At 39.5% G+C, this 72,089-nt stretch overlaps 2 long non-coding RNA genes across 2 annotated transcripts; one reads left to right on the top strand and one right to left on the bottom strand.

Moving 5' to 3' along the window:
- Positions 1–19,497: 19,497 nt before the first annotated feature.
- Positions 19,498–34,520, bottom strand: LOC119262477. The gene is made up of 3 exons (XR_005129680.1): positions 34,289–34,520; positions 20,927–21,048; positions 19,498–20,679 (listed from the first exon to the last, which is right to left on the bottom strand). It is a non-coding gene; the product is annotated as an uncharacterized LOC119262477 (long non-coding RNA).
- Positions 34,521–37,764: 3,244 nt separating this feature from the next.
- On the top strand, positions 37,765–56,641 carry LOC108424852. Its single transcript, XR_001857654.2, has 3 exons — positions 37,765–37,848; positions 39,044–39,116; positions 56,347–56,641. It is a non-coding gene; the product is annotated as an uncharacterized LOC108424852 (long non-coding RNA).
- Positions 56,642–72,089: the final 15,448 nt, after the last annotated feature.

Genomic DNA, 72,089 nt, shown 5'->3' with positions numbered 1-72,089 from the left:
GAAGTTGATGAAGTTGTTAACAAGGTCAACAAGAGAGATGACCAAGAGAGACGTGTTACAGTGTCAAAGTGAAACTCTTTGAGAAATTATAGATTACAGTTTTTTGTCAAAATCTAAATTTAGAGTGTTATGTTTATTAGACAGTTTTCTTTGTATGGTTTTTATTTAATTGAAGTTCACTTGAGAGTTTTTTGTCATGTATGTCATTGCTTTAACTTCTTAAAACATTGTCTGGATTCACAAAAGCATCAAGAAGAAACCAGAGATGCTTTAAAGAACCTCTTTTAAATGTGCCTTTATATTTGCTTAAGAAAAAGGTTGAGAAACAATATTATTCTTTTTAAAAAATCTTAAGAATTTACTTTATTTCTCTCAACTTTCTCTCAACAGTAAGAACAAGTGGTATTCTTTAAGAACGAATGTTTTCATAACCGTAAGACCTCTGTCACTTCTAGGTCTGGTTTCTATTTTTTTAAATTTCACTGTATTCAAGCACTGATGTGAATAGACTGAAAAATTGATTAACATAAATATGGTGTTATTTCTTGTCAAATCTGTAAAATGTAACATGATAATGATAGTCTAAACAATAGCATATATCTGGACAACAATTAAGATTTTCTCAAGGAAATAAACAAGACTTTTTGGGAGTATATGACAGTTCTTAGATTTTATGAGAATTGCATTTAAGAAAATGCATATAAACGTCTTGGTGTTTGTCTTTTATGAATCTAGACCCAGTTCAGTACAGTAACATTCAAAATGGAGACTCTAAATAAATGATTTGTCTGAACAGAATGTGCAATCAAATGTATTTCCAATATCTAGATCCATTTTTTAAAAATCAATTTTCTTTCCAATTTAGCTGTCCCCAATTCCACTTGATCAGCTTTACAACCTGTTCTTAGCTTTCATCACATTTAAATGTGTATCTCATATAGAAAGTCAGTATTTTTAGTATTTAAAAAAAACTAAATCTCTATTTTATATCACTCCACTGGCACCTTTTGTTTATTTCACGTGAGCTGCGATAAACAGTACATTCTGCATGGCTGTGTTTGTGGAAGCCAGTGGAAGTTCATAGCATTGAAAGTCAGACTTCAGTGCAAGTTGATAGAAGATGTGCAGGACTTCAGTGGAGCAAAGATCAAAGTTTATTGGACAACCAACTTTTACAATGTCATTTTGGGTCCCAGCCAGATACTGTGCTTTTTAAAGCAACAATTCAAACACTGCAAATGTTTTTAGAGAATGAGCTAGAAAATAGATATACTTTCATCCCATGATCTAAATATTTCTAGTCAATGTTTTTTTTATGAATTAGGTGGCAGATAAACATATAAAGAGATATATGTCAAGAATTAATATAATGTATTTCAGTAAATTAATATCCAGAATGACCCTCATGTATCAGAGGAATGATCAAATCTGAAGGCAGGCAACTTGACAGAAAATAATTCTAAATAGACAATTACATTTAATTGAGAATGAGATCATAGCATTTAAATCTACATAAGTTATTATTTCCTGAGTTATTACTGAATATAAAATAACAAACTTATTATGACAAATGATTCCAAGTATTCAGTTTTTTTGATTATTGCCACCTGTGCTTCCCCTGAGTCAGAAAGCAGCAGCCACCACAGGTCTGGATGCAATCAAGCTTTATACTGGAAAACGAAAGTCTTACATTTGCAATAAAACTTCAGAAATGATTGAAAGTATGGTGTTTGTGCTTGTTTCAGATCTTGGTTTGTGTGGGGGTGTTTATTTTGTTTATTATTACATGGCATGCTTGCCTTCCAAAACTGTTCTACTCTCTCTGACTTTCATATATACACTTGCTGATCCCTGTGATTGTTTATGGCAGTTTTATTAAACAATAATAGACTATTAATACATTTTAATGAGGGTCTCTGTGATGTGTATACAAAATGTATTACCCAAGATTTAAACAAACACATCTATGAAGTAAACGAATCTCCATGGCTTTCATTGTGTTGTTGAAGCATGGCAGGAAAAGTACCCTGTGTCCATCAGCACCATCCAGTCATTGGCCAATAAATGGACAAACGCCATGAAAACAGCAAGGAGGATAGACAGATATTCAGACTGACGTGCACAGATAAACAGGTAGACAGACAGTCAGGCAAGGAGGCAGGCAAATGGGCAAATACAGGTGGTGTACAGGTAGCTGATTTACCCACACATTAGATTAGATTAGATTAGATTAGATTAGAAAATTCTTGATTCAAAACCAAATATTGACAAGAAATAAAAACAGTTTACATGAAACAATGATTACAGTTTCTAGGCTACAGTATGTGCCATGACCAACATCCTTCAGATGAACACAGAATGTTAGGTCACTCAAAGCAAAGAAAAATATGCAGGGAGGAGGAACTCAGGGACCAGGATCAGGACTTCATTAATAGTGCCTTCCAAAGCACTAAACACTCACACACACAAAGTGCTTTGCCTGTTTGCGCTGTTGCAGAACTATTTTCACCACAAGCTTATAAATAGTTGATTTCACTCTTTTTTTCACTATTCCTTTTTTGTTCTTACACCAAACATTGGCAGTTATTAATTTCTGGCATTAATTTGCAAGGCCATCCCAAACCTCTGAAGAAATTTCAAAACCGAAGATGCTGGGCTCCACTAGGACGTTAGTATAAACAGAGACCTGACAGATGGCCTGTCAGAGAGAGTGGTGGGCGTTTGGGGTTAGACCCTGATGGATGGGTCAGTTTGGGGGGCCGCAGCGTGAGCCACGTGGGGTTGACAAAGCCACAATGATAGAGAGAGATGGAGTAATATCTTCAGGCTTTAAGTCAGCATTCTCTTCTTGTCTTTATTATTATTAATTAAGTGACCCTTATTAGTCCCACAACGGGGAAATTTCACCTCTGCATTTAACCCATCCGTGAAGTGAACCACCACATACACACTAGTGAGCACACACACACTAGGGGGCAGTGAGCACACTTGCCCGGAGCGGTGGGCAGCCCAATCCGCAGCGCCCAGGGAGCAGTTGGGGGTTAGGTGTCTTGCTCAAGGACACCTCAGTCATGTGCTGTCGGCCCTGGGGATCGAACCGGCAACCTTCCGGTCACGAGGCTGGATCCCTAACCTCCAGCCCATGACTGCCTACCTGAGCTAGTTTTGCCTGGAGAAGCACTGCAACTTAATCTTTTGAAATCCTGTGATTATTTAGTTATGAACTTCTCCAAAGGATGAAATAATATCTACAAACCTAATTCCAATAAAACGTGAAATACAAATACAAATAGAAAGTAGTGATTTGTAAACTCTCTTTTACAGGAATTTAATTGAAAACAGTACAAAACAGAGATAATTCATATTTTGTTTTGAAACTTTCAACAGGTAAACAAGAGAATAGGTTAAATGTGATGCCATCATGATTGTGTAAAATATGAGCATTCACAAAAAAAGGCTCAGCTAGTCAGAATCCAAAGAAATGTGTAGTAAGGCCGAAAAATAACATAGAATGCCGGACCTTCGAACACTCAGACAGTACTACATTAAAAACCATGTTTCTGCAATGAATATAATCACATGGACATGTGTCTACTTCAGAAATCCCTTGTGAATAAACAGTTTGGCACTGAAATCTACTATGCCAAGCTGGAGCCATATATCAACAACACCCACAAATGCTGCCAACCTCTCTGGGGTAGAGCAACATGCTGCCATCTAGACATCATCTTTTTCAGTGACCTCCCTGCTTGTTTCAGCAAGGCAATGCCAAGCCACATTCTGTACATATTACAACAACTTGGCTTCTTGGCTTCTACACTCAAAAAATGGTTTATGGCCATCATAAACATTAAGCAAATATTTCACATAAAACGCATTTTTAAAATGTACTTTACTTAATTATATTATATTTTTATACTATACTTATTATTTATATTCTTTAAAAGCAAACCAATTTGGATAAATCCAAATTGAATTGAATTGTATAAGACCTATTAAATTAGATTAGACTGCACCTCAGTAGGAATGTTGTGCGTAATAACATTTGCTTTAATTATTTGTTCAGTTGCGAGTGAATAGAAATTCTAAAGCAGGGAATTTGATAACAGCTGAAATATATAAAGTTTATTTCTTTCACATTAGACTTTAAAGTGTACATGTGTCTTGTAATGAGCCTCAGCAAATTGTTGAATACAGTTTGGACTACAATAAATGTTTGTGAATTTAACATGTCATTTAATACATTTACCCAGCCTAAGTAATTGTGCTGTGATACAGAAGGTACTATTAACTCTTTAGAAATACATAAATGTTATGTTCACAAATTGCATAAATCCTACAAGCACTTCTAATTTAAACATTATTTAATTCATCCAGGTTTATTGAACATGGAGAAATATAAATTACACGGTGGTGTGAATTTGCTCAGAGCACAGAGTGGCTTTTGCCAAACTCTAAGCATAGGTGTTTTCTCTTGCTCTGAAGTTGCTCCAGTATCCCTCTGTCCCATGAGCTGTGGCAATGACGGCTGCAGCTCACACAATGGCTGTTCATACACAGCATCTGCAATGCGTAGCAGCCCTACATCGGAAATTCTCATCAATCACAACAAAGTTTCACAGATAACACAGTGTCAGTCTAATGTCGGAAAACCCAGAGTGAAGTTGGATCAGAGTGATTACAGAAATGCTTTGAGCAAGGAGCGGAAATGTTTGCTGCTCCATTCCTCTCACATGGTCAGATCCAGATCTTTCCTCATTGAAAACATACAACAATGGATATTTTGGGCAGTTGAGCAACAAAAATGTTATATCAAGGAAGAATGGGACAAAAATCCAGTTCCTAAACAGTTATTGTTTAGTTATTGTTAACCTAAAGACATATCATTCTGAAATGTAGGATTTTTTCATTCTGAAAAAAATTTACATTATTTTTTTCACAAACATATTTATCTTGTTAACCAAATTATATTATGGCACCAATTCAAAAAATTTCATTCATTTTTTTTTTTTAACCAAGGATAAAAGCAGCTTTTTATTTATGCCCATTGCTGATTACAAAATGGTGCACAACCTCAGAGGTATATTCATGTTTAACAGAATGGGAGGAGTTTCAGCACTTTTTAAGAAGTTTTGGGGTGGAGTTTCTGAGACATTTTTTCAGCTCACAGTAGAAGCAGCTCGCTCCAAGAGTCTTTGGAGAATTGCGTGACTAATGACAGCAAAACTTAAGTGTGGAAGCCAGCTCTGTGTGATATGATACAGACTGGGAGCTGACCTCCTACTGAGCATGTGGCCAGTGTAGAGCCATGAAGAGGGGAACAGTTGACAGGACATAAAAAGGAGATATGATAGTGGAGATGTGTGTGAGTGTGTGTGAGTAAGAAAGCGATAGAGGGAAAGAGCAAGATAACTGATGCCATATCTATGTAACCAGTCATGACCACTGCACAGGGAAAAAATGATGGACAGATAACTGCTTGGTATCACTGTGTGATACACACACACACACATGCTTAGATACACATTCTCACATATGTACTGTACATTAACGTACATGTAGATAATTTGGTAACAACGACTGATTTTCACAGATGTAATTTTCATTATTACTTTGACAGGCCTCTGAGAGTAGCCATCAATTATCATTGGTTAATCCTAAATATCTCTTTTTTCTTTCTCTCTATATTCTACATTTTCTATTAATTGTAAAATCTTATTCTCTATTTATATTGCTCATGTTGTGGTTTTTGTTTTGCTATCTGGTAGCTTTTCAGTCTTGTTTCCTCTCAGACTTTCATCCTTATGATCTTAGGGAGTTTTTCTTTGCCACTGTCTTGGCTTACCCATTGGGACCTGCACCTAAATTTTCCGTAAAGCTGCTTGTGACAACACCTGTTGTGAAAATTGTTATATAAATGAAATTCAACTTGACTTGACAAAATTGTGAACTGGTCCAAAAATCACCATTGATACTACAACCCCAATTAATAAAAAATAAAACCAGAATACGATAATTTGCAAATCCTTTTCAACCTATATTCAATTGAATACACTACAAAGACAAGATATTTAATGTTCAAATGGATCAACTTTATTGTTTTTTGCAAATATTCACTCATTTTGAATTTGATGCCTGCAACACGTTCCAAAGAAGTTGGGACAGGGGCAACAAAAGATGTGGAAAGTAGAGGAATGCTCAAAAACACCTGTTTGGAACATTCCACAGGTGAACAGGTTAATTAGAAACAGGTGAGTGTCATGACTGGGTATAACGGGAGCATCCCTGAAAGACTCAGTGATCCAATCTGGAGAAATCTCTGCAAGTAATCGGCAAGGCAGAAAACCAACATCGAATGCCCGTGACCTCCGGTCCCTCATTAAAAAACACATCATTCTGTAACAGATATTACCACATGGGCTCAGGAACACTTCAGAAAACCACTGTCAGTGAACACAGTTCGCCGCTCCAACTACAAGTTAAAACTCTGCCATGCAAAGTGAAAGCCATATCAACAACACCCAGAAACACCGCCGGCTTCTCTGGGCCCGAGCTCATCTGAGATGGACTGACGCAAAGTGGAAAAGTGTCCTGTGGTCTGACGAGCCCACATTTCAAATAGTTTTTGGAAATCATGGACGTTGTGTCCTCTGGACCAAACAGGAAAGGAAAGTCTGAATTGTTATCAGTGCAAAGTTCAAAAGCCAGCATCTCTGATGGTATGGGGGTGTGTTAGTGCCCATGGCCCATGGCACAACAGTGTGGCTTTGTAGTAAAAGAGTGCGGGTACAAGACTGGCCTGCCTGCAGTCCAGACCTGTCTCCCATTGAAAATGTGTGGCGCATTATGAAGCACAAAATATGACAACGGAGACCCCGGACTGTTGAGCAACTGAAGTTGTACATCAAGCAAGAATGGGAAAGAATTCCACCTACAAACCCAAACGCTTATTGAGTGTTGTTAAAAGGAAAGGTGATGTAACACAGTGGTAAACATGCCCCTGTTCCAACTTCTTTGAAACATGTTGCAGACATCAAATTCAAACTGAGTGAAAATTTGCAAAAAACAATAAAGTTTAGCTATTTGAACATTAAATATCTTGTCTTTGTAGTGTATTCAATTGAATATAGATTGAAAAGGATTGCAAATCATTGTATTCTATTTTTATTTATGTTTTACACAACGTCCCGACTTCATTGGAACTACAGTAGTGTAAAAATTATATTTTCAGGTTGTTAAGAAAGCTTGACAAAATGTCAGTAGATTTCAGCCAAATCGCTGACTGAACTGACTTGTAACATAACAATTGAAACTAAAATGTATAATACATAGTGTGTATTATATATTATATAACATAAATATATAAGTAAAATTGACATTATACATTAATTGGTGCCTTCAGGGGATGGTGGTAGTATGAGGGGACACTGTGATTGAGGGAGGTGAGAGAAGTCTAAGAAGTTGAGCTGGAGTTCTAGAAGGCTGGACCCCCTGCCAAAAAAAAAAAAAAAAAAAGCACAAAAATAGGACTGAGATACGGACAGAAGATGGTTTGGTGGTGGTAATTGGAAAAACTGCATCATGGGAAATGAAAGATAGAGGTGGAAATTTATATGACATGAGATTGGAAGTAGTAAGGGTTTTCAAGCATGGTCATCAGCCCCAGATTTTATATCTATAATGTTAGGGAAATGGAAAGCAATATAGAAATAAAACTGCATTCAAAACAAAAAAAATATTTCCTTACAGTATAACTACAGTATCAAACAGCAAAAATATTCAATTATAGGAAATTCCCTAACTTCATAGAATCATCTCAGGTATATTCCTCCAGTCAAAAAAAGGTTTAGATTGTAAAAATGCATGCCATGTTCTCTGCTCTGATGTCTCAGTGCTGATCTGAGTTGAAATGTGACAGCATGATTATAGTAGAAAACAGAGAACACATATGGATGGTGCTGGAAAACAATGCAGGAACAACTCCTGAATATGGAATCATACAAATGCATAATAGATTATTGTGTAGTTATTTATGATCTATTGTCATGTACTGATCTACTGTTAGGTACTGTTGTATTGTTTCATTGCATACCCTTCATATTGAACTTATTGTACTTTTGAAATGGAAAAAATATTGTAATATAGTTTCAGTATTGATCCTTAGTAATTGAAATTTTGTTATCGTATTTTTTTTCTTTTGAAGCCAGCCTTTCCATTCCCAGCTGCCTGAACTTAACACATATAATACAGCACATATTGTACAAATAAAAACAAAAGCGAGTTACTGTTTGTCTTTTTCTAGGGAGAGATGTTTCCAGCCACTGATTTAGATTTGTGGAATTTAACACATTTCAAAAGAAAACATTTGTTCTGGATTGTGGTTTGCAAAGACTGCAGAGATCAAGAGCAGGCCTGTAACTTGAGGTTCCTTGTTGCATGAAATCACGTTAACTAAGACAGACGAAGGTATAATCAAATGCATACATCTGGTTGATTTTTGCTGATTGTAAAATTATGTACACACCCTGTTCAGAGAACACACTTCTGTACATTTTAATGCACAATTACAGTTAATTTGCAGAATTTTTATATTTGAGGAAAAATAAACAAAATATGTGGACTTTATACATATATTTATATTTTGTGTTTTATTTTTCCCCCAGTGTTAAATATATCAAATTAATACAATTTTTGAACTAATATTTGCAAAGCAATTGCATACTTAAGTTTATTCATGAGGATTTATGTTCAAACAGTAAAAAACATGGAAACAAAACACGTCATTTGGAATTACTATGGAATGTCAAGATTTTGCATACAACTTTTTTTTTATTTGGTTAACTTGTGCATCTGAAATCTGTGCATCTGACCCCTCCTCCTAGGCTGAAATGGAAGCATTTTTGGAGTATATCTGGCAATATTGTACCATACAATATATGTGAAGACATGGTTATTTATTTTTATGCATGCGTATGTATGGTGCACAGTCTGGAATTATTTGGCAACCTGGTAAATTTAAGGAAAAAAGGCCCTGAAAATGATTTTTTTTATCATACAGCATCTTTCAGTATTGTTAAATCATTAAAAAAATACAAAACAGAAAACTGAAATTGAATAAAACAATAAACCTTCCTTTCCTCCTTTCCTGAAAAACACTATATCACTATTATTGGCACAGCTGCAACTTAACAAGTCTTGACAAGGTAATAAAAGTCTTGACAAGTTAATGTAAGTTTTGACAAGGTAAATAAAAGCGCAGTTTTTTTATCTTGACAAATTTTTTCTTAGCTTGTTTTTCTCATCTTTGCAAAGGGTGCCAATTCCAGAGGGCACTGTATGCACACGTACTTGTGCATTTCTGTGGATGTGCATGTCCTGAACTCACCCTGAGCTCCAGTGGCTCTGGCAGTAGATAAGGCAGCTGTAGAGGCAGTGTGGTGTATGCCAAACTCTGTAAATCCAGAGTCCAAATCGCTATCCCTTGCTCCACTGCATCATCCCCATCAGCTCTACATACCCCTCCATTGCCTTATATATCCACTCCCTGACTGCTGTGCTCCTGAGCAACAGTAAAAAAGCCTCAGAGCAGAGGTGGGTGGTGAAATGTTATTGAGAATAACAATAAAACAAAAATAAAAGAAGTAGTAAATCTAGTCTATTAAAATGCTGAATTTTCCCTTTACCTCAATAGTTATCATCTTGGACAGATTTGGTGCCTGAAGTTTTCTTCTTTAATTTTGCACTGGAGCAACTAGGCTAAAGTAGCTAACAAGTGATGGAAGATTCATGCCTAGCTGATAAATAACATACCTCAAATTGTGCTGAGCTGATAAATAATTTCCCATGGACTTGTGTGGTTTCTGAGATTATTCTTAGATTATCTAAAGAAACTGACGCATAGCTATAAAGAAATGAATGCATAGCTATACAACTAAAAACAACTGTAGCTTATAGAGTGATATAGCTTTTATAGAGCTACAAAGAGTGAAACTTGAATTGTGCCGAATTATTTCATTTTCAAAGATAGTCACATGTCATACATTGCTAAAAGCACATGAGTAGGCCTAGTTGAGATTTTTCCCATCTCAACACATTTTGATGAAGTTTGTACAGTGCTGACCTGGTAGCTACAGGCCAGTATTACATGTTAGCTACATTAGCCTCTACAAAATTAAAGAAGCAAACTTCAAACCTAAAGAAATATCTTTGAAAAATGAAATCACATTCGCTATTGACCTAAATATAAAATAAATTTTAGTTTGTGATGAGAAAGGAGTTATCAGGCTGATAAAAATGGCCCATATTGACTACAAAAAGTGTAAGGAAAAAAGAGTAATAAAAAGGCTTATATCAATGTTTAATGAAAATGAATTAAAAATAAAACAATTGTGTTGAAAACAAACCTCATAATTTGTTAAGTACTTGTTATGAAATATTGAAGTTGTGGGCAATTAAAATGCATCAAAAACAGAAGTATTAAAAAATTACTGCAGTGAATTATTATTATTATATATTATATTAAATATATATTATATATTTATTATTATAAATATAATAAATGCATAATATGAAATGATATTCATGCAACCCTCCCAAAGTCTGACAGCACAGATATCACAGCCCCCTGTACCCCCTCTTCACACATCAAATCATCAGATCTAATCTGTAGCACCGCTACAACCCCCCCACCACCCCTCACTGCACATCTTCACTGCACATCAAGTTAGAGGTGAGCTGAGAAAACTCCACACAAGGAATGCAGCTGGTCTGGACAGAGTATGTCCTAGACTATAATCTCAATTCCAATGAAGTTGGGACGTTGTGTAAAACACGTTCCAAAGAAGTTGGGACAGGGGCATCTTTACCACTGTGTTACGTCACCTGTCCTTTTAACAACACTCAATAAGCGTTTGAGAACTGAGGACACTAATTGTTGAAGCTTTGTAGGTGGAATTCTTTCCCATTTTTGCTTGATGTACAACTTCAGTTGCTCAACAGTCCGGGGTCTCCGTTGTCGTATTTTGCGCATCATAATGTGCCACACACTTTCAATGGGAGACAGGTCTGGACTGCAGGCAGGCCAGTCTAGTACCTGCACTCTTTTACTATGAAGCCATGCTGTCATAACACGTGCAGAATGTAGCTTGGCATTGTCTTGCTGAAATAAGCAGAGATGTCCCTGAAAAAGACGTTGCTTGGATGGCAGCATATGTTGCTCCAAAACGTGTATGTACATTTCAGCATTAATGGTGCCTTCACAGATGTGCAAGTTACCCATGCCATGGGCACTAACACACCCCCACACCATCAGAGATGCTGGCTTTTGAAGTTTGCGCTGATAACAGTCCGGACAGTCCTTTTCCATATTGGCCTGGAGGACACAACGTCCATGATTTCTAAAAACAATTTGAAATGTGGACTCGACAGACCACAGGACACTTTTCTACTTTGCGTCAGTCCATCTCAGATGATGGACTAGGGCCCAAAGAAGCCGGAGGCGATTCTGGGTGTTGTTGATATATGGCTTTCGCTTTGCATGGCAGAGTTTTAACTTGCACTTGTAGATGGAGCGATGAACTGTGTTCACTGACAATGGTTTTCTGAAGTGTTCCTGAGCCCATGAGGTAATATCCGTTACAGAATGATGTCGGTTTTTAATGCAGTGCTGCCTGAGGGATCGAAGATTCTCTGAATCTTTTGATGATATTATGGACTGTAGATGATGAAATCCATAAATTCCTTGCAATTGCACGTTGAGAAACATTCTTAAACTGTTGGACTATTTACTCACACAGTTGTTCACATCCTTGCTTGTGAACGACTGAGCCTATCAGGGATGCTCCCTTTATACCCAATCATGACACTCACCTGTTGCCAATTAACCTGTTCACCTGTGAAATGTTCCAAACAAGTGTTTTTTGAGCATTCCTCAAATTTCCCAGTCTTTTGTTGCCCCTGTCCCAACTTCTTTGGAGCATGTTGCAGGCATCAAATTCAAAATGAGTGAATATTTGCAAAAAACAATACATTTATCCATTTGAACATTAAATATCTTGTCTTTGTAATGTATTTAATTGAATATAGGTTGAAAAGGATTTGCAAATCATCATATTCTGCTTAGTTGCATATTCAACTTAGGTCCTGTGCTGCTGAGCTGGGGGCACCCCTACAGCACATCTTCAATCTGTGTCTGCGCTTGGGGAGGGTTCCACTCTTTGAAAGACATCATGCCTCATTCCAGTACCTAAGAGGGGGTGATCCAGTGAACTCAATGACTCAATGACTCCTGTTGTTCTAACATCCCATGTCATGAAGACACTGGAGCGCCTTCTTCTACATCTTCTCAGACATGCAACAGACCCCCTGGAGTTCGCCTACAGGGAGAAAGTAGGAGTGGAGGATGCCATGCTATACCTCCTCCATTGAGCCCACTCTTATCTGGACAATGGTGGTTGTGCTGTAAGTCATGAGTCATGTTCTTTGATTTTTCCAGTGCCTTTAATACCATTCAGCCCCTCCGACTGAGAGACAAGCTAGTTAACATGCAAATGGATCCACACCTGGTCTCCTGGATTACTGACTACCTCACTGGCAGACCTCAGTATGTCAGGCTGAAGGACTGTACATCAGAGACTGTGGTCAGCGGCACAGGAGTACCACAAGGGATTGTACTTTCCCCCTTTCTCTCCATGCTGTACACCTCAGACTTTCAGTACAACTCTGAGATGTGCCACATGCAGATGTTTTCTGATGACACTGCCATCGTGGCTTGTGTAAGGGGAGGGCAGGAAGAGGAGTACAAAACCCTGGTGAAGGACTTTGTGGAATGGTGCCATGGGAACAACCTGCTTCTGAACACTACCAAGACCAAGGAGATGGTAGTGGACTTTCACAGGGTTAGGCCACCCACACAGCCAATATCTATTGAGGGGGTTGAAGTGGAGCTACAGGTGTGACCTACAGTATCTCGGTCTACAACTGGATGATAGCCAACACAGACATCCTGTACAGGAAGGGTCAAAGCAGGCTCTACTTCCTGAGGAGGCTGAGGTCCTTTAACATCTGTAGATACTCCTGCAGATGTTCTATCAGGCCATGGTTGCCAGCTGTCTGTTTAATGCTGTGGTGTGCCGGGGAGGAAGCAAAAAAAGGAACTGGACAAGCTGGTCAGACAGGTGGGGTCAGTGGTTGGTGCGGAATTGGACTCTGCGGTCAAGGTGGCTGAGAGAAGGACATTACACAAACTACTCTCCATTATGGAGGATGATGGCCACCCACTGCAGACCATCATCATGGACAGGAGGAGCATGTTTAGTGGCAGGTTGCTGTCACAGAGCTGCTTAACCGACAGATTTAGGAGATCCTTTGTCCTCAGAGCCATTAGGCTCTTCAACTCTTCCCAAGGGGGCCAGATGGATAGAGAGGAGGACTGAATCTGAATTTCATGCTTATCTTGTGTTACTCTATTCGTCTGCACATATAGACAGTATGCTGTACATATTGCAGAAATTGCGCATCTTGCATATCTGGACACTAGACACTTTATTTGGTTCAAAATATGCACATATTTATTTATTCATTCATTCAGTGTGGTCAGTATATGCCATTACCTGTAATTTCTTGCACAGTCATTATTGCACTGCATCTCTCATCTCAGGTTATAAATATTATCACATATTTATTATCATAATATAGATTGTTGTATTTTTTTGTATATATGCCTGTAGATAGGATCTGGTATCTTCATTCTTGTTATTTGTCTACACCCTTTTTACTATTGCTGTACTGTGTTGTGTGTCTGCTACAGGCCGCTAAATTTCCTTTGGGATGAATAAAGAATCTATCTATCTATCTATGATCTATCAAAGGTACAGTGCTGTTTGAAAGTTTGTGAACCACCCAAAAATGGTCATTGTTTTCTAAAAAAAATTTAAATAATCTTGAAATCCAAATCCAAATCTCAATTTGTAAAGCAGACCTTCCAAATAAGGGACACATAGAAAAAAGATATATATTTTTATTATTTATTCAACACAAGTAATGTATCTCTCAAAAAAAACTGAAAATCTGCCAAGTTCAAAAGTATGTGAACTCTTTTAATAGCTTGTGGCTTTTGCAGCCATTAGTTCAACCAAACATCTTCTGTACCCACACACGAGTGTCTTACATCTGCTTTTTGTGATTTTTGCCCATTCTTCCTTGCAGAACTTTGCCAGTTGAAAGAGGTTGGAGAGACATCTGGCATGTACTGCCTGCTTCAGATCTTGCCACAGCATTTCTATGGGATTGAGGTCCGGACTTTGACTGGGCCAATCCAGTGTGTGAATCTTCTTTCTCTTAAGCCATTCCTTGGTAGTTTTGCTGCGATGCTTTGTTGCATAATCCATTTCTTTCCCAGCTTCAACTCCCTGACTTATGGCAGGAGATTCTGGTCAAGAATTTGTTGATAGGCCTGGGAATTGATGATTCCCTGGATAATATGGAGTTGTCCAGGTCCGGAGGCAGAAAAGCAGGCCCAGACCTTCACATTTCCACCACCATGCTTCACTGATGGGAGGAGTTTCTTCTCTTTATATGCAGTGTTCACTTTTCTCCAAACATGGCACCTGTGATTGTGGCCAAACAATTAAATTTTGGACTCATCTATCCAGAGAAACTCTGGTTTGTCCACGTGCTCTCTGGCAAAGTTTAAATGGGCAACTTTGTTCTTTCTTGAGAGCAGAGGCTTCCTTCTTGCAATTCTCCCATGAATGCCATGTCTATTGATTTTTCGCCTGATTGTAGACGCATGTACATTTATTTCAGATGCTGCCAGAGAGGTCTGCAAGTCTCTGCAGGTGATGTGTTGGTTGGCATTTACCTGAAGTATTATTTTTCTGGTGCTTCATGGTGTAAGTTTTGATGGCTGTCCACTTCTGGGCAGAGTTGTGGTGATGCTGAGTGCCCTCCATTTGTAAATTATTTGTCTTACAGTGGATGGATGGAGATGGAATCTTTTGGAGATCTTGTAGCTTTCCCTGACTGATGGGCTGTCACCACATTCTTACTGAGGTCCTCAGATGTCCCCTTTCCTCTCAGCATTGTTGATCTGTGTGCTTTATGCCTTGGCACGACAGTGGTTTGGTTGGTTTCCACTCCCTTTTAATCAGTGCGGCTCAAGATTTTCCCAAGGATGATTGGTCTGCTTAATCGATTACTTGAGCACCCACATGTGTTTTTTACCTAATTGACTTTACCAACCAGCTGTGGTTCATTTCCATGTTTCATGTAGTCTGCTGGCAACTCACACATTTCTCTCAAAACAAGTTCATGGAATTGATGAACATAAACCTGACATTTCATATACAAAAACTTTCACAAACCTTCAAGCAGCACTGTAGGTAGCGGAGCTAAAAAACAGTGCGAAGGCAGGATTACATCACTGAAATAGTGACTCAAATAGATGTACCAAATAACTAAATAAATAACTAAAAATTTATGAAAGCAATTGGGCCAGTGGTCCTAGCTGTATGGAATTTCAAAGGTAGTCTAGTTATAATGTAAGTGTTCAAAACATGTTGCACCACACTAGTTTCTGTGCTGAGATTAGTATCTTCTAAATATTTGTGTCCTTTTTTTGGGTAAGATAGCTAAGCTTAAAACATTAAATACTGTGTGCTAAGATTTTACTAATTTTGTAGTTTTAACTTTCATCTTCAAACATGACGCTCCAGTTCAGTGAAACTTAGCTGTTAACTGTTCTTTTCAAAAATGTATTTAATAAAACAGACTTCAATACATATAAATGTATTTTTCTAGAGCAACTTACAATAAGTGTATTTTTTTTGTAACTAAGCAATGACTAAATACACATTAAATGCCTGTAGTTTTGAGTGGGGTTTTTTCAATTTAGGCTGCACTGAAGTAGATTTAAGCATGTAATTTGTAGATGTAACTGTTATTACTCTTGAAATATAAATACTGAGTTATACTGCATCTAAAATGCACTTGTATGTATATATTTTAAATTATATTATAATATAACTAAAATACATTCAAAATATAGCATGTACTTTGATTACCAAGCTAACAGTAGCAATAAAGAAAGCACATTCAAAGACAAATGCAGTTATGAGATATTAAAGAATCATTTAATTTAATTTACTTTTACATGTGTGGAGACTAAGACCCAATCTGATTGCTTGAAGCACATTCTACCCAGGCTTTTATATTTGATAACAAGGTATTTTTTCACCATACTTATATCATTTTGTGGAACACTGGTTGCTCAACAGTGGTTGCTTCACTCTAAGCTGGTGGAGCTAGTATTTTGGTGAAAGAACTTTTTGTTTTCTATGCTTTTCAAAACAAAGATGATGTTTATCATAAAAATACACAAAGGGCAGTGATGAAGGAAAGGGCTCTCAAATGTATCGCCCTTTGACACTGGCTCCTTGTGTCCATCCAGGGATTGAAACCACATGCTTTCTTTCTGCACCTGGTTCTAATGCCTACTTTGGAAGCCCAAATCTCAGTTGGAACCACGGTTCAGGCTAGATTCAGGATGCGTTCAGAGACAACTCATATGCATAAATACATCACATTACGGAACCATCCTGAAGCAGTTAGCTGTCCTAAATCACAGTGCGACTGGCGTCCTTGGAACAGACTGTGCTCCTCTCATTATTTCTCAATATTTCACCTTAAACTAATTTAGCTCCTTTTAGCCTCTAAATCTCGCTCTAAATCATCTGTTAAACCTGGAAGAGGCTTATTTTCATGCAACTGTATGTGTAATTTACTGTGCAAGTGGAAAATGGCAGTCTAATTCTGATCACAGTGGTGAAGAGGAATTCTCTAAATGGCGTGAGTTCTGCATTGGATTAGTGAGAATGAGGCTCTGGTGTAATATAACTCAGAGATGGTTTAAGCGCTCTCCTGGAAATGCTGGCCTACTGACAGCCACAGCTAGTGAAAATGATTCTATAGACTGTCGTTATTTCTCTCCTCCACTTTCTTGCTCTCTTTCTTTCATAATACTTATGAAACTGCCTTGGCTTCATTGTGGAACTTGTGAAAATAACTTATGAAGCAGTTTGAATTTAGGCAGCATTACTGCTACATTTGCGTTCAACAGTAAAATACTAAGCTAACCAAAAAAAAAAAAAAAAACTACACAGAAGCTTGATACTAAGAAGATTTTTAATGATTTAATGATTTAGCATATTTCTGCCAGCTGTAGTTCAAGTACAGTGCAAAAGTCAGAGACCACCCTTTAAATTGTAGCATAGGGGTGCACAGAAGAAGCTTAGACAATTGGAAGCTCATGGCCATAATGCAGTTTTATTTTGAGTTGACACAGCAGCAAGAGAACAAGAGAAAAAATTGCTCTTACTTCCAGAAAAGAAAAATATGTTCTTTAAACCCATAGCACAGCCGTGGCCTTTGCACAATCCCACCAGGTGTTATGAATCCGAAGCCAAACCTGGATGACAGTAGCTCATGCTCACAAACACTGTACCAGGCGTCTACATATTAATGCCTCCATGTGCTGGAGCCTATCCCAGTGGTCACTGAGTAGAAAGCAGAACGAACCCTGGACATGTTGCCTGTCCATCACAGGGTAACATTAAGAACAAGTTTTTGATTTTTCAGATTTCTAATGAGATTATATATGACATAATCCATTTGCATAAGGGAAGCGAAAACTAAAAGAAAATAAGTGAAAAAGGGGAGTTCAAAAAACTGGAATTCAAAAGAGTATTAAAACATATGAATCGTGTCAGACCTGGTAGACCCCCAAAACTGTTACTTAAGCTTTCATTATTAAGAGATTTGAGAAAATCTACACTCTTGAAAATCTAGTTATAATCCACAGGTATTTCTGTCCATTCTTCCACTGTGAGAAAACAACTCAATGGTTCTCAGTGGTTGTTGTTCATTCTCAATGGTTCTCGGGTTGTTCCACCCAAGAGTCCAGGCCTCAACATCACTGAATGTGTTTGTGAATACTCATTCCATGTGAAGAAGAAAATGTGAACAACTTCTACGACTGAACTTTGAGGTGTCGGAAAAATATCCCTTCAGATGTCTGAAAAACTGAAAGCAAGTCTCTCAAAAAGAATGGAAGCTGTAATAGACACACTAATTATTGTAGAACCTTGTATTTAGCTGTTGAAGCTTAAATGTATCTGTTCTACTTTTTCTGATACTGAAAAATAATTATTTTCTACCTCAATGGTGATTTTAAATGGGTATTAAATAAATGAAGGGTGGATTCTGACTTTTGTACTGCACTGTTGGTGCCTTTGTAAAATGAATTGTACTTTTGTTTTCGTGCAAAGTCCAAAATGATCAATGATCAATGATCTGTGTGTCACAGGGACAGTTCATTTTTCCAATATATTTCAAAATGCATTTCATATTTCATTATTTCTCAAGCTGCTGCTAAAACATTACCCTATATAAACGCTGAATTTCCTCACACAGTATACAGTTCAAGAGAGCTGTATAACACTGAGTTAGTATTGTTTTAAAGGACTATTGGCTTGCTTTTGCCAGTATTTTAAATGATCTTCCCTATGGGTGTTTGTACAGTGCTAATGTTTATATTTGATTTTGCTGTTTCAGTACTGCTTAAGACTCAAGTCAGTTTTTTTATGACACTTTACAATATATCACAGTGAATTCTATAATGCAATAATTGAATCAGTTAATCAATGGCAAAAATTGTTCATTATTATTTGTTGATTATATGTAATATGTAATTATTACTTATAAACATTATTCAGTAAAATTGTGTTTGAACAATTTAGAACTTTTTTTGGTCAAAATGATTAGCAAAATGACATTTATTCATTCATAATAGGGTGTTAATGTGTATTACCTTTCACTCTGACAGCCAAAGCACTGCTCTGTAATGTGGAACTGTAGTCCTGGACAAGGTCTCAAAAACTGACCATTAAAAAGTGTGAGGAAGGTCACCTCTCTGTCTCACTTCCCTGCACAGCCTTTGTAATCATAAGACATTGACTATACTTACCATGTCTCCGGAGCACATTGATAAACCACATGCTTTGCAGGTTCTGCTCCAGGAGATACCAGCAGGGAAGTAGTCAGGAGTTCGTTAGAGGTAGAGGTGTGTGTGTGTGTGAATTTTGCTCCAGAGGAAACTGTGTGTGCTATCCATGTTGCAAGGAGGTGTAGATTGAGATAACGACCTAATCCTACATGCGGAACCATCTGTCTGAGCCAAAGAAGTGTTGTCATCTTTTTCAAACTCCCCAGACCTCCCGCTGTGGCTCTGTTCACAGTTTCAGTTTCACTCACTCACACACACACACACACACACACACACACACACACACACACACACCCACACACACACCCACACACACACACACACACACGTTCATGCCCACCCCATACACATGAAATTTCAGCTTGAGAAAAAACATGAACAAAACTGTTTAATTTGGAGTCCCAACCTAAACAGTAAAGGAAGAACACCTTTCGTTTCCAATCTTGCTTGTGCACCTTTGCCTGTATGTATTGCTATGATCATGCAGTCCTGATTGCAGTGCTGTTCTCCTGCAGCTCGCAGCGGCATCAGGTTTGATACAGTTTCATATAACAAGTAAGTCTTTCATTATTAAAAACCTTCATTGTGATGGAAGTTTATGCAAAAAAAATGTTTAAAACAAGGCAAAACAACTTGAAACTTTTGGCCTGTGTGTAATTTGAATAGCAAGAATAAAACAACAGCAAATATACCAGAAATTGGCAACTAATCTGGCTGAAACTTTAGCAAGATATAGACCACTTCATAAGCTTAAAACTTAATGAAACTTCTCACCCTAGATTCGCATGAATTGATCTTTGAACATCTCTGACATATACATACCTATACATCCCATATACACAACTTATGCTTCTTCACATACACTAGGAATATGCATTCTGACTAAATGTTATATTCAAGCATATATATGTATGTATGTATATATATTTCATGAGCTAAAATGAGCTATTTGATATCATGCTTGAAGCTGATTAGGACTCTTTGCCCTCAGAATGAATCCATAGCAAAAAGCATTTTTTTTACAAATCGAATGTTTCACAGCAGCAAAGTGTAATATGATGTACATATTTGCTCACAAATACAAGTGAAACATAAAATTAAAGTTCACTGAATTGTTCACCTGTACATTTTTCTGACATCCCGTGATTAAACGTAACAATTACGCAAACAGTGATTTCAGCATTAGACCACTGGAACCCCTGAGAACTTGAGTACACAGGCACATCCCTAGTACACACATACACCCCCACATACACTCTCATACAAACAACGTCCGTGTAAAGCTCTGTACTTCATATCACAGGCTGAACAAATCCAGACTGCATCTGGAGCTTCAGTGCATTTTCATCTAGCAAAAGCCTAAAAGCCTTCCCTGATGCACGCCTCAGGCCACAAAAGTGAAATCAGTGGCTATAAGAGCAACATTTGCTCCGTAATGACTCCCTGGCTGGACTTGGAATGGAGCAGAAAGAGTAAAAGGGTGTGTTTGTGCTTTTTGTGATGTTCTGTGCCACATTGCGGAGCTCTCTGGCTTTCACCGCTAGCGCTGAGATGGAGCTGGAAAGCAGCAGAAGAGCAGGGTTTTGGGTCACATCCCGGACACTGTGTTCAATTAAGGCCTGGAAACACAAAGCCAAAAACATTTGTCCTGTCATTCTGCTCGAAATGAACTCGGACTCTGCATGTAATGTTTTCATCTCTTACTTTCTTTCTCTCACTCCCTGGCTCTCTCGCTCTGGCATGTGAAAGGATTTTCTGGAAGTGCTTAATTAATTCTGTTTCGAACAGACACACACACACACACACACACACACACACACACACACACACACACACACACACAAACACACAAATATAATTTTGTACCTCTGGGGTGAAGTAGTCAGTGTGTAATAGTCCCCATGGTTATCCGCCAGCAGTGAAATCCTCTTTCTCGTCCTCCCTGTTGGCTCCTCCATCACTCTCTCCATACCCTTATTGCTTGGTCACTGCACACAGGATGCTGTTGGCTCAATATTTTTGTTGGTGGACTTAGAAAGCTCCAAACGTCCTTTAAAAACTCCAGAAACAAGGCTGAGTCTGTTCCACTCATACCAATGCAATACACATTAACACATCACCACTTCATTTATTGGTCTCCTATGTTGAAAGTCAATCTAATATTAAGGCCTTTTGTCCAGCTTTTGAAGGCCTCACCAATGTGAGAGCATGCTTGGGCTATATCTACCTATACCATGATGAACTGAAATAAAAAAGAACCAAAATTTAAATGTATTTTTCAGTTTCCAGAAATCTTTAAGCCTACTCAGAAGCTATGGAAGAGCCTGAGGGGGAATTATAAAATACATGTTATACTATCACAGGAGTTGAATAATTGAACCAATTGAACAGTGCCACAAAAAAATTAGATGTCCACTTCATTATTAATGTATCTTACATGTTCCTCATCTAAGGGTGGCTATTTGTTGTATTAGTTTGCATAATGCATTTATTGCAGTTCATTGTTTGCTTAGTTATTTAACTCTTTATTCTACAGCACTGATGTGTGCGATTTTGTCACTCCATCTTAAACAAACACTAATTTCTTTCTCAATCTATTTGCATTTATATGTCATTATATGCTTTGATTAAGTTTTCTGTTTATTCCTATGCACCTAAACAAAGAAAATCTTTTCTTATGGCTTATGATCACTTAATTCTGATCTTATAAAAGCTGTTAATGTTCTTTAATTCTGCACAGCGTTGCCCAGCGCTGTGTCCTTGTGTGAGTGTTGAACTGGTGATTAGTTTGTGACAGTGTGTCTATGTATTCAGTATTATTCAGTGTATTCAGTGTGTATGTGTAACAGTAGTGCCACAAAATGGAATATATGCGCCCTCAGTGGGCGGCAGAGCACTGTGGGAAATTAAAACTTGCCACGTCATCTCTGCTGTGGGCCTGTTAGCTCTAATACATATTACAGCTAGAAGTTGCTAACACACTTTGTTTACTAGCAGTGGAAAGTGAATGCAATATTTGCAGCAGCGACTGTAACTCAAAGTTGCGCTGTAGTTTATTTTTGTCATCAGCTTCTGCACCTGTGTGTCTGTGTTAGCTCTATGTGTGTTGCTGTGTGTGCTTATTCTGTTATATTAGGACTGAATGTCCTCAGAAATACTAGTGAGGTGGCAAAGTTCCTTTTGGGGTCGTTTTTTATTTGTATCCTCACAAATGTACATTAATTTATTTTATAGGAAAAGTACATTTCCCAAAGACATTTACATCATCATTATGTGACAAGAAGCGTACTTCTAAACAATAAGAACATGTTTCGTGGCTCAGGGGCATATATATTAGCATTAGGCTAGTAAAGCAGGTTTGTTTAACTATCCAAATGTCACTCAACAAGACAGAAATACATTACTTTGCAAAAGGTACTTTGAGATTTCATTTTCCTTCTTTTTGTTGTGGATTTCAGTATTCTGATTATGAAGGAATGGGCTCAAAACAAGCTCCATTTAAGATTTTAGCCTGATCTTTGGGTTGGAAAAATGCAGACTGTTAGCCAGTTTTGTTATCACATCACTGTGATGTTGAACAGTACTATTATTACTAGGGGAGCCCTAGTTATAGAAGGTAATTCACTCTGGATTTATTACTTGGCAAACTTGTAAAAATTACAGACATTGCACATTACAACTAATAAAGCTTGATTAGGGCTACAGACAGAAAATATGACATTGTGGGGACTTTTGGTTGGTCCCCATGAGAAAATAAATACTTTTAGTCACACTGAAGCAAATACAGGAACCTAAAACTCAAACCCAATCTGAACATTATCACACTTACTATCAAGTGGAGTATCACACTGCTTTGAGTTGTTACTAAGCTAAGCTGAATGACAACTCTAAATTCAACTCTAAAATCAAAATTATCCTAAATCCGAGCCTTTGGTGCAGCTGACATTTGTTTCTGACTAGAATCTGCTGCGGAATGATTGCATCCACAGTCAATGTGTCACTGAAGAGACAATGTGCCAGTTCTCTTGCTATCATAAATCAAAATACAATTGCAAGGTCTACAATTTACTTATAGCAAAAAAAAACAACCCTTGTGTCTCCATTTTTTACGTTTTTCAGTTTTTTAACACAATTTGAAAATACCTGTTGTCCTTTATGTTGTTTGTAAATTTCATGAATGGACAAAAAGAAACAGTTCAAAATGACTTGGGCAAAACTCCATTGACTTACATTAAAAGTAAAGTTTGTTTTTTCCTTCTCCTGTAAAGTTACCATTTTGGAGACACAAGGTTTTGTTCCAACACCAGCAATATGCTTTTTATCTGATTTAAGAACTGTAATGTTTCCACAAGATGTCACTGACCCATTTAGAATAAAAGTAGTTATCCCTACTTTTAGTTATGTCCATGATGAACAGTTAGTAAGACCAGCTTTTATACTCTGGGGACTACGCTAGGCTACATTCACATTAGAAGCCTCATTGCTCAAATTAGATTTTTAGAGATCAGATCTCTATAACATGGTTCACATTTGTGTAGGTAAGTGACTCAAATGTCTTATTAGTGTGAACGAACCTGCATCCTGAAACGACTTGTACAAGCACTTCATAATCAGTAATGTCATGCTAATGAATAACATGCGTTATTAACAGCAAACAAACTAAATAACAGAGCAAGCCTTCATTGTGAAGATAATTAGCTCTGAACAGCTCTCAGTTGTTCAATATTACAGCAAGACTAAGGGGCCAGGTGCTTTCTGGCCCTAACTTCAGGTCTAGCGCTGTTGCCATGTGTAATGCACAGTGGAAAAAAAAAACATTCTTATTAAGGTCACATGGCCATGCATTGGATATACATTGGGTGCATTGGCTTTAAACGGAAATGAGAGGTGCTGGAAGTTGATATATTTACTGAACGTAGTGGGTTGCAGAGTAATCATGAAGCAACAATGATAATAACATGCACGCAGTGTAATTTAAAGGTAGTAAAAGTAGATTTCTTCAGATGCTATGACATTTCAGTAAACTGCAGTAAGTTGGGGCCAGTGTAGGATAGTTAGTTCCCTGGTGGCCTTTCCGCTGCCAGTGTGTGATAACTGTGAGTTCGGCCTGCTGCTGTGCTTGTGTTTGTTAGAATCCCTCTGGAGTAAATATTCCCTTCTCTCTGAATAGGGCAGTTGCAAAAGAACTAAGCATCTGTGGCTCTCTGTCTCTCTCTTTTTCGCTTATGTCTTGGACTTCTGCCCTCCCGCATATCTGTCCATCAATCCCTCTCTCTCTGTCTGTCTCTCTCTCACTTTCTCTCTCTTCTTCCTTTCTCTTTTCCCTTCTTCCCTCTATCTCTCATTCTCTGCCCTCTCTTTCACTTTCTTCCCTTCTGTCATATTCTCACTCCTCACCATTGCTCTCTATTTCTTTCTTTCTTTCTTTCTTTCTTTCTTTCTTTCTTTCTTTCTTTCTTTCTTTCTTTCTTTCACCCTCAGTCCCCAACTTCTTTCTACCTCTCTCTCACTTTTCACTCTTCCTCTTCACTACTTCCTCTCTCTCTCTGTCTGTCTCTATTTCTTTGCTGTTCTTTCTTTCTCTCACTTGCAAACCTCTCTCTCTACATGTCTGTCTACATCTTGTTTCTCTATCTCAATCTGCATCTTTCCTTCTCTTTCTCTCTGTCACTCCCCAAGCTCTCTCTGTCTCTGTCTCTCTGTCTCTCTCTCTCTCTGTCTATCTCTCACTTGTTCTGTTTCTCTCAACTTGAAGGGTCAGTGTTGAACTCTTCCCCATTTGAGTCGTGTGGCAGCGGCGTGGTCATAATTTTCCCTGGTGGGTCATCTGGCTGCCAGACCCTCCCTTGTTGCCAGCACACATTTATGTCCATGTCCTAATGTGCATGTGTGTGTGTGTGTGTATTGCCCGATGAGTGACCGTAGCTTTGGCTCGGTAGTCAGACATACCACAGCAAGGCCCAACATCTACTCATCTCATCTCTCTCATGAATCTCTCTCTCTCTTTCTCTCTCTCTCTTTCTCTCTCTCTCTCTCGTGCTTTCTGGGCGTCATCTTATCAGTTCTGCTTTTGACTCCCTCTCAACAGTGAAGCTGCACGGATAACATTTTTGAAAAAAGAGGGTGAAGGTTGTGCCGTCTCCATTAAGAGAGTGGGGAATTCTTGACCCATAGAGTGTCTGGGATGCACTATATATGTGTGTGTGCGTGCGTCATCACAACCCAACCAGGCTAGTCTGATGAACTTAGGCCTGTTCTCTCACCCTGTGTTGCTGTAAAACACTTTACCAGTCACCACAACAACCGCCAGCACACAACACCAGAACACTTCACTGAACTAAATACTTTTGATTCCATTCTAGATCTTGAAGGTTGTAATTCACTTAGTCTCCAGCATGTCTATGTAAAGGCTGATTTATACTTCCGCAAAGATGCATGTAAAGGTATTTCTGTAGAGACACAGAAGGAGTTGTGTAAGTGTGGTATGCAGAGGATCACAGAGGAGCCAACATGCGCACCTCCGTGGGATGGACCTTATACTTTTAATTGTGCGTCCTCACATCTTTTACCTACATCTCAGCTCCTTCCTCTGAGGATGTGAGGAAGAGATGTACGGGTAAGACATATGGATGAAGTAATTGATAGCAATTGTCACTTTCATCACTGGATCTTAGATCCTGTTACCAACTGACTTTTCATGTGTCCATCTTTTACAGTACCCTCCCATTAACTGTAATCATCTAATAAAACAGAATGTACCACAACTGTATCACTAGACTTCAACGTAGGATGCACATGTGTTTCCTTGCTCTGAGGAATCGATGAGACAGAAATTGATGAGACATTAGAAATCTGAGCTGCAGTCATAACCTACATGTTATACGAAACTGTGGTGTTATGCGTCTGACAACTGCTTATTGTTTGAGTGGGGAAGCATTGAGGTTGGAGTCCCAACAAGAAAATGAAGTACTTTGAGGATCCCTTTTATTTTAAACTTTCTGTCCCAGCTCCAACCCTGTCAAGTCATTTTTCTACACCTCCTTCCTAACCCAGCCTTAATTCTGGAACTATGTTGTGAGCCTTGCTATGTTATGTGCAGCAAAATCAGTAAAGTGCATGCACTGCATCCTACCCACCTGTAAATTCCTGATGCCCCACTCATGATTTAGTTCTGGCATTGGGCCTGAAATATGGTATTAGGGAGGGTTTCTAAACAAATACCAGGGGTTGGTGGGAGCAGAAGGTGCTCATCCTGGTTATTATTATTATTATTATTATTTTTCCCTGTCCACTGGTGCATGGTGACTTAAAACTCAGATGATGTCTTTAAATTATAGGACATGATGAATCATTCTTGATATGATCAGGAACACAAACTAACATGGTAAAAAGGTCTGTTTTGATTAATTATTTTTGTGCACATAGAAAAACTGCCATGTGGGCCCACCACCCGCAAGGTCCAGCATGGGGGAGCGGTGCAGTGCCATATTGGCAGTGGGAGATTGCGGGGAGGCCCTAGGTGGCCTAGGCTCCTGCAGCAGAAACTAACTCTTGGTACATGTAATGCAACCTCACTGGGGGGGAAGGAGCCAGAACTTGTGCAGGAGGTTGATGGGTACCAATTAGATATAGTTGGGCTCACCTCCACCCACAGTGTTGGTTCTGGAACCAAACTCCTTGATAGGGGTTGGTCTCTCTCCTACTCAGGGGTTGCACAGGGTGAGAGGTGCCGGGCGGGTGTGGGGATACTCACAAGTCCCCGGCTGGTGACCATGCAGTTGGAGTTTGTCCTGGTGGACGAGAGGGTCGCCTCAATGCGAATTAAAATCGCAGAGAGGAAAACTTTGACTCTTGTCTGTGCTTATACACCAAACAACAGGTCAGAGTATTTGGCCTTCTTCAATGCTCATGTTGGCAATGACTGGGAAACCTGGAAAGGCGTGATTGGGAAGAACGGCCTGCCCGATCTAAACCTGAATGGTGAATTGTTATTGGACTTCTGTGCCAGGCATGGATTGTCCATAACGAACACCAAGTTCGAACACAAGGATGTTCATAAGTGTACATGGTACCAGAGCTCCTTGGGTCAAAGATCAATGATCGACTTTGTTGTCGTTTCATCTGAATTGGGACCATATGTTCTGGACACTAGGGCGAAGAGAGGTACTGAGCTGTCAACTGATCACCATCTGGTGGTGAGTTGGATCAGATGGCAGGGAAGACTGATGGTCAGATCCGGTAGGCCCAAGCGAATAGTGGGAACGACTGTCAGAGGCCCCTATTCAGAATTATTTCAACTCCCACCTCTGGGAGAGCTTTTCTCATGTCCCGGAGGAGGTAGGGGACATGGAGTCTGAATGGACCCTGTTCAAAACCTCCATTGTGGAAGCTGCCAGGCGTAGCTGTGGCCAAAAGCTTGTGGGTGCCTGTCGGGGCGGTAACCCAAGAACCCCCTGGTGGACACTGGTGGTGAGGGAGGCCATCAAGCTGAACAAAGAGGCCTTTAGGGACTGGTTGGCCCGAAGGACTCCCAATTCAGCAGATAGGTACCGACTGGCTAAAAAGGTGGCAGCTGCAACTGTGGCAGAAGCAAAATCCAGGGCATGGGAGGAGTTTGGTGAGGCCTTGGAAAAAGACTTTCGTTCGGCCACAAAGAGGTTCTGGACAACTGTCCGGCGACTCAGGAGGGGTCGGGGTGGCTGCGCCCAAGCTGTATTCAGCAAGGGTGGAGAAACTCTGACTTCAAATAAGGATATTGTTGGTCGGAAGGAGCACTTTGAGGAACTTCTTAATCTGGGAGACGTGCCTCCCTCACAGGAGTCAGGGCCAGAGGCTTCTGGGGTGTCAAGTTCCATTTCCCTGGTGGAGGTCACTGAGGTAGTTGGTAAGCTCCTCACTGGCAAGGCACCGGGGGTGGATGAGATTCGTCCAGAAATGCTTAAGGCTCTGGATATTGTGGGGCTGTCATGGCTAACACGCCTCTGCAATATTGCATGGACCTTGGGAACAGTACCCTTGGACTGGTAGACTGGGGTGGTGGTCCCTATTTTTAAAAAGGGGGACCGGAGGGTGTGTGCCAATTATCGGGGTATCACACTGCTCAGCCTCCCTGGGAAAGTCTATGCAAAGGTGCTGGAAAGGAGACTCTGACCGATAGTTGAACCTTAGATTGAGGAGGAACAATGCAGATTCTGTCCTGGCCGTGGAACAGTGGATCAGCTTTTCACCCTCTCACAGATTGTTGAGGGGGCATGGGAGTTTGCCAACCCAATCTACATGTGTTTCTGGAGAAGGCTTATGACCGTGTTCCTCGAGATACCTTGTGGGAGGTCCTCTGGAGTATGGGGTGCCGGGGCTATCCAATCTCTGTACTCCCGGAGTGAGAGCTGTGTCCGTATACTCGGCATTAAGTCAGACTCTTTCAGTGTTAGTGTTGGACTTCGCCAGGGTTGTGCTCTGTCTCCACTCTTGTTCATGATATTCATGGACAGAGTGTCAGGGCGTAGCCGGGGTCAGGAGGGCATTATGTGTGGAGGCCGGAGAGTGGCGTTTCTGCTATTTGCAGATGATGTTGTTCTTTTGGCGGAATCACATGGATGTCTCCAGCACACGCTGGAGCGGTTTGCAGCTGAGTGTGAAGTGGTTGGTATGCGGATCAGCACCTCCAAGTTTGAGTCCATGGTCTTGGCCCGGAAAAGGATGGCATGCCCACTCCAGGTAAGAGGAAAGGACCTGCCCAAGGTGGAGGATTTTAAGTATCTTGGGGTCAAGTATCTTGTTCACGAGTGATGGGAAGAGGGATTGTGAGACCGGCCGTAGGCTGGGACAGGCGGCAGCAGTAATGTGGTCACTGTACCGGACTGTAGTGGTGAAGAGGGAATTGAGCCAAAAGGTGAAGCTCAGGCACGGCCTACCAGGTCAAGATCCCAGGGTCGTCCTAGGACCCACTGGAGGGATTATGTCTCCAAGTTGGCCTGGGAGCGGCTTGGGGTCCGCGGGAATGAGCTGGAGGAAGTTGCGGGGGACAGGGTCATCTGGTATTCTCTGCTCTCCCAACTGCTATCGCAACCCTGTTTGGATTAGCGGTCAATGATGATGGATGGATGGATGGATGGATAGAAAAAATTCTGAAACTAGTTGCACTTTGGAATAAAAAACAGTCACCTTGCCAGGGGCATCAATTAAGGTTTATGGATAGAGTGGGCAAAGCCTGTACAGGGGGTTCTGCTAGCGGTTTGGGGGCATGGTCCCCCAGGAGAATATTTTTGTTCATTTCTTCATCAAATTTTAGAGGAGTAACAACCAGAAAATGTATTTATAAATGGCTATTTGGTCAAATTGGCACAGAGGAGATTTGTTTCTTGGTAGTGCGTATGAAGCACACAGCTAATATGACATAAATACTGTATCTGTCGACTCACAACAGGCATAATTAAGCAACGCTCTTGCCTCAGTTTTAGACAAGCAGCAAATCTCAGTTGGTGCAGCCAGAAATTTTGCTTTGTAGGCATATTTAATAAGCTAGGTATAATGACGAATGGATGAGAAAAAACTATAGATTATATAAACTAGTACATTTATTTGAAAAGGTGGGGGATAACATTTAGGGGAAACTAACCCCTCCCCCAAAATTGGCCTAGAGACATCAGTGCATGAAGCACATGCATGATTAATGTTTTCTCTGCTATAACCATGTAGCAGATGAGCTGGCACTGAGATGAAGTGGTTTGGTTTGAGTAGATGAGTAATAGGTGATGTGGCACACCTGAATCTTGATTTCCTTAGACTTTTATGTTTCCTGTCCTCCTACAGTGATATCTTCTTTTGTTCTGAAACCTGTGCTGGGAATGAAAAAGGAGATGCTGTACTGTACTGAAACAAAGCAATAGCTGAAAAAGCTGCCTCTCTGTTGTTTACTTTTTCCATGATTTCAGTGTTGTAAGTCCCATTATTGATTACCAGCTTGGTCTTGCACTCAACACATGGGATCCTTCAGCTGACATAAAATGTTTCAAAGAAAACAACTGTTCATTAGCAAATACATTTTTTCTTAAAAGCTTGACAGATTATTGACTGCCTTCCTTATGTACAGCATAGTAGAAGTAACAAGCATAACAGACACATTTCATTTACACTTTTTAAGTTCTCCTGAACCTTCTCGATTCTTGAGTGGTGTATGACTTATATGTATATGTATATATATATATATATATATATATATATATATATACATTGTGGTAAGGCATTTAGGGATTTTATTTTTTTTTAATGAATTCATTCTATTCCTTGCTGTTATGGTTGGCAGTTTTCTTGTAATATGTTTCATAAAAAAATCCTTTTCATAAAAAAATTGTAACCTTTTCCCTCTCTCACAGCCTGCTTCAGTCCACTGCTGCCCATACCATCCCCTAAGCAGAATTCCAGTACAGCACTGATGCTAAACTTATCACTTGCAAACATATCCACTACTAAGAAGATTAGGAGTTTGATCATTCCTATAAAAGTGTTCAGTAACACTGAGATTAATACCTGGATCATCACATGATTTATCAGTCTATTCAGGCTTTAGTAGGAACTTCAGTGTTTGTAAAGAAGCCATTAATTCAGCACCTGAAGTGGATTTCAGAAAGGGCAACACCATCCCTCCCCTCCCCCTACACATCGGAGGATCTGCAGTGGAAGTGGTCTCCAGCTATATGTACTTGGGCGTACACCTAAGTAACAATCTTACCTGGAGTAATAATACTTCCAGCCTGATCAGGAAGGCACATCAGCGCCTCTACTTCCTCAGACAGTTGAGGCGTGCTGGACTCGGAAGCTCAGTCCTCACCTCATTTTACAGATGTGTGGTGGAGAACATTCTGTGCTCCAGCATCATCGTGTGGCACGGAAGCTGCTCTGCGCAGAAAGGAAAGCTCTGCAGAGGGTGGTGAAGGCTGCACAGAGGACTGTTGGAGTCAGCCTTCCCACCACCATGGACATTTACACCTCCAGATGCAGGAAAAGGGCCATTGGCATCATGAAGGACCCCAGTCATCCAGCACACACACGTTTTGTCCTACTCCCCTCAGGTAGGAGGTTGCGGAGCATTAAGAGTAAAACAACCAGACTGAGAAACAGCTTCCTCCCTTAAGCAGTAAGACTCTTAAATTCCAGTTATACAATCACTGCAATGGCACTTCATGTCTCTCCTGCTGTACTGAATCAGTGCCTCTACTATATCACCCCTACACATGTCACTTTATACATCACTTTATACATTACCAGTATTAAGCTGTACACTTTCTACCTCATACTTATGCTGCTGTGTTTCATGCTGCTGTTATTTGCACCTTACTATTTACTGTTTATCCTGCCTTCTGCCCGAAGACTGCTGGGATAGGCTGCAGCATCCCCCCGCGACCCTGACGGAGAAGTGGCTTAGAAAATGGATGGATGGATGGATGGATGGATGTTACTTTTTTGGGAGTTAACTGGGACCTTGACTACACTATTTCGTTCCATCTCATGTACTCCGTGTGATGCGAATGACAATAAAGACTTATCTTATCTTATCTTATCTTATCTTATCTTATCTTATCTTATCTTATCTTATCTTATCTTATCTTACGCTAAACATCTCTGGAACTCTTAGCAGGCTTCTGTGGTCGGATGAGACCACAGAAACATTTCAGGATGTTGGTGAAATACTCCCCACATTGTGTTGTATGGTGTTCCATTTGTGCTGTTGCCAGGCTGTTTGCTTCCAAATGCCCAGGAGAACCTAATTAGGACACATGGTATCATGGACTCATACTAAGTTCCCGGATAATTTTGAGGAAAATCTGACAAACGAAGATTGAAAGCATTGCCCTGGATCCAAACAGAAGTGACTCACACAAAACAAAATCAGGCTTTTCAAATGCCCATTCCAGTTTCCAGATCTCCTGTCACATCCTTTACTGCGCTTCTTCTACCATTTTAAATCATTTCTGAGAGCAATAAGTGCTTGCAAAGAGCAGAACAGTGTATGAAATTCAAATATTTTGTCTTGCTGTTTTAACAACTCTTATTACCCCAATGTCATGCATCATATCAAATTAAATCAAATAAAATTTATTTGTATAATGCAACGCTTTTTACAACTGATGTTGTCACAAAGCAGCTTCACAGAATTCCAGAAAAGACAAAGTTTTAACATGAGTGTAAAAACCCCCAGGTGAGCAAGCCAGAGGCGACAGTGGCTAGGAAAAACTGCCTCAGCTGAGGAAGAAACCTTGGGAGGAACCAAGCCTCACAAGGTGGGACCTATCCTCCTCTGGTCAAACTACCTACAAATGATTATACTACTAATATTAATAGCAGTAGTATTAGTGTAGTAATAGCTAGGTGTCTATGATAATTCAATGTGGGGTGGGCAGCTAGTCCAAGGCAGGTGGCAGTAGCTGGGGCATGGACAGCTGCTCTGAAGTGAATCCATTTCTGTTATCAGTCTGATGGCATAGGGTGCCCTTTGCTCTATTTTAATGTGTGGCCATAAACCTTACTGTGAGTAAACAGTGTCCTTCACCTAAGTGGACATCATTCAGTCTTGCATTATGAAGTTTTATTGAAGAGCCAAATCACAATATTTCACTCCATGGTTACACTGCACACCAGGGAAGCAGAATAAAGTGGCTGAAGTTGTGAAACGTATTGGGGTATTAGTTGTGTTCCATGCCTGTTTGGCTCACAGTGTTGCTGAGCTGTGACTCACCAGAACAAGGCCCCTTGGCAACTTGTTTGTTTTCAGTTCTGACATAGAAACTACAGATGTGGAAATTCAGAATTTAGGTTAAGATGGACACTGCAGTGATTAGGCCTGCTTGTATACTCTGCAAAGACTACAAAGAACAAAACAAAAACCAGGACTATAAATATGTTGTGTCTTATAGTCAAGGCTGCAGCCAAGGTAGAAGAAGAACCACTGACATATGCACATGCAAGAAGACCTTAGACGATTGTACCAATCGTCAACTAGGGCCTTTTTGCCTAACCTTTGGATATGGCTTCTAAAGTATTAGCTGATTAGATAAAAACTGGGAATCTGATGCCTTATGATTATTTTTTTCTTTTTTTTTTTGGTGAGTGAAATACAGGGGATCACACCACTTTTACTGCATTTGCATGAACACATACACTGTCCCATTACTAGGTGACAGAGATAAACTAAACATAGAGCAGTTTGCTGCAGCTTCTATCAGTTTCTCTACTGTTTGCATTGACACAGTAAAGAAGATGCACTTGGGTGAGGTTATAGATGTAAGACGATGATTATGGTAGTTTTTGTTTTATTTGCACTTGTTTATGTTTTGAAAACAGTTCTAAGCTACACAAATGAATATCTGTTTGGCCGTTTTCTTTATTTATATGCTTTATTTATATTTATGTTTTATTTACTTTTTGGTGCTTTCAGCTTTAATTGACTGTCGAAGGAATCAATCTCAATTGAGTCATTAACCAGTATTCACAACTAGATTACACCAATCCTTGAAACAGTCATGTTTGTTATACTCCAACTGGTCTGAAACTCTATTGGGAGGATGTTCCCCCTGCACACTAATTATTTTTTTATTCCTGCAGTTGAATCTGACCACTTCAAAACCTGCAGACTGGAGCCAACCAGCATAGACTCAGCCTGTTAGAGAATCAGGGCTAATAGCGAGGTAAAGAATGTGTAACTCCGACTGTATTGATGTAAACAGTATTTTCACTGGATCACTCATATATTTTTTAAAAGCTACTACATTCACGGCTTTTTGGCTGACGCTCTTATCCAGAGTGACTTACAATTTGATCATTTTACACAGGTAGGCCAAGGTGGCGTTAGGAGTCTTGCCCAAGGACTCTTATTGGTATAGTGTAGGGTGCTTATCCAGGTGGGGGATCGAACCCCAGGCTGGGGTGTAGAAGGCAGAGGTGTTACCCACTACACTATACCAATCACTACTATATGCTATCGGGACTACTACTATATGCTATCATCACTGTCGGGACAAAACGTCACATCTCCAAAATGATAAATGTACATAAGAAGTATAAACCATTCTTAGCTTGTAATAGAAGGCAATGAATGACAAGTTTTTACCATTTCTATATGCCCATTCATCATAAAATTCTAAATAAACTTAAAAGGTAACCAAAGTTTTCAGATTATTCCAAAAAAATGAAAACAACCAAACTGAAGATATACAGCATTTCATTACATACTTAGCTGCCACAGCATCTTGCCCACTTGCACATGTTTCTGCCATTTTCCAAAACTTGTGCTGCTCACAAAGAATTGAGGTCTGGAAGAATTCCCCCGGCTGAGTCCTATGAATTCTCAGAATTGAAGGGTGCATTTCTTAGCAACATTTGAAGGATCCTACAAAACAGGAGTGATGTAATGGGAGTGACAAAATGGGTTTGACATAGTGGAAGAGAAAAGCTGTCCACCTTCGCTACATCCTTGGTTTTGAGGCACATCGAAACGCACACAAACCAATGAGGAACAGGCGGACACAACTGGGAATGATTAACTAAACACAAGCGAAACTCATAAAAAAGGTGGAGCTAAGGTGGAGTCAGGGCAGAGCAAAGCTGGATAGTCCTCATGAGGTGGATTTTGTATCTGCATTGTAAGTGAAAGAAAGGGTAACTGAATGCGTGATTGAATGAATGAGTGTGTTTGTGGTACTCTGCATGCAGCCCACTGGCTGTATCCAAAATTCCGAAAGCAGCAAATCTGATTTATATTGCCTGATCATCCTATTTTTAAAGCAATGTCACCAGCAGTGACTGCATGACCACTACATAGGCCTATTCAATAACCATTTGAGACAGACATGTGAACAGCAAGAGAAAAATAAAGGAGTCATTGTATTCTCAGTGCTTATTTTTATTTTTTTTTTACAAACTGTCAGGTAATCTGAAATATCTTGCAGGTGTAAGAGTCTTAATCCTCATAAGTGACCAGTATCTGACTCAAGATAACATGTTCTAAACATATTTTCATTATCACTGCATTGTCACTGCTCATTTGCATACATTTGACCTGAGCTCAACTTCATTGTGTTGCTCAGTTCACTCATACTGCGCTGTCTCTTTCCTAATGCCACTGGCTGTCACTGAAATTACCTTCCAGGTGCATTGATGCTTTCAAAGCCAGTAGTTTGCACACACAGTTAGGCAGTCCAGCTGTTCAGCCTGTGCACATCTGCACAACAAACCATCAATGAGGATCAATGCAAAGCATTGTAGGACATCACTTTCAGCTGACAGTGTGTTTTAAGCATCTGTTGGACAAAGAGTAAAGATCCTCTCCATGCCATACAAGCTCTTTTAAACACCTTCCTTCAACTGCGCTGACTTCCTGCCTGCTGTCACATTAACTTGTGCTTCTTCCTAGCTCTGTATTTCTAATGCTCTTCCTCTTTAGTCTCCTTCCCTTCCTCCTTTTTGTCTTGCCTACTTGCTTTCGTTTTTTTTTTTTAATTAAGCAGATCGCAACAGTCCTGATTCAGCAGTTATTTTAAAACTTCTCCTGGACTGACTCTGTCAGTTAAAGCACAAATAAACAAATGAAATCCTCCATGGACGCAGCTGATAATGTGCAATTCGCACAAAGTCTGATTACTCAATCAGTACTCAAAACAGATCTGCCAGGGGGACCTCAATGCTCTGTGCTGCAGGACAGAGAGAGAGAGAGAGAGAGAGAGAGAGAGAGAGAGAGAGAGAGAGAGAGAGAGAGAGAGAGAGCGGCAGAAGGAGAGGGCCGAGAGACATAAAGTGCAAGAGAGATAGACAGAGAGACAGGGAGAGTGGAGGTGGTCCAGAGAAAGAACAGATTAGTAGGCCGAAGGTGGCTGTACAAAGGCGACACCTTGCAGCCATAACCATTTGGATAGCTTTTGTTCCGCTGCTGTTGGCAGAACGGCCAGCCGGTGATGAAAGACCATCCACGGGCCACAGGCCGCACATCAAACTGCTGAGTCATCTAATTTTTCCGGTCCCCTTACAACACGCTGTCCGAAATGCGGCAAACGTAGCTGCAACAAACCGCTAATTGAGTCTTGGCAGTTGTAAGTGTTTGACTGAAAACGCCTGGAGTTAGTTTAACTTGGCCCAGTGAGTTTCCCCTGCACCCCGACCACTTCACCTCATATAGACGATGTTTAATCATTGTGAGTAGGTTTTACTTAGAGGTTACTCTGTAAAAGGAAAATGCATTTAAATGCACTTTTCAAAAGTACATACATTTTGAAGTTCACACTTTAAACATACTTTAATGCACACTAAAAGTATTATTGTTGAACAACTTGTGACACCCTATGTGTATTTCAATAAAGCAAAATTTGATCACAGGGAAGGTTATTCTTAGCAGCTAGAAAGCAACTGAAGCAACTGAAATATGAGTGTGTAATCCACTCAAGTGAAATTTTTTAGACTTTTCTATTATCGTTTTACAGTTAATCATACTGTTAGTACTTTAAATAAAGCCTGTGATATTAATGATGGAGCTGCTTAGTCTGCTGGCTATCTGACCAACCTAGTTCTAGTTAAGAACATGAGTTTTCAGCCCCTCAGTTTAAACGGGTTCTTATGACATCAGTACACTCAGTGGTCCATGTGAGCAGCATGACAGTCAAAGATTATTCCATTAACAGCACAAGCGTTTTTGTCATGCCCTGCCATTGTTATATACAATTCAATTGTTGTGTGGGGATCATAGGTGTGTGTGTATATCCTGGATTTGACAACAGCTTCGAACGTGGCTCAGCCAATCAGATTTTAGGGCCAAATCTATCCATTTTAGAATTGTAATTAAGCTATGATTAAATATATATTAAATGCATTTAATTGATTGAAAAGATTTTAGCTGGTTTTCAGTGTGTAATTGTGGACATAACTTCAACAGGTAAGATGTATTTATGTGTACTTTTATAAAACATAATTAAGTATACACTCAGATATTTTATTAAGAATAAGTAAACACAGAATTGGAACAACTTAACCCAGCTGGCACACGACCGACCTTCAACGTTGAAATGTGGTTGAAATATGGTTGAAATAATGTCTGTTATTGTTTCAACGTTGAAACAATGTTAAAACAACATTTAATGTTAAATGATTGTGCAAACGTTGAACTATTAACGTTGAATCAACATAATATCAACCTGCCTTTGTATTGCCATTTCAAGTTAAAAAAACACAATAAAAAAACGGTGGGATGCAAGGATGAAAAATGTACAAACAACTCTTTGGCGTTGGATTTTGAAAGAGGTATTTATTTTTATTATTATTATTATTATTCATTCATTCATTCGTCCAAAACGTCGTCAAAAACAGGCAGGTACTAACCAGGAAGATAACATCAGGCAATGAAACAGCTCGGAATGTTTTGGGGCAGAAACAAAACTTCGCAATGACAAATGAACAAGTTTAAATAGAGCAGGAGTGAAATCGGGCATAGCAACGGCGTGCGTCATGTGATCACTCGAAGGATTCTGGGAGTCATCAGTGATGCAGGCGGAGGGCGTGAAATGTAAACGTATATGTATGTCCCTTTTTATTTTTCTTCTTACATAATATGCGCGGTATTATAGCGTATCATATATTAATATCAAGGCATTTTTCTGTTCCACCAGTCCCGGCGGCGAGATAATCTCGCGAGACTTTATACAGTGTCACCCCTGGCTGCTTGGCGCCGTTTTATAAACGTTGGTGTGACGTCCGCTGGGAGAGTTCGGCTTTTTTGCTCACTTGGCATCTTTTAAAGTTTAGCTAAGGTAAGCAAAGTCAAAGTTTAGTCAATACCCGAGGAGCATAATATTATAATATTATTAATTACACATAGAGTTATTAAACAGGCGACCCCAGTAACGCTAGCTGGTTAGCTATCCTGGCTAGGTGTTGTGAGGATGCCTGACTAGCTAGCATGAGCAAAAATTAGAAACGAGTGGATGAAAATTCAATATTTTTACAAGTTTAGATGTTCGTTTGCCTTTTTGCGGTTGCTGCTGCGGTTTCCTAAGTGTGTGCATGCTCATTTAACGTTACTAGTGTGGTATGAGGCTAGTTTATGTGTGAGATTTAGTTTAAGCTAACTTTAGCTGCTAATGCGTCCCTGGACCAAAGACCTGTAGCGCTGACGTCAGTAACGTTGTGTTTTAGGTTTGGTTGCTAATGTAGTTTCTCATAGGAAGCCAAGGTGGACCACTAAATTGTTTTTTTTTTCATGTTTTTTTGTAGTCCATGTGTGTAGAATTACAAAGCATATAATGGTAGTATTATAGCCGATGCCGCCGTTTTTTAAATGCGTTGCACTGCATGTGCAGAGAGGGGATAGATCATAGACTTGTATGCATAGACGCCTCATTCCGGGCTGGAGCGCAGCGTCGCCCCATAATGGATGTCTCCTCACTGAAGGCTCCACCAGACCCAAACTCAGAGAGAGCAATAATGTTTACGGTTACTATAATCTGCGCAGTGTCGAAAGCAGATCGCGTGGGATTACCTTTCATAAGAAGACTGAACAATAATGTCGGTTATTTTACCATTTATAATAGGCTGCACCACATGGCAAAATTAACTACCCTGGAGTGTATATATATATATATATATATATATATATATATATATATATATATATATATATATATATATATATTATCGCCAATAGGTGGTGTCAGTCCATGAGGCGTCTATTTGTATATGTCTATGTGATAGATGGCACTGAGGCTGGACAACTAGATGGTACATGAATTGAAAACGAGTAGTTATTTGCTGATTACATTTGTTCAGTTGACTGAAATGAGTTAAACTGGTAAGTGCTGCTGTTTTGTGTGTGAAGTTATTGTACTTTTGCTTCATAGTTTGGGCGTGAAATATAAATGTATATGTATGTCCTTTTTAATTTTTCTTCTTGCATATATGTGCGGTATATCATCTATTAATATCAAGGCATTTTTTCTATTTCACCAGACCCGGCGGTGAGTATTTCGCGAGACTGTACAGAGTGAGTGGAGTACGTCGGGAGAGTTAATTTTAAGTTAAGGTAAGTCAGTTACCTGAGGGGCATAATTTTATTAATTACACATGTTAGCCCAGTAACGTTAGCTGGTTAGCTATCCTGGCCAGGTGTTATGAAGATAATTTATTATTTACTGCGCACATAACAGAGAGGAGCGTGCAGCTTAAAGCACCACAGAACAATTATATTTTTATCTTTCAAGTCACTTAAATTTTAATTTGTATTGTGAGGAATGTATTTATTTATTAAACAGATATTTTTAAACACTGAAGCTGTGAGTGCATTTATGTATGTATACGTTCCGCACCATGGACATAGCTCATACCTCATAGCTGTCGGCTTCCTTTTAATCTTCCAGCCCTTCTTAAGTCACGTAAAAGGCACAGGTTGCACCCTGGATGTACAGTATTTGTACACAGGATGTACAGTATTTGACTATATAACCTGCGGTTTGCTTTTCCTCATTAGACACTGTTCTCAGCACACACAATCACGATGGCTAAATACCTCAAGTATGCACCGGAGAGGTTGGGTGGTGGTGGCCACAAGAAATAAGATTTATCTTTGACATTCTTTATACTCAGTCTGATGCAAGTTCTTCTATACCCTGTAATTGCTGGACATTTTGTTTGTAGTCCTGCTGTTCCATGTTCTCAGAGAAGAAATTTACAGAGAGAATAAAAAAAGTAAAATTGTTCTTTTTTCATTATGGCATACAGTTGTTTTTTTTTCCTCTCTCCCATGCAATTTTGAGCATCATGAACGTGAGTTTTGTGGTTTATTCAAGGTTGAATGTATGACGTTGAAACAACGTTGGCATATCAACGTTGATTCACTTTTCAAAATGAACACCAAATCCAACATTGATTCAACCATAACATTTGACGTTGATTCAACGTTGATTCAACGTTAAAATGCCAGCTGGGAAGTTGCAGTGTAGTTGTTCAGACAGAAAGCCAACCATACTGAAAATATATTTTCAACATATTTAAATGTTGGGAGAATGGATATTCTCATATCTGATTGCTGGTTAGCTATATTGCCATTAAAATGCAAGTAAAATGTACTAAAGCATACTTTTTATAACTTTTAAATATACACTAAGTTTGAAACACTTAAGTTGATGGCAAATATATTTTATGTCCAAGTATGCTTTAGTATTTATTCATATTTATTCATGCGCATTTCCTTACAGCATACCATATATAATTTTAAATGTACATAAATGTATACTTTAGATGAATATTCCATGAAATACATGAAATATTTTATAAAATCTATATTAAGTATACTACTGATGTACTTAATTATGCTTTTTTCTCACATTGGTAGATTTTGTCCATTGCTGTGCCAGCAGTGTACATTTCTTAATCCTAGCTAGTCTTCTGGCTCGTCATCTGTGGTCAATTTATGACCACAGAACTGCTCTTCACTGGATATTTTAGCTTAGACACTCCCACTCTCATGCCACAACCATTTCACTGTCATTGCTGTTTCCACCACCCAAATAATATCTGGTCAGCAGTGGTTCTGTTTTCAGAAGCTGACCAATGATGAAAATAATAGAGGAAGGCTGCCAAATCATCATATAAACAGATGGACTGTACACCTACATGACTGGTTTGTAACTGTACACCTACATAGTGAAGCTATAAGGTGGTTTATATAAAAAGGAGGTTAAGTATGGTTGTATTTAGTTGTACAGTATAAGACACCAACACTTTTAAGTAAAGATGATAAATGGCGATTATACTTTTTTTTTTTTTTTTTTTTTTTTTTTTTTAAAAATGCCCAGTTTTATAAAGCCAGTCAGAGGTGTGGAGAACCTTAAGTTCCTTTTATACTTCAGGGCTCTGAATGGAAGAAAATATGTTTCTCATCAAAATTAGGTAGGGAAATGTGACAATATTTATCATGAAAATATACTTTTCTGAGCATTTCACAGATATCATTACTACTTAAAGCACACTGACCAGCTTTATTACAAAGAAAATATACAACCCCAATTCCAGTGAAGTTGGGACGTTGTGTAAAACGATGATTTTTGCAAATATTCACTCATTTTGAATTTGATACAACACGTTCCAAAGAAGTTGTGACAGGGGCATCTTTACCACTGTGTTACATCACCTTTCCTTTTAACAACACTCAATAAGCGTTTGGGAACTGAGGACACTAATTGTTGAAGCTTTGTAGGTGGAATTCATTCCCATTCTTGCTTGATGTACAACTTCAGTTGCTCAACAGTCCGGGGTCTCCGTTGTCGTATTTTGGGCTTCATAATATGCCACACATTTTCAATGGGAGACAGGTCTGGACTGCAGGCAGGCCAGTCTAGTACCCACACTCTTTTACTACGAAGCCACACTGTTGTAACGTGCAGAATGTGGCTTGGCATTGTCTTGCTGAAATAAGCAGGACGTCCCTGAAAAAGACGTTGCTTGGATGGCAGCATATGTTGCTCCAAAACCTGTATGTACCTTTCAGCCTTAATGGCGCCTTCACAGATGTGCAAGTTACCCATGCCACGGGCACTAAACACACCCCCATACCATCAGAGATGCTGGCATTTGATCTTTGTGCTGATAACAATCCAGACAGTCCTTTTCCTCTTTGGCCCGGAGGACACGACGTCCATGATTTCTAAAAACTATTTGAAATGTGGACTCATCAGACCACAGGACACTTTTCAGCTTTGCGTCAGTCCATCTCAGATGAACTCGGGCCCAGAGAAGCCGGCGGCGTTTTTGGGTGTTGTTGATATATGGCTTTCGCTTTGCATGGCAGAGTTTTAACTTGCACTTGTAGATGGAGCGACGAACTGTGTTCACTGACAGTGGTTTTCTGAAGTGTTTCTAAGCCCATGTGGTAATATCCGCTACAGAATGATGTGGGTTTTTAATGCAGTGCTGCCTGAGGGATCGAATGTCACAGGCATTCACTGTTGGTTTTCTGCCTTGCATACTTGCAGAGATTTCTCCAGATTCTCTGAATCTTTTGATGATATTATGGACTGTAGATGATGAAATCCCTAAATTCCTTGCAATTGCACGTTGAGAAACGTTGTTCTTAAACTGGTGGACTATTTGCTCACGCAGTTGTTCACAAAGTGGTGAACTTCGCATCATCCTTGATTGTGAATGACTGAGCCTTTCAGGGATGCTCCCTTTATACCCAATCATGACACTCACCTGATTCCAATTTACCTGTTCACCTGTGGAATGTTCCAAACAGGTGTTTTTTGAGCATTCCTCAACTTTCCCAGTTTTTTGTTGCCCCTGTACCAACTTCTTTGGAATGTGTTGCAGACATCAAATTCAAAATGAATGAATATTTGCAAAAAACAATAAAGTTCATCCATTTGAACATTAAATATCTTGTCTTTGTAGTGTATTCAGTTGAATATAGGTTGAAAAGGATTTGCAAATCATCATTTTTTTTCCTGTTTTTATTTATGTTTTACACAACGTCCCAACTTCATTGGAATTGGGGTTGCATTTAGTCCAGTTTACAAAGAAAATATATTTACAAATAAAACATATTTAGTCCAGTTTAACTAGATTCACTGTAGTGCTGCTTTAAGGTATATTATCCAGTATATAGTTTGAATTATGCAGTAACTAATATGAAACTAATATTGCATGAAGTGAAGAATAGTTAAAAAAAAAGTTTAAATCCCCTGACAAGTTACACTTACAGTAACATGTAGATGCTTTGTAAATGTTTCCCTGCAGTTAAGTTGCATTCAATTACATTTCTATTAAATTCACCTTTAAATTTCTATTAATTCACCCAACTTTGACTCCAACTGAAGACCTATTCCTAACCCTAAGCCTAGTCCTAACACTAGCAATGTCCCAAATTATAACCCTAACCCCAATGCTATTGAGAATCTGTTGAGTTTCACCACAGAGGCTGTTAACAATTGGGACATCTGTAGATAATCTACAGGGGGTTATTTCAGGGGTTAGGGGCTGTCCAAATAAAGCCGAACCAAATGGTATAATTAATGTTTCTATCTTGAGCTGCTCGTAAGACTTTTTGTCATATTTTGTAAAATATTAAAAAGAATATCTTCTTATTGAAGAAAATAACTCCTTATCTGTAATGCATTCAGACTGAGAAATGAGAGTAGCACTGTGTGTGCTTGTATGTGTCTGTTTACCTGAACCCCTGTAAGCCGCTCCAGTTGATCCTAGTGCACGTGCAGTGTGAGTGCAAATGACTTTCTGTATGTGTGTTTTATTGAGAATTAGCACATGTACACAAAGTCTGCAGAGAGCGAGATAAGCAGTGAACTGGATGACTTTAACAGGGATACCCATTTGCCCCACAGCCACTTAAGTCTCTGAACTCCCAAAAAAAAACAGGGCCCCTTTTGTGTGTGTAGTGCATCTATTTAGCAATACCTCAAGAGACTGATGGCCCATGTTACTACAGCTCTTTTGTGTGAAGTTGGCAGCAATAATTTGATGTGAATTATTTTTCACTCAAAGTTAAGCTGAGGAAATTGTGCAGATTGTATTGTGATTTTAATTTGATGAAAAGTTACTGTCATGAGCCTGTTCATTCAGAATGTAAACTGAATGCAAATTTTACTTTGTAATTAAACTTACTACATAGTTTAGTAATTATATCCGATAATATAACAACATGCATGTCCATTCCTGCCAGACTGAGGATAAAAAATAGCCAGGTTTTTTGTCTTCTCTTTCTCTCTTTTTAGCAAGTGTATGTAAAAATTCTTAAATTTTAATTTAATATCTTAAGACAGAGCACTAATTTACTCAGTATGTAGAGTTATTACCTCATAAAATACTATATAAATAAATAATGACTAAATAACGACTTATTTTCTCTAAACTTCAATTTAGTATCTCAAAATAATGATTTATTTTCTCAAGATTCTAATTTAGTATATCAAAATAATAACTTATATTCTTAAAATTCAGATTTTTAATCTCAAAATAACTTTATTTTCTGAAAATTCCAATTTAGTATATTAAATAATTACTTATTTTCTCAAAATTCCAATTTAGTATTTTCTCAGAATTCAGATTTACTATCTCAATCATGCCCTATTTTCTGAAAATTCCAATTTAGCTTATCAAAATAATGAATCGTTTTCTTAAAATTCTGACTTAGCATTCTGACTTATTTTGTTAAGCTTTTGACTTACCCACTTAGTATCTCAAAATTATTACAGTTGATTGAAATATTGTACCTCAAATTATACATTGTCAATAACAAAATTATATATAGTTGATATATCTAACATTACTCATATTGAAATTTAAACTAAAACATTATTTTTCTAGAAATCCCACTTAAATAAGTTTAATAATCTTATTTTTATCTAAAAATGTGAAATATTATTATTATATATAATTTTTAGTATATCTGAAAATGATTACTAAATTTTTTTCAAAAGTTTGACTTATCTGAAGATGTTGAGTAAAAACATTTTTGATATACTGTGTCAATTTGATGAGTTGCTAAATTTAAGAAAAGTGAGTCATTATTAAGAAATGCCATAATTTTTTATTATATTATTATAATATAATAAAATGCAGACTTTTCATGGTCCTTCAACACCTCCCATCTCCTCAAGAAGGCACAGCAGCGTCTTTACTTCCTGAGGAGACTAAAACAAGACCGTCTGTCTCCTCAGATCCTTACAAATTTTTACAGATGCACCATCGAGAGCATAATGACCAACGGTGTGACCGTGTGGTACAGTAGCTCCACTGTGGCGTAGAGGAAATCCCTGCAGAGGATAGTAAGGACTGCTCAGTGCATCACAGGCATGCAGCTCCCTGCCATCAAAGACATTCACCACCAGCGCTGTGTGCGCAGAGCACACAGCATCATTAAGGACCCCTCCCACCCCAACCACAAACTGTTCAACCTACTTCCCTCCGGGAGGAGATACAAGATCATCCGGGCCAGAACCAGTCGGCTCAGGTGCAGCTTCTTTCCCTCCACAATCACTCTGTTGAACTCCACACCTCACTGATAACACTACCACTCATACTGCACACAGCGGACTATGAACACTGCCTTTCATACTATACTCACCAATCAGAGCTGATGTTTTATTCATTATTATTACCATTGCACAAATTTAACATTCTACTGCCATGTAAATAACACATCGCAACAGTTATTCAATACAGTGTACATCTCCAACATGTTCATGTATATATCTACACACCTATAATCTATTTTTGCATATGTATAATAGTAATTTATTCTATATACTGTAATGTTGCACTATGTCTATTTATTGCACACTTGCACAGTGTCGTTTTGCACTATTGCTACTATTTGCACTTCTGGTAGATGCTAACTGCATTTCGTTGCCCTGTACTTGTACTGAGTAATGACAAAGTTGAATCTATCTATCTATCTATCTATCTATCTATCTATCTATCTATCTATCTATCTATCTATCTATCTATCTATCTATCTATCTATCTATTATTGTGAAGTACTAAGTAAATTATTATTTCTTTATAACTAAATATGAGGAATTATTTGTTTATTATTTGACTAAAGTCATTATTTTGGTATATTTTCTCAAAATGTCAAGAAGACAAGTCAGTATTTTAAAGTAGTATGTGAAAATGTTGAGGAAAAATCAGCTGCAAACAATAGAGAAAGAAAAAAACGAATCTAAAATGCAGACATAGACACACAACACACACAAATACATATGCTGATGTTTTCAAAGTAAATGTTTGTTAGGACTGTAATGATTTGTTGGGGCTGGACAAAAATGTGAAAAATCTTATCATTTGGTTCCATCTGTAGTGCAATACCATGCAGCTCTGAATCAGGCAAAGTACAGTATATTCAGCACAGTATATATTTTGTGTATAATGCTTACTCAGTTCTTTTTGTTAATGTGTTGTTAATGTGTTGTTAATTGTTAATCAGTGCTGTGTTGGCACTGCATTGTCCTGTCTGTTTACTGTGTCTAATATCTCGTTTATTTATCATATTTATTGTATTAACAAAAGTTTGCACACTTACATCTGCACATTGCACTTTTACTGCTTACTCTATTTCTTGTTGTACCGTGTTCCTTGGAGGAACGTAATTTCACTCCAGTGTGTACTTGTACATAGATGGAATGACAATAAAAGCCTCTTGACTTGACTGGACTTGACTGATGTGTGAGGCATGTGTCCCTTTCCTCCTGTTACTTTTCTAGATTTTACAGTCTACAAGACTCTAACTATTCTTCGCTAATTCAGTCACACTGAGCAGAAAAACATGCCTGTTCGATTTCAGTCACATACTTTTGTCTCTGAGTGATAGAAAAATGTTGAATATTTTTCTGATGGCAGCTTCCTTTCATGTACCTGTGTGTTTGTGTCTTTGATGAAGCATGTTTTGTTGTGTGAACAGGGACATTCCCGTCTAAAAATATAATTAGCAAAAAAGAAATGGGACAAACATACCAGAGGTACAGGAATGTGTGTATAAAGGCTGTTGATGTATTGACAGAGAAGGAACAGAAGAGATAGCCAAGAAAGCACTTTTTCAAAGCCAAACTTCCAAGATATTCGTCAACAAAACATGACAAGGTGACTAAACTGCCTGTAAATTCTGTTGTAATGTAGTTTCAATGCATTTTTCTTTATTGTAGTTGTTAAAGCTCCTGATATCTGGAAGGTATACAGTGGGGTCCACAATTATTCACACATTACTTAAGGATGAACAAAACTGGCTATGAAAAAAATGACTTACTGCTTAGCAGCTTGGTCTCACACTCAGAAAATGAGAGAAATCTCACTTTCCTTGAGGTGTACGGTTTACAAATTCATGTCATCAAGACTAAATTGATAACAGTCTATTTACTGTTATTATAGCACACTTCTTCCACACAATAGTTCAAGCCCATGCAATATGTACTATCTCTATGTACCTTCAAATGAATGACCTACAGACCTTAATTGAGCGCATATAATTTGTGTATAGGCACATATATGGCCACCTATATGACTCCCTGTGTGTATGTCTGTTACTAACAATTAGTGCTCATTCCACAGAGGGAGAGATAGCCAGTGAACCAATGGGTCTCAAACAGCAGTACTCTCCTTGCTGATAACTCAGTGTGTGTACAGGGTCGTAACTAGGACCAGAGTTTTAGTGAGGCCCACTTTGCAGAAACATGACCTACATCTCGTAGTCAATAAAATAACTGCCAAATATGAGTGTCTCACCACATAGAAGTTTCTACTGTATTTAATTTACCTGTCACTCTCTTTCTGCTGGTATCTTTTGCATCTCTGTCCTCACTAATTAGTGAAAAGACAAACATTTAACATACATTATAAAAGGCTTTATTTACCAAACCCCAGCTGACATGAACAGTAGCTACTCGTAAAGTTACTGATATGAAACTCTATCTAATGTACCAGCTGATTTCTTGATTTCTTAATAATGTTAGCTATGTGATACTATACCATAAATATGCTGCTTAACAGTGATCTTTCTCATGACAGTTGTACTATGTCATATGCAAGTACAAAATACAGCTTTAATTTCTCATCTAATCACTAATATAGCCTATTATGGAGCCAGTAGCCTAAACTGAGCAGCTACTGGAGTATGCTAATTTAGCCAGCAATGTTTTGAGTGCTCCAAATATAAAATGAATAACAAAATTCGCATTTTACAGTCATAATATGTACAGTAAATTATGCTCATAAACTCCTACATTTTTGCCACAGTGATATTATATGTTGGCTCAAAGCATGTGTGCTACACACCTGAACATCTGAAGAAGTCAAAGTTACGCTCGGACTGAGGGCAGTGTAGGGCAGTTAAGTCTAGGGCCGAACCACAGTTGTTCTGAGGTCAGCTGAGAACCTCTCACTGCAAAATGCGTAGTTTCATCACTTTTTCCACACTGAATCTCATAAAACCCTTCAGAGCTTGGCAGATTTTAATACAGTGACAGCGCTTACAGAAAACAAATCAAATTTCGTCATCGTAGAAATGCAGCATAACAGCTATTCTGTCCCCATTTGATTGAGTAAGCCTGTGATACTGTGGCTGCCTGAGTAGACTGTATTATCATAATGGTGCTCTTTCTATGTTTAATCTCATGCATTGAGGAAAGTGGAAAAACCTTCTGAAACTACTGAGGTCCAGACCTCAGTGTCCTCATAGGTAGTTACGGCCATGTGTGTGTACGTGCATGCATGTTCTTGTTTTGTCACACTTTTGAGGCACAAATGTGAAGTGTGGCTGGGTGTGTGTCTGTAGGTATGTAGGAAATAAGGGAAATATGGGTGCCTCCTGAAATTCAGGACTGTTTAACTGCAATAAGAACAGAAAAATAACAAAAGAACACAATTTAAAAATATTTTGAACACAACAATGACCCTTATGTGCTTTTTGTACTGTGAATGTTGTTTTTCTCATTTAGTTTTATTTATGTACGTTCAGATTCTGCAGTAACCATGCACATTGCATTTAAAGAATCACTTCTCATACCAGGTGTTGACTGCTTTGTGGGTGTGTTGCTAAAACACAGGCAGGTGCTGTAGGTTTTAGGTCTGTGCCCTGAAGCAGCCTAATATTGTTTTAAACTTTGTTTACCCTCTGATGTTTAACCAACATCATCATCTTCCACTCCTATCTCTTTTGTCCAATACTGCCATAGTCTCCTCCTAGATGTGCACATGTAGTTTAACTTTGGGTGTTCTTTAAGTGCCAGCATAGTGTACATCAGTGGTAAACTTGCGGTGCCTGATGTGATCTTGTAATGATCGTATAACATAGCATAAATACGTAACATAGCATGACTGAACAGTCCCCCTTAAAAACTTAACATACGTATGTGGATGTGCGTTCTGTGTGTGGAGGACACATTACATGCAGGAAAATTAGTTCTTCTCCAGACATTAAAAGAGTACAGGCTAGAGAAATTTGGGGATTTTTGCAGTGGACTTCACCACAATCCAACACCAAAAGTTTAAGTTGTCCCCAGACATCCAGTGGCTAATGACAGGCTCACTGTCCATTGCACAATGCTGACGCACCATTGCACCCTACTTTGAGCTCTGCTTTCATGAGTGTTGGATTGGTTTAGATATTTTACATTCTGTTTGTTTCCACTCTCAGTGAGTATTTGCTCTATCTATACTCACCATTTCTCATGGTTGTCTCCAGACATTCTCATTACGAGATTATGCCTGGCACCGCGAGACAACATCAGCGGTTGCTGTGTGGGTTATATGTGTACAGTTGTATTGTTATCTCTCACCACAGTACGGCATGTTATGATGCATTCTGTTTCAGGCAAATTTCTTTATAATTCAAACAGTAAGAGTAAGAGCATTTAACATAATGTTATAGTGTGTGTCACATACAGTGGGGTTCAAAAGTCGGAGACCATATTGAAAATCTGGGATTAATTTCATTTAAACCTGGAATTAAAAAACAGAAACCTTTAGAATTTTGAAAAATTGGACAGTTAGGACAAGTAAAAGGAAGAAGAAATATTCAATGTTCTGAACCATTTCTTGGTTCAGTGCATGTGTGTGTGTGTGTGTGTGTGTGTGTGTGTGTGCACATGCTTATTTTCCTGCCTTGAGGACCAAATATAGGTTATCTGGGCTGGGCATGTGTGTTTATTTATGAGGTCATGTTTGAGGGGAGCTATATGTAGTAGAGTTGAAGACTGCATGCCTGTTTGCTGTGGTCAGTTTATTCAGTGTGTGCGTGTGTGTGTGTGTGTGTGTGTGTGTGTAAGGTGATATTAGATATGTGATGGGTCTGAAAAGACTTGTCCTCTTTGACATGGGGTGTTTGCTCAGTGTGTGTTTGTGTGTATATGCGTGTGTTTGTTCGGTTTAATTATTTTCTGTGACCCCAGAGAAGACCAGAAGGCCTTATCATGCAAGCCTGACCTGAGCTTCAAACTGTCTGTGTGTGTGTCTGTGTGTGTGTGTGTAACTGAGTTTGTACATGTTCATTTGAACTCGTTGCTCGTTAAGGCCAAGCGAACCGCAGATAAAACACACACACACACACACACACACACACACACACACACACACACCATGGTACGGACACCTCCAACATCTGGGCGCAACGCCAAGGCAACAAGCCTAGGATGAGCAAAAGAGTGAACTTCAACCTACTATTTCTTGAATCTTGTGAGGCAAGAGCGCTGACACAAAGGTTGTGGTCAGTACAACGTATTCACTATAGATATGGCAGCAGGTTTATTGGGACTCAGGTTTATCACAGGCCTCTAAGTTTTATAGTATGTCATATCATTCAGTATATGTAATTCATTTATTTAAATTATTTTTACAAAAGTATATCCAAGTACACAAAACTTTTCTTGGCGTGTAGCCAAAACCCATACAGGAATAATGAAGAAAAGAAAGAGAATACTTTGATTACATATCGAAACATTTCCATTAAGCCATGCTTTGGAATGAATTTCAGTATGTCTTAGTATTTAATTATTTCCCCTTTTGCCTTAATGACAGTGTGCACTCAAGCATGGACTCCACATGTTTGTGTTTAAGTCTCCAATGAGTAGATCAAATCCACCTCTGAACAGGTGCTTCAGTAGAAGGGATAATACTTTAAAAATCAGACCTTTTTGCACAAACATAAATTTGAATAATGACTGTAAAATAGAATCTTTATTCTTAATTTTACTTTTCCTAACTTTTTTTTGTTTACATCTTGGACCTCACTGTTCCATGTTGAAATCTTTCTTTGTTTGGTGGTGTATGATGGGGTGATTAATGGCTTTGCTGGCCCTCGCTCAAAGATGAAACAATATAGTTGTGGGCTGGTTCATTTTACAGTGACATAAATTTGGTAAGACATTTTAAAATAAAAAAACAATTAATTCAAATACACAGAAACTTAACTGATTGGGAAGAGAAAAACAGAAAAATCCCCAGGCCTGGAGGTTTGAAACAAGCACTCTGAAGGTCTTAAAGAAATGCAAGGATTGAAATGTAGGTTTTTGTTTTGGAAATGTACTTGGATAAGAGTACAAGTATTCAATTTCAGTGATACTAGAGAAATGTATTCAGTGTAATAGCAGAGTACAATCGCTCATGTATTTTCCACACCTGGTGAGCAACAAGTGACATAATGTTGACTGAAGAGCTCTTCCTCTATTTTGTTTTTCCAGAAAGAGACCACATCCTGTCCATTTGTTTATGTTGGCTCATTCAAGTTTGTGAACTTAACGTTCACCTAGGTGATCTTGACACAAAGTGAAATTAACCAACCAGTTAACAAACGGCTTCTAATGAGCTGAAGTTTTTGCCAGGCAGATTTTATTTGTGCTCAGTCAGACTGTATGCCTGGCTCAGGCTCCTTCTTCCAATTACTTATTAACAAAAGTTTAAATTGGTTCATTAAAACTGAGGCACAATCTCCCAAAAATGTCCCTCTCTTATCCTTCAGAAACATACTACTTCACATTTCTGCCTTGAAAAACACTTTAGGAGCCTTCTTCACACTTCTCTGCCCAAAGGACACCTTGGGGCAGGACCCAGGCTAGTAAGGCACAATCCTTGTCCAGAGCAGGCCTGACCCTCAGATGCCTATTCGTGGCTCTGGGGGTGATTCACCTCATCCAAATCTCTCCATCTAGCACATGTTGACAGAGCACATGCAACAATAAAAGCTTTCGGACAATGTCCTGTTTGTTCACCCTACAACTGTGCCATCACACAAACTAGCCCGTTAGCATACAGATAGTCTGCCAATATAAAGTCTTTGCTTCCAAACAGAACAAATATCTTTGGTGTACTTGCATCGGTCATAGTCAAGTCTTAGTGTCTTCTTAGCAAAATAATCCTGTGCTCAGCCAAAGGTGTTGCACCGTGTCATGTTTGTTTTACAGAAGTGTACTTTATACACTCCAATTTGCAATGCGCTATGGCTCATAAACAATGAAATATGTGGTGGAATAACTTGTCTACAAAGTGTTGGCCAGCCTTCTTGAGGATGACTGATGCCCAAACAGTGCAAAATTACACTTAGCATGCAGAGCCATCAGGTATCTCTTAAAAATGAAAAATAGAATGTATGAAAGCAGTACAGCAGATAGGATTTGAACAAAGATTCCAGCTGAATCTTTTGGCAAAAGTCAAGGTACAGTCATTTCATATGCTAGCCACGCCCAGGTACCCTTAAGGTGTGAGAATTTATTGCTATGCCTATTGGAAAGGACTGCAATGATTGGTCCACAAAGTCCAGTGGTCAGTGACAAGTTAATGATTGCTTAAAAATAAAAGCAGTCTAGAATTCTGTTTTATGGAACCATAGGGGGCGAAATGACTTCTGCTGTTTCATTGCACCATAAATGGTCGGACACAGGTAAACAGACCCTCGGGGACTGAGCCCTCACACTGCACCAGTGGCATCTTAGGCAGCATTTATCATATTCATATTACCTCCACCAGCAAGATTCATTTTGGTGAAGCGCAGTTAGCTCAGCTTCGTCCCAAGTAGCTTGGGTTCCATAAGCTTCAATGCTCTTGGGCGGCCACTTTAGATTTAGAAACTCTTACCTGTCAGGATTGCATACATCATACAACGCTGGAAATCCCGCGATAAAGCACATATAATATCTCTTTAAGAATGTGTCATGTTCCGTAATTTGCAAGGGTCACCAATCTTCACCACAAAGATCCAGTTTGGCTGCAGTTTTTTAGGCCAATGAAGCAGAAGCACATCTGATTTTACTTGTTTAATCAGATGGTTTCCGGCTTCAAACAATTCATTAGTCATGAGTTGCTTGATTAGAATGAAAACCTGCAGCTGCATCGCACATATGCAGATAAGATTGGTGACCCCTGACGTAGAGGATAACTCCACAGCCCTGTATGCTGGAGATGAACTCCCACACCCATGTTGCCTTGGGAAAGACTCCTAACACTAATTATACTCTCCTCGGAAAAATTACTAGACTATTGTTCTAGATAATAGAGTCTGTCATATGTTGTAAATTAAATTTAATTTTGTTCATTCATTTTCATTTCATTCATGTTCTGGCTGTCCTTTTTTGTCCTTGGGGCTCTGCACCCCTGTGCAAGGGCCTGGTTGCATTAGGCAATAAATTGAATAATATTCAACTGTATAATGATTGTTGCAGACAGAATTATTGTTGTTGTGCATAAGAAATGTGAGCTAGCAAAGCTGTGGTGCAGAGTTCACTGATTAGCATGCATGGTTGGAGGAGTATTTCCTTTTGCCACCTAGACTGGTGGTATTGGCATGGTAGAGGACAAAGTTCCTACACTGGGAATCATCTATGATTATTTTCTCATACTGATGATTTTAGACACCATGCATAATCTATGGTAATCAGAACTTCACATATAGTTGCGGGGATACCCAAGTTCAGTTCTGGTGAACTACCATGGAGAGTTTAGCTTTAGTCCTTGATTAACCAGATCACGTTTGCTGTGGTTTTTCTCAAAATTTGCAGTTTTGTGTCTATTTAGTTCCTGATAAAAAAGGGAGAAACCGAAAGTGGAAATGAGCGTACATCAAAAACATACACACAATAAAAATAGCACTTTTTTAAGTTTTGAAGAAAAAGATTTTTAATATTTTATATTGAAATTATGCAATGAACTTTTTAACAAAATATGCAGCATATTTCTACAACATTCAGAAAAGAATAACAATAATAAAACAAAGTGGTCATTTTGATTTTGGTAGACCATCTGGAAGCACTGACTCTGACTTAGTCTGAACTCATCTAATGTTCTTTGCAACAATTAACATCATCCATAAACATGCACAGGAAATCAAAAAATTTGAAAACAGTGGGAGTCACTGCTTTTTGTTGTTTGTGGTCCACAGCAACGTTGCATGTCATACAACAAAGTTTTCCTCCAGCTTTCATGTAAAACCTTTGGGAATGGGTTTGCCTGTCAAGCTGAAATATTTTTGCCAAATGTGATCTCTGCATTATGCATGGCTTCCCAGTATGCAGCACAAAAGCTGTAGCTTACAATAAGTGTGAAAGGATTCAGCGGTTTAAACGTTTAAAAAATGTGTGGGTATAATGCAGAGACTTGGCAGAATTGTGAGCCTTTTTAAGTATTTTTTGAATTTGCATGAACTTGTGAGCAAAATCCTGGAAGGCCTGTTAAAGGTTGGAACTAAATTCTTTAAGGCAGTACATCACTTATGGTTGAATCACTTGGGCAATTTGATTCAAGCTGAGTGCTCTACATGATGTGATACTCAACTTCCTATAGCTGACAGTGTATTCCCACTTAGTGTAATATTTACACATATAACACAATGGGGACATTTTGATCAACAAGCCAAAAGCAATTAAGTGAAACCAATTCTATAGAAACAAGTACAAAAGCTAAAGTGTACTAAGTTAGGGCTCCTGAGTGGTACAACTAGTAAAGCGTTGGCCTGTTGTTAGAAGGGGAAGGCTAGGAGTCAAAGACAGCGTAATCGCCTTTGCTCTCTTTGGGTGGGTAGGATGGCCCTCTCTCACCCCCATCACTAAGACCAATGTTAGCCAACATGAGCATCTGCTAGCCAACACAACAGAGTTGGCAGTTTCTCCTTCATGTTTGCTGAGCTGGTCATTGATGTTGTGTTAGATGTAGTTCAAAAAGAAGTGCTGGCTGGTTGTCTTGCTGTAAGCATGTGCTAGCTATCATCTTTCCAGCATTGTGTGATGGGGAGAACTAAGTAGCTGGTGGAATTTGTAACATTTATAACAGGCAGGAAAAATGAATGGAGGCAATAATAAGCAGAGTGTATTAAAATGTGCTTATAATACATATTAGTATCAAGTCATCGAGCCATACGTGTAGCAATGGTGGTACAGTAGGCATGTTGCCATGAGTCAAGGTTGTTTGTCTTTCTCGTTATGAAATCTGTCTGCATAGGTGCCCTCTGTTCTCTCGCCTCAAATGACTTGTTCCTGGCAGGAGGCGCTTGTCTAGTGGGTGCTGCCTTTGGCAGAAAAGGTTATTGGATAGTTTGGAGGCTTGGTCTAGCAGTGATATGACTGGGTATTTGTCAAAGGTATCTACAGCTGCTGATGGATATCTTTTTGCTGACTCTCTGACCGAAGGTCTGATTAAAGTTCTGTTTGTTCTGTATATTGATGTCACATATTATCACTGTTGGAAGAACACCTTGCATTTCCCAAAGAGGAAAAGAGAAAAAATCCTAGCTTTGATGTATGTAATAAGATTGTAGTGCTTTGAACTATAATTTTCATAATTCCTTTAGCTTTATGATTACAATAAAAAAGGACAAGAAGCTCAAAGTTCATTTTTTGTGTCTTTTCATAACCTAATGTTTTTCAACAGAGCAATAAAATAAAAAGCCTGGAAATGAGGCAAGGTGTGTGGAGTCAATACAACTTAGAAAATATCAATTCTATGGATTAGGTACAATTATGTTCCCTAAATAAAGGTACTGAGGTACCCCTGCAGGTACCACCCCAGTGACAAGAGGGGTACTGCCCCAGTGACAGTTCAGTATCTTTATTCCTGCCTGTATTACATAAGCCATATATAATATTGACCATATATATATATATATAATATTGATAATGTTTACACAAACATGATCAATGTCACAAATTTGCTTCAGTTTGAATAGTGACCTAAAAATAGGGAAGAAATTTTATTATTTCTTACTTATGTTACTTGTTCTAACTAGTAATTCAATCATATCATTGCTCTTGTTTAATTTGTTTAACTCTTTGTTAAACATGCCCCAGAAATGAAGAGGAAGAAGAAATGGATTCATTGAGTAGTAGTGACATTAAAGTTACCATATGTCTTTTAGACAATACTTGGACAACTAAAAAGCGTCTACACTCCAAATGTAAAATTTTAGGCAGCATGGTAGACTTTTAGAAGTTTTTAAAACTTGTGGTTTTATTTTCCACATTCTGTGTGAAAAATCTTTGGACTCATTATACAATTCATCGTCATGTGACGAACCACCACAAACAGCATTGATATTTGTAATGTGCATTTTAAAACAAAAGTTCACGTTTTGTGTTGTAAGTAAAATGTGCTTATTTACTTACTGTAGTAAAGGTGGTATCTTCAGTCACTTTACTTTTCACCACTGTCTCTCATACGTACATGTGTACACACACAAACACACACACACTCGTACACAGAGCTGTTGATGGAAGGTACATATTCAATTTCATTATCTCTCTGTCTTTCTGTCTCTTTTTTCACTTTGGCAGTGGAATGGACACCTCTGGATGGACTCCTGACCCATTCCAGTATGTCCTCATGGACAGAACCAGATGTCTTCCATCTGTATCCCCTGTGTGCATGTGTGTGTGTGTGTGCGTGGGCGTGTATCAGCTGGGTGTTGTTACTTTGCAGATCACGTCTCCACAATACGGAATCAAACACATGGTACACCAACTGCCATATCTGTGACTCTGCACTATGCACAAGAACCGTATGTTAACAGTGCAAAGAAGAATCTTTTGCAGAAAACAATCACATCGTTTTTTCTTTATTTAAAAAACTTTGAACGAAATTGATCGCTTCTGTTTTTCTTTTTGTGTTTTGAAATAAAATAATGTAATAAAGCACAAAGTGTGTGTGTGACTGTGTGCAAGCCACAGTGTGAGCCACACTGTTTGTGTGTGTGTGTGTGTGTGTGTGTGTGTGTGTGTGTGTATGTATGTGTCGCTGGGCTCGTAGTGTAAGAAGCTGGGAGCGAAGTTTATTTACACTTAAAACCGACACCACGAACCCAAGAACTCAAAGAACCCCAAAACACAGTGGGAAAGAGACCATATCAACCACTGCCTTACAAGTGTGTGTGTGTGTGTGTGTGTGTGTTTTGGAGGATATATGTGGTGTAAATCACTGTGAGCAGATCCACACGTCCAAAAAGCTGAGAGATAACACGTTTCAGGTCGCAGTTTGAGAGTCTATAAATCAGTTAGACTCATACAAACCAAGTACGATGAACTGCGCATACACACTGGCATGTATTTATACAATGTCAGGACATGAGGTCATACATACATTACTGTACAAAGGTTTCAGGACATCTGAGAAAATGATACATGAAGCCATTTAGCTTGACAATAAATGTTTAATTGTAAAAAATTCAAACATTAGACTAAATATAAATAAACAAATAAGCAATACATTATGATTTTAGGTGTGTGAGTGTGTGTTTGTGTGAGTGGTCCAAAGCTCTCCTCAAGGATTTTTTACAGCTGCCATCTAGTATCTAATTTGTCTAATCAGTAGATTAAGTGCTGCTGGTGAAATTCAACATACCCAAACAGTGAAGGAGTGCAGTGAAACCAGACTGTCTTCCAGACTGTCAGTGAAGGAGGACAATGTTTTATATCCTTTATATAATCTTTAAGGTAAAAATTTGATGTAGAAATTAAAGAGTCTTTGGAGCAGGCCCTGTCCTCAGTCTAGGTCTTGGAGTGGCAAGGATCTTGCTGATCCAACTGGTGGTGGTGGAGAGGAAGGAGGGGAGTAGACACCTGGAAGCAGCAGAATGATACATAAATCGAGTAATTAAAAACACAGGTGTAGGCCCGTGATTGGTCATGAGTAACGAACGACATAACAGTAGAGTCTTCCTGACAGAACTTTCAGTAAAGCTAGTTTTAACTAAGATTTTAACATTTTTTATTCTGTTTTACTGCATTGACATTTATATCTATTTATTCAGATGTTATATAACACTTTGTGCCAAGATGCATGTCCTTTATGTTGCTGTCATAACAAAATGATCTTATTTTCAAAAATGTAAAAGAAGGAAAAAAACATACTGTAAGTAGTTTCTATTGCTCCATTTATTATGATATGTTGACATTATATAACCAGCTGCTGGCATTTTCAAATAATGTAAAAAAAGTATGATTATTATAATTAAATGTGATTATACACATTTTATAAGCCTGATGCGAAACCTATCCCTAACATTAAACTCAGTAAACAAAAAGTTGTTTTAGTTTTTCTGCTTTAAGCAATAAAGTATACATCTTATATCATTAAATTTAAAAACAAAAACCTTTATCAAGTCAGGATTATTTGTCAATCCTGACATTCTAGCTTTTTCTCTGCTTTTCAACAAAGTGAGGACATTTTGTCCTGAAAATGTATAAAAACAAAACCTTGCACACACACATGCACTCATAAAAAATACACACACATAAACACACACCGGCGCACACCTCCAGCCAACCCTAAACCAAACCATGAATGAGCCCATCGATCAGTTCTCATCACTCTGTCTCTTTCTCTCTCCACTCCCTCTCTCTTTCCCATATCACGTAATTCACTCTGACAATCAGCGTGAATTGTTTTGTTCTGGCCCGTCAATCAAGTCGATCATGATTGCTTACAGACGAGCTGGAGAACTGACAGAATTCCTGAGATCCAGGTTCCTGGTGAGTAAGGCCAGTGAAGAACACAACACACAGACACACACACACACCCACCCACGCAGACTTTAACCCCAATCAGTTCTCTCTGGTTTCTTCATGATTATGCCTACATACACTTCTTTGTTTTCTTTTACACAACTCTAAACCTTGTCAGGCATACACACACACACACACATACACGCACACACACACACACACACACACACACAAATGCACACAGTCTTAGCCATGCTGTGCTCATATGTGTTATTTCATTTTAAGTTGCTAGATTTGTAAAAGCTTTGCAGAACATTACCAAAAAACCCATTCAACCTAATGAGAAACTGCAATGCACGACTTTTGTCTTATTTTTTTCTTCCTTTAGACTCTCAGAAAAAAGGCATGGCACTGTCACTGGGGCAGTACCCTTCTTGTCACTGTGGTAACCTCAGGGGTACATCTCAGTACCTTTACTCATGAAACATAACTGTGCCATAATCCACTGAAATGATATTTTCTAAGATGTATTGGCTCCACACCCCCTGTCTTACCTCCAGGCTTTTTATCCAATGGTTCTGTTTTAAAAAGTTAGTTTATAAAAGATATAAATATCTACTTTTCCACTGGGAAATACTTATATAAGGTACACAATTGGACCTTAAAACCCATGTTGTACCTTTGAGGGAACGTTTACACTGTTTCTACCTTGATGAACAAATCATGTACCTCCGTGGTGCCTTTATTTCTAACAGTGTAGGGTCTTCGTAACATTGAGTTTCCACTTTAAAATGCACTGCTTCGGCGCTAAACTGTGTTGTCGTTGTGACAAAAACTGAACCAGATTTTAATTCTGAGTTGGAGTTAGAGGTGAGCTGGAATTCTATAAAGTTTGGTCAGCCTTGCAACCTAGAAAAGAATACATTAGTTGGTGGAGCATGGCCAAGTCAATTAGAATGAAGAGCTGATTTATTTTTGCCTTACAATGAGCAAACTCTCTCTCTTTCTCTCTCTCTCTCTCTCTCTCTCTCTCTCTCTCTCTCTCTCTCTCTCTCTCTCTCTCTCTCTCTCCCCCTCTCTCCCTCTCTCTCTCACACACACACACAAACACACACACACACAAAGTTCAAGAGGTCGAGTACTGATTTGATTTTGGCTCTTTGGGGGCTCTTCAAACAGTAAATCTCACTAAGGTTGGATCACGCAATTCTCCATAGTGCATCGTTAATTATGTTTGCATGCATGTGCAGGAACTAGAAGATGGGGGAATTCATGTAGTGCATGTGCGTGGGAGTGTGTTTGTGATTGTGTTTGGATGGATGTGTTCAAGGTGTGAAATGCAGGAGGTCTCAGTGGGGTGGAGGACTCCTTATTTAACTCTATGGACCCCTAAAAATTCTACTGAGTCCCTGAAAATGAAATTTAAGAACATGCTACGGCATTACGGACAAACACAAATTAAAAAAGAATTCTGTTATGGTGTTTTATTTCAACCAACTTTGCTCTCAAAACGACTGACTTCTGCCTTTAGTATTAACTACTTAAATGTGAAGCACTTCCCAGGGTGGTGGATTAGTAAATTAGTTCACTGAGTTGGCTGTCTCCTAAATTGTCCAGTCTTGAATTGACAACTGTATCTGGACCTGGGCACTTCTGACAAGCTTTAAGAACCCTACAATATGCTGCAAACCCATCAAAATACAGGGTATTCGACTTACGAGCAAGTCTGTCTAGCTAATGGAAGTTTATGGAGAGCTGTAGAACAAAACAGAATGGTGACAGCCTAATCATTGCTGCAATGCAATGTCGCTGTCATCAGGAGATCACAAATTTGATCTCTGATGATGGTACAGCTATTCATTGGCTGGTGTCCAAGAGAGCACAAATAGCTTTGCTAAGATGGCCCTTCATCTCCTCTTTTGCTTAGCGTAATGCTGGCCAACATCAAGTATTGACATTGCCTTAGTGTCAATTTGACTGGAAGAAGCATGTGCAAGCTTTCACCCTGCTAGTGCTGGTAGTATTGCGTGAGTGGGGAGACTGCGCTAATAGGACTAAATTGCTAAATTTATGAAATTTGGTAAAAATGCCAAAAAAGGCCATTTCTGCTTGTTGAAGTATGCTTTTGTCTTCAGTAATGCCAATAGAATATATTTTTATATTATTTAGAAATACGGATAGGTGACCAAGCTTGTCAGCATTTCTTTTTCTCCCCAATTCCACCCACTACTTAGGACTCCCCCAATCACACGATGCCACCAACGCTAGGAGGGTGGGGCTAGCACAGCCGAACGCGCTCGGAGGAAAGTGCTAACCACCAGATCTGTTATGTCAGCTAAAAGACGCCTGCGCTGACTTGCATCGTGCTGAGTGATGGGAGGAGAAGGGCAGCCATCCTACCCACCCAGAGAGAGCAAGGCCAATTGTGCCACTCGGGAGCCCCGATTTTCATTTTTAAAAATTGACAATGAGCAATGAACATGTGGAAGAAGTTTCAATGGAACAATTTCTGCCGTTGAAGCTAACATGTGCACTTCTACATTAAGTTGGCAGCAAACCGCCAATGGAGCATGTAGACCCTCTGCTTACCATGCTGCGGTTTGAATGCTGGTTAGGTGCTGGTTTCAGTGTTTCATTTTGTGAGTGTGTGTTTGTGTGTGTGTGTGTTTGTGTGTGTGTGTGTGTGTGTGTGTGTGTGTGTGTGTGTGTGTAAGACTAGTAAACTGGCTTGCTCTGTTGCTTTTCAAGCTTGAGGTTTCTGGGCAGTGGTTGTGTTTTGCTCTTGTAAAAGAAGATTTGGCATGACAGAATCATTGATGCCTATGTCCAGTTGTTCATACATTTATGTTGTGTGAGTGTATGTGTGTGTGTGTGTGTCTCCCCTGGGGGGGGGCTGCATTCACAGTGCAGCCAACAGTGGCACTAATCCAGGGACTAAGGTCAAAAGTTGGAAGGTGTTGACCTTGGGGTATGTGATTTCAGAGAACACACACACAATTACGCTCACACACTGGGGTACAGAGTGTACTCTGGCTAGAAGGCATGCTAGATCTACCAAACAGCAACTTTACTAATCCACATCTCCTAATACACCCACTGGCCACTTTATTAGAAACCCCTGCCCTGAAGCTTCTCCTAGACACTCTTTTTAAATTTATCCCATCTATTGATGCACAAATTGTGGTATCTTCTAACCCAGAGACCTGAATTCAAGTTTCTGTTTTACTTTGTTATCACTGATAGTCAACTGATTGTTGATGTAACTGACAACCCACTAGTGATGCGTAATCCAGGTTTACTAAAATCAGCTAAGACTCTTGAGGCCTGGAGTTGACTTTTGGAGTTTGACATTTTCACTTTTCATCAGTGGTTAGTTTCCCACCTCAGAAATGGTCTTGATTTGATGTTTTTAGGTGGTGGACCACTCTCAACCTAGCAGTGATGCTGACATGTGTAAAAAGCCTAAGACTGCTGTGCCTGATACACTTGTACTAGCACCAAACACAATGCCATGCAACTACCAATATCAGTGCTGGTGTTGTTTTTAGATTAGCTTCACCACCCAAACAATGTGCGATCAACAGAGGTCATGCAGTGATCAGTGATGAATGTGGTAGAGGGTGGCTAACAAATTGGCATGACAATAGAAGGGCTACAGTCTGTATTTGACCATTTGCAAAATCCCACCCAGCCTAGTTACTGTTGCTACATCCATCCTTACACTGGAAACTTGTTTTTCACATTTTTCTCTAATGATACTTATTGTGACATTAAAATAAGTGTTGGCAAATACATTTGCCTTGATTACATGTTCAACAATAACACCTTTTCACCCTCTTAGAGTCTAATAATTCAGGCTAATATATTGCCATTGCTGTTTTCACTGCAAGTCCTTGTTTCTACTTTGCTTAACAGAATAAGTAGAGCTTAGAAACTCCATGACTGGCTGAGATGCATGTATATATATAAAATGGAGCTATAAGGTCGGTGGAGCTCATAAAGTGGCAGTGAGTAAAAGTACATAGTCTGTGTTTTTAATTATGTGGTGAGTTGTGTTTCTATGAGAAGCTTGCACTAAATCTGGCTGTTAATTTGTGAAAAGGTGCAGTGTGCATGGTAATATTCCGCAGGTGGAAGGAAGCTGGCTGCTTAGAGAAATGGAGTGTGCCAGACATTGTTGTGCTGGAGTGTTTTCATCAGCATCTCCACAGGCAAGTTGCCTGCGTCAGGGTTTTATCCAGTAGAGGCTTCATCCATTTCTCCAAATGTAGTCTGGAAAAGAATGTGTATGTGTGTGTGTGTATAAGTGATGAAACAGAGAGACAAAACAATAGCTTCCATATGAAGTGTTCAGATGCATCTATACCAAAAATACAACACCGCAAAACACACGCAAACGCACCAGCACACATATCATCCTCCATACAGCTCTCTCTCTCTCTCTCTCTCTCTCTCTCTCTCTCTCTCTCTCTCTCTCTCTCTTTCTCTCTTTCTCTCTTTCTCTCTCAGTTAGTAGGTAATTATTATTGACAAACTGTTTCCTGTAACTGAGTCCATTCCATTGCAACATTCTTAGAGGAAAAATCTATGTTTGGAAACGAGGAAGAAACACTTACTTATAGTGTACGTTTGAATAAAACTCCACTAACCTTTCAACATTTCTGCACAATTCAATCGTTGGGATGTCAACAAAGTCCTTCAGAGTAATTTGATGTGAAATGGTGAATTGTAGAGAAACTTACCGACTCTGATCTCTTTGCAGTGGCAGTGATGGTAATTTTAGTGCATAGTTTATAAAAAAGTAGTGCACAGTTACTAATTAGTGAATTAAGTTACTTTCAGGTGCTATTGCTGTCATGTATGTTCAGTTGGGCACACAGAGCTTCTACAGTCTTCATAGAAAAACATTGGCAATAGTTGCACATGAGCCTATTGTCACTGTGCCCAATGACAATAATCAGCGGGAGGGGTATAAAGCCCCCCAGCACTGAGCTATAGAGCAGTGAAACTGCATTCTCAGAAGTGATGGAGCTCAAACTAGTATCTTTGGGATGAGTTGGAGTGGAGTTTGTGATCCAGAACTAATCCTTCAACATCAGTACTTGGCCTCAGGAAATGCAAACAAATCCTCACAGCAATGTAGCGTAGAGTCTTGCCAGAAGAGTATAGGCCGTTACTGAAGCAAAGGGGTGGACGAATACCCTGTTAATACCCACCAGAAAAGTCTGGTGTCAAGCTATGATAGGCCTTTTCAGTGTAGAGAAATGTATGCATTAAATTACTGATGAGAAGTAGTGTATAATATATATATTTGTTTGTGTGAGACAGAAGAGAAAGTTGGAGTATTAGAGGATAAAGCACACCAGAACAAGACCATCAAGGCTACATTGTACACTCAGCATGTGCGTGTCAGGGAGCCAGCATCACTCAGAGCAGATGTGAAATGTTAGATGTCACTTTAGAAATCATCCCCTCCATCTCTCTCACTCTGTTCCTCTTTCTTTGTCTTCTCTCTCTCAACTCTGGTTTTGATGGATGCAGTCCTGAAAGTTTCGAAAGTGTTGGGATGAGAGTGGAAGACGACAATAAGAACTGTTCTATATCTATTGCTTTCTTTCTTTCTTTTTTCTTCAGTTTATGTTTAATATGAATTGTTTTGGCAATAGCATTTGTGCCAGTTAACCACTGTTAAACTAGAGAGAGTGATGAGAAAGACAGAGTAACAGAGAGAGATGAAGAGGGAGAGAGGTGATGGAGTGATAGAGAGTGGGGAGAGAGACAGAGAAACACAGAGGGGGAGTGATATCTATAAAGAGTGATAGTGACAAAGAGTGATCGAGGATAGCAGGGACAGAGAGAGAGTTATAGAGAGAGGGGAGAGAAAGAGTGACAGAGAGGAGGAGACAGTGATAGGAAGGAATGAGATAGAGTAATTGGGAGAGGGGTGAGATGGACAGCATGATAGAAAGAGGAGGTGGGAGACAGAGAAAGTGATAGATAGAGGGATGAGAGAGACAGTGATAGAGAGAGGGGTAAGGGAGACAGAGTGATATAGAGAGGGAAAGAGAGAGAGGTAGAGAGAAGGTTGAGACAGATAGAGGGTGATAGAAAAAGGAGGTGAGAGAGAGAAAGTGATGGAAAGAGGGATGAGAGAGACAGAGTGATATAGAGGGAAAGAAAGAGGTAGAGAGAAGCTTGAGACAGATAGAGGGTGATAGAAAGAGGAGGTGAGAGACATAGAAAGTGATCGAGAGAGGAAGAGAGAGACAGAGAGGGATAGAAGAGGTGAAAGAGAGAAAAAAGTCAGAGAGAGAAGAGAGAGAGAGACAGAGCGATGGAGAGAGTGATATAGAGTGAGTAGAGAGACATAGAGAGTAATAGAGAGGAGGAGAGAGACCAAGAGAGTGGTAGAGAAAGAGTGATAAAGAGAGGAGGAGAGAGAGTGATAGAGAGACAGAGTGATGGAGAGACAGTGTGATAGAGAGGGAGAAGAAGAGATAGAGAGTACTAGAGAGGGAGAGATATATATAGAAAGAGACAGAAAAAAGGAGACCTTGAGTGACAGAGAGACAAAAGAGACAGACAGAATAGAGAGAGAAAAAACAGAGCCTGGCAGGAGAAGAATCAGAAAGAGGCTAATTGAGTTGAGACAGGGTGATGGAGAAAAAGAAAAACAGAGAGAGAGAATCAGAACAAGAGAAAGGCTGAACGAAAGAATATTAAAAAGAGAGTCACTGAGATTGCGAGAGAGAGAGAGAGAGAGAGAGAGAGAGAGAATATTGTTAAAAAGGGAGAAAGAGAGTCACTCCCTATCTCTGATTCGTCCATCTATCCCCGGCCCCTAAACGCCTTTCTGCTGTGCTTGCACAAATTTCACATTGTTGGCAAAGAGACGTACGGAGGCCCCGGGGCCAGAGAGAGGAACAAGAGCAGCCTGGACATTCTCTCTCTCTCTCTCTTTCTCTCTCACTCTGTCTCTCTCACCCTCTCTCTCTCTCTCTCTCTCTCTGTCCCTCACCCTCTCTCTTTGTCTCTCTCTTTCACTCTTTTCTCTTTTTTCTAATACTTCTTTCTTTATCGGGTCTTTCTACCTCTGTTACTCTTTCTTTCTCTTTTTCTTTTTTTCTCTCTACAACCTGTCTCTCATTCTCACTCTCCTTATCTCCTTGACTCTCTCAATCATGACCCCCCCTTCTCTCATTCTCTCTCTCTGTTGCGGGGGTGGATTGTTCTTGGCTTTGGTGGGAGGATGTTTTTGCTTTATTTTTGTCTCCAGTGTTTTGGGGGAGTCACGCTGTACCCGTTAGTACAGACACACACACACACTGCACATAACACCCCACACTGACCCGTCCACTCTGTCAGTACAGCCAACGCCTCGTCCAAGTCACAGAGGCTGGATGTAGAAACACATTCGCACATCAGTGGAAGTTTTTCTAGCCAAAGAATTATAACTGACCATGTGAGAATGTGAGAAAGGATTGGAGACATTAAATCACATACACACACACACACACATGTGCAGACCTGAAGCTCTATCTGTGAAGACTGATGATATCCAGCCGAGCTCATGAATACTTCTGACATCATAAGAATTTAGAAAAAAAAAAAAACACTGAAGAATTCTCTCTCTCTCTCTCTCTCTCTCTCTCTCTCTCTCTCTCTCTCTCTCTCTCTCTCTCTCTCCCCGTAGCCTTATCTGACCTACAGTAACAAGGCAGAATGCTCTTGGCATGCGATTGTATATGTGTGTGTGTGCATGTGTGTGTGCGGTACTCAGTCATAGCTGACATCTCCTCGGCTCTGCCTTTTTACGAGCAGCCTGTATGAATGAGAGATTATTGAAAATAATATCCTTTACTTTATGCTAAATTATGAAAACCATTAGAGGCTTAAAAGGCAAACAATAAAAGCGCTCTCCATGGGACATATTTTCCAGATGTTCCTCAGTAGGACATGACCTGCCAAGTTCTTCGAGGAGGTTTACTTTAAACAAATGTATCTTGGCATGATCGCTGAGGAAAGGGGGGAGGGGTGTGTGTGCATGGGGGGGCGGGGGGGGGTGGGCGTGGGGGGGCACGCAACCAGAAAGGTTCATCGCTCATTTTTATGTCCAGTTCTTGGATGTTTTGGTTTCCCATCTGCGAGGAAACCTGCAATAAGAAGTGAAATGCAATATCAATATTTGTAGTTTGTGGGGAAAAAAATAAAAACATTTTAGCCCACGTCCACTGGGGAAAACTTTAGCTTATGATCACATCAAGTGTGTTTTCTCTTTCTTCTACACGCACACACACACACACACACACACACACACACACACACACACACACACACACACACACTCCCAGACTTATAGTTCCCATATAAACCATAGGCTTGATTCCAGCTTATTTCATGCTTTGCATATTCATCATAAAACATTCATAAGAAGTGTCAGCACATATACAAGCCAAATGAACACAGCCAATCCAACTACAACCATCAAAGCTCAGTGTGTCCATTCGCTTTGATTTATAAAGGCCAAGCTCAGGCTCAGATTGTAGGCCTGACCCTTTACTGTATCATCTGATGATGTTAATAACTGTAATATATGTAGAAAGTACTTCTAATATATTAAAAATAAATATTTTATCATCCAGAGATTGCAAGTTCATTCCCCAGCGATGCCACAGACATCCGTGGCCAGGAGTCCAAGAAGAATCTGTGGTTTTATTCTCTACATGTATTCTGTATTCACCTAACACTGCTGGATCTGATAGAGCCAATCAAGGACTTCTGTGGATGTTAATTAGCTGGAGGAGGCGTGGAAGACTTTATTGGAACTAGACTCTGCAGGAAGGTAGATCTAGTACCCATCTAGCCCCAGACGTAGTAATATAGTCCAAGACTAGGCTTAATCCCTGACCAGGAAACTAACTGACTGATGTTTATATTTTCAATAAAAGATCACAGAGCAAGAGCCTATGTTTGCTTCTGGCATTGGGGGTGTGAATGTTACATTTGTTCATTGTTCAGGTGCCTATGGCTTTTTGTCTTAACGGGTGGTCACTGTCCTGACCTTTAGTACGTATCTCCAATATTCAATCCTGCACTTTTGTCTTGTTATGTGAATCTTGCATGCAGCACCATTGAGAAAGCATTTCTATTATGCTCTTCTGGCAAAGTGACAATAAGCTAGAATTGAACAGAATGTGATTGTGTGTCTGATTGATTCATGTTGGTTAGCATGAACATTAGCACGGTTTACCCATGCTCTGGATGACCCGGAGATGTTTGGAGAGGAATCCGGGATGCCTTTTTATCGGGGGAGTGTTTTCTGCTTTGCACCATGCACGACACCTGGCAGCCAAAACATTATGGCCAGCCAATGACCTTCTCCCACATGAGGCCCCAGCCAATAACGTCGTCGGAAAGAGGCCAGCAGCCAATGACCTTTCTCTGACCAGGGCTGAAACAGCCAGTCAGTGCACTGCACCTATAGACCCCTAGAGCAAATGCATGGTTATACAGGGCTAACCATCTGGTTTGAAGTTGTTGAAATCAGCCGTAACTCTTTACAAATGTGCAAAGTGTTAACTTTGACACCCAGTGCCAAATGCACCACCCAACAATTTGTGTTGGTTATGCAGTTACGTAAAATCTAAAGAGATTGATTGAGTGGTGTTGCTGCGTTGTAAAAGAAGGATTTGCTCTGCCAGTCAAGTATGCTAGATAAACTCTGACTGGAAGGGGAGGGGTGTGCTGTATGATATTAATGAGAATATTAAAACAGGAGACAGCGAGAGCAGCACTGAAAGTAAACAGAATCAACATAGCTGAGATTCCTCTAGTAATCCATGCAAGTTATACTCCTTCATGTGATTTACAGCAGCTTTGCCACTGTGGAACCCTTCGTACTCCTGCACACTTTGTGTAAGACTTCTTAAATTATAACACTCATGAGTGCAAAAAAGTCTTTCAAGAAATCACTATCCAGTCTTAAACCAAGCTTTTTTGTAAGGTCAAATGACACTGCTAGGAAGGATTATTCATTGAAAATGTTGACTGGAGTTCAAGTACAAGTAAATTTTCTTTTAAAAAAAAAACACACCTATTCCATTTACGTTTTGTTGATTTTCGAACACATCCTCTACAGAAAACAAACTTAAATATGCTGCTTTTCTGAAAATTATTGTGTACAATTTTGGTTTATTTGCTAAGTTTAACTCATTTAAACAAATAAAGAATAGAAATAGAAAATGTGCCATAACTTTTGCCCAGGACATGTTTTACATTTTTATATGTATACACTATTTGAAATTAAGCAAATAAACAGTAATTGTGCATTACAATGTCTAGTTGTAACAGTGGGGAGTGACAAGGCGACGGGCGCATGTGTGGGGAAAAAGCAAGATTTATTTTGGGCAAATCCAAAATCAGGATCGAGACTGTCCAGGGTCAGACAGCCAACACAGAGAGATTGAGGTACAAACAGGAACACAGACTAAACAAAAACAGAGACTAGGACAAATAACGGAGGCTGGAGGAACGAATACCAGACAATATCGAACAATACCAAACAATTCAAACAATACAAACACCTCAAACATATCAAACAAAGACCAGCACTAGACTAGGGAAAACACAGGGCTCAAATACAAACAGGGGTAACGAGGGATAACAGGACACAGGTGGAAAACACAGGTAGTAACAATCAGGGGCGGAGTCCGAAAACAAGGGGGCCGGACTGGGAAGGAATCAAAACAAAGAAAGCACATGGACTAGACCAAAACAAAATTACATTGAAGACTGACACAAGGGACCAAAAACAGGAACGGAACTAAACTAAACAGGGACAGGAGCTGGGGCAAAAAGAGCAGGGACAGGACACGGAACATGAGGAACAGAATACAGAACAGGCACAGGAACAGGAACAGAAGAAACTGGAGCAGAGACATGAGAATGCAGAACAGAAGCCAAGGGCACAGACACAGAAACAAGAGAGGAAACAGAAAATACAGCACCAGACACAGGAACAGATGAAACACGAACAGAACGAGGACGAAACAAGGGCCGGGAGGGAGGACGAGGAACACAAGAACGTAACAGACTGCGCAAAAGACAAGGGAACCAAAATGGACACAGGCACAGAAACCGACACACACAGACACCGGGACAGAAACAGAAGGAAAGACAGGAACAGGAACCACAACAGGAATAGGAATGGGCACAACAGTAGGGAACAAAATGACACCAGGAGCAGAGGAGAGCAAAAACAAAGGGACAGAAAAAACGGGACACAGAAGCAGACACAGGTGGAACAAGAGGTCCACGAGGAGCAACAGACAAAGGCGGAAGAGGAGGCCCATGGGGAGCAGCAGACACAAGAGGAACAAGAGGTCCAGGGGGAGCAGCAGTGTGCCATGGGGTGCGGCCATGGGATCAGGAACTTGGGCGGCCCCCTGCTGCACCAACCTGGAGGAACGAACAGAAACGGGACCCTCTTGGCTGCCCCCAAGGCTCACCCCAACTATAGGAAGCTCGCAATGGCACTTGAGAACAAGCCAGCTACCATAATAAGGGTTAACTGCATGTTCCTGCCGTCTAACCACATCTTGTCAAGATGGTAAGACCCTAGGCGCATACCTGAGCTCTCGTCGTCATGACACAAGGTGGGTCCTTCGCCTTTCTATGGGAACGACGAGATGCTGTACCCTCAGCACCAGGGGATTTGCTGTCTCCGGCTTGGTGGCGTTGAGACACAGTTAACTCGGGCTGAACAGAAACAGCCAGGATTTCGTCCCAACAGAACAACCACATGCCGGAGTCTCGCTTTCTTGCTGTGTCCTTGGTCGGCTAGTGTCTCTGTAACGGTGGGGAGCAATAAGGTGGCACACGCATGTGTGGAAAAAAGCAAGATTTATTCCAGGCAAAGCCAAAATCAGGGTGGTAACAATCAGGGGCGGAGTCAGAAAACAAGGGGGCCAGACTGGGAAGGAACCAAACCAAAGAAAGCACATGGACTAGACCAAAACAAAAAGCACATGGAAGACTGGTAGGGGCCAATCATGACACTAGAATTGTTTTCTGTTGATGTTAATTTATTTTCACTTAGAAAAATCATTGAAGTATAATTTAACCAGAGGCACCCAAACTTTTGCATACAACTGTGCACAGATTTTTTTTTTACAGAATACATTTGCTCAAATGCTATTTTAGCAAAAATGTTACACCAAGATATATGGTGGTTTTCCACTACACATATTAAAATGGTCTCAAGACTTACAATCCAGAAAGGGTAGAAATATTATCCACCGAAAATCTTGACCAGCTTTAACCTACAGAACCAAATTTTCATTCCAAAAACACTTAGTATTGATTAAACGCAAATCAGAATTGTGCTTATCATGACCAGGGACATGAACTACCAAAGTATAAAGATCCATTTTAATTTCAAGTGGACCATAATGAATCTGTGGGTAAAAAAATGGATTGCATCTTTTAGCCTCCAAAATACTACGCACACCAAATTGCAAACATATCAGCTGAAGTCTACAGATCCTATGTCATTTTGTGGTTTTATTTCACAGTTCTCCACTCCATGCACCTAAAATGATCAACAAATACTGTAGTTTTGGGCTTTTGTTGAGATGTAAACATTCGGAGTGGTGTTGTGAAATGGTATATAAAGTCCCCATAACTTGCTTATCAGTATAGCTACACAGTGTTGGCTCTCTGTCTCCGATGATGTGCCTGTGTTGCGCTGCTAGTGAGCAATGAGGAGTGAAAGGCCCTTCTCCAAAAAGACGGCAGTGTCAAGCTAAAAAAGACTGCATAAGTGCTATTTTCTTAATATCATAAAATTGTGCGCAACTCATCAGAGTGACCAGATTTTGATTTTCAAAACAGGATGCTCTGGGCAGGAGGACAGCACATGGCAGTCGGTAGAAAGCAAATGTCAACTTGGAAGCAGAGCAAAATCCTGGACATTTTAGGCAATTTCGAAATCCCAGAGATGCATTTTTTTATGTTCCAAAAAAGGATGTGTATGGTAATGTGGAAAGGGGTTAGGTATATGTTTGAGGTCAATATCTAGTCTTAATGATTTAGTCATCGAGAATTTAGAAAATTGCTATACCCCTACACTCGCAAACATCCTAAAATCCAAATCTTATTAGAGATTTCCTTTACAGAGTGAGCTGATTGAAAGTAGTCATGTGAGTTTAGGGAAGATAGCACATTCTCTACATGCAGCATGGTCTTTGATTTACTTCCATCTAACATCATAAAATAAGTATTACTTTTAGATCTGAATTTTGAAAGGCTGGGTGATAATTATAGCGACAGTAAAGTATGGGAAGCATGTACGGTAGCTCTGAGATGGGGCTAGTGTACACGTGCCCTCGAAATAGATGGCACTCAGAGTGTCTGTCTGGCTATGGGACTTTTTCTCTCTTTATCTGTCTGTACATCTACCTGTCAGGGAGCACACTTCTGTCTGATGTCAGTTCTGTCACTCATTAACCAGGGTACCGCTGGGACCTGAACTCTCGGCTCAGCAGTGGGAATTTACCCTGCTATTGATTCAGCATTTT

This window comes from Pygocentrus nattereri, chromosome 25, assembly GCF_015220715.1.
Source record: "Pygocentrus nattereri isolate fPygNat1 chromosome 25, fPygNat1.pri, whole genome shotgun sequence".
NCBI classification, from domain to species: Eukaryota; Metazoa; Chordata; class Actinopteri; order Characiformes; family Serrasalmidae; genus Pygocentrus; species Pygocentrus nattereri.
Note: the sequence above shows the minus strand (reverse complement) of the source record. Positions and strands in the feature narration are given on the sequence as shown.